Source organism: Ruditapes philippinarum, unplaced genomic scaffold (assembly GCF_026571515.1).
Source record: "Ruditapes philippinarum isolate M1 unplaced genomic scaffold, ASM2657151v2 ctg1397_1_1_1_1, whole genome shotgun sequence".
Lineage (NCBI taxonomy): Eukaryota > Metazoa > Mollusca > Bivalvia > Venerida > Veneridae > Ruditapes > Ruditapes philippinarum.
The window spans coordinates 409,803-477,094 of NW_026859154.1; the positions used below are offsets into that span (position 1 = coordinate 409,803).

Consider the following 67,292-nt stretch of genomic DNA (forward strand, 5'->3'; position numbering starts at 1 on the left):
CGTTAATGGACTGCAATATAGAATGTTGAAACAGTAATATTGAGTCTTCAATGATACTATCTAATGAAAGACAAGCTATTTTTACACGGGTCAAACCCGTCAGATATCTATTCAAAAGTCTATAGCAAAATGAAAAACAATAATCGTGCACAATCATTCAAACTCCCTGTGTAAAATGTTACAAATAATTCTTGGTATTCATAATCCTACCAAAAATATGTATTTTCCTTCTTAAAAACAACTTATTCAAATTTTAAACAATTTTAAACAAATCCCGTTCAAAGCATAAACAATATTTTGATGATGTGTAGTCGGAATGTAACAATACTGCAGAATGAAGAACTAGTTTCTATAGCGGTTTTTATCCGGAAGTGGATGTTGTTCGGTAGAGGCTTAAACCTGTAACGCTTGTGGAGATTTAGTTATAACTCTGTATGCATTGCAAGCAATGTATACAAAGACGTATAAGGGATTCTCCAATAGTGGGCTGGCGGGAAGAGGAAAACCTCAGGTGCCCTTCCTTGAATTTTTTCAGACACGAATGGGTACCTGAGTAGACCATCCGACGGTCCGTAAGCTATTTGGATAGTTTTAACACATGGAAGAATTCCAAGTCATTTACGAGATTCTAACCCACAGCGGAGAGAGGAAATTATTTAAAGTCAAAGTCAAAGACCTTTACCACTTAGCCACAGACACCTCGCAATATTTTTGTCCGAAGCATATCTTCTACATGCATAGAGGGATTTAGACGAATGAATTGTATTCATGAGTACGTTTACACCACTTTGTATTATACGAACGATTTGAACAATTGACAAAGAAAAACGTCTTTAATACTTGTGTTATTTTGCCTTTTTATACTTCCTAATAAATGAAATTGAAATGTTAACTACCTCTATAAATGAGGTATCGGTCCCCCTACGGCAAGATTTCAAATGTAGAAAAATATGGAAACAAAGTGATCCCTCAGAAGCATTAATTACAACAAAATTACAAGAGAATTGCAGACTCGGTTTGATTGAGTCTGTACATGAGGGATAATGAATGCATGCAACATCCCTCACACCCCCTGGCACCGGCTTGAGCGGTACTCAGTTCTCAACACTTAATAGTGCTGGTATCAATGATCCCGAAGGACCAGAAAAATATAACAACACTGAAGTGAAATATGGGGCAACTTTTTACAGCAGCCACACAGCACTTCACACCTGCTGTTGACACCTGCTGTTACATGGGGGATAATGAATACGTACAACATCTCCCACGCACCCTAGCAACGGCTTGAGCGGTACTCAATTCTCAACACTTAATACACTTAAGGCTCGAATTGAGTGAGTCTGTTCATGAGCGGTATAAGTGGACATAGCAAACTAGCGACCAAGTCCCGTATCATAACATCAGCCTATCAGTATTCAACTTTACATGCTTCTATATATTGTAAGTCAGTGTTTTATGTCAATTACGTGGTAAAGAACAGCGTTTTCGAAAACAAATTCTTTGTCTAATTAGTAAGGCAAGGTATAATGTTAATCGTTCGAAATTTAAAACTTAAAAAATGTAACTTTATCTTAGGGCCAAAACAATACATAAGATCAACTATATTGATATTGTACATAAAGATTACTAGTTTATACACCGGCAGTAGAATTTTTGTTAAAGTTACACAACTTGTGAAATATGTATACAGTATAAAAAGTAAGGAAGGGCCATATCTAATGCACTGACTTCCTTTGATCTTGGATAGTTACGTGTTGTGGCGATCATATATGAAAATTTTATGTACACGAGGTCACAAAAATTGCACTGTGTGTATAGTAGACCTTTCTTTCTTAAACTGAAACGTAAACGGAAACATACTTCGTAATAGCAGTAAATCTTAGGGGTTTTCTCAAACGTAGCAAATCTTGTATCAATTACTCAACAAAGTCACAGGTTTCGTATTTTCTAAAGAGACATTCGTCTCAAAGAGATGAAAAGATACATTCCACTGATAATGAAAATAAATTTAGTGACTGTTCTACTACATAAAAATATCTTTGGTTAAAATAATACTTAGGGCATATGAACTTCACCCAAGTAGCTGGGCCAACGTTATTACTGATATCAAGGCAAATATAGAACAACTGTCAAATAACCATCAGTTGCTGTACAGAACGGCTACATCAAAACAATTGAAAGACAGAGTTTCAAATAAGTGTGGTCGACTTCTTCACAGCAATATTAATACCATTGAGGATGCTGATATAAGGTAAGATTTTAGCAATGCTCAGAGGAATAAAACAGCATGCTAGTATCTAAGCTAAGAAATAATTTCTGTAATGAAGATCAACAATCCAAATTTCAAAATTAAGGATTTTACATGACAACAGTTACGTTAAATCGGACATGTGTTTACAGATGATTTATATAAGCGGTCGTGTAATAAATTTATATAAAATACTCTTTTTTCAAGCGAAACATAGTTGAAATAAAAACAACTGCACTTTGTCTTGTCGACAAAATATTGCTGTTGATGATAGACACTACTTTTGTTAATAGTGTAATATTTTTATTAATAAACTTGATGTATATATGTAAAAATAGTTGTACATGAAGTCTCTTAAAGTATCTCCAGGGATACTAACTGATCAATTTTTTATTCTCAATTCAGGACACATGTGCAACATATACGGGATTTAGAGCGTAGATTTGTTCCTCCACCAAGCGAAGTTAACACCAGGCATGAGGGCGATCAAAGGGAGCTCCTACGTCAACAAGTCAGTGAGTCCGACGACGACGATGTTGGAGGAGGAGATAGAGCAGCTCCACAGCCCGCAGGCAGTCAACATCAGCAAAACTTGCAGGTTGACAACAACGAGGAGATCAGGTCCAAGCCAAGTTCAATCCCCCGAGCCGGCTGTTTCAAACGTTGCAGCCGGTCAACCTAATCGACCGGTTCATCGCACTTCCTTGCCGATCAAATTAGAGAAAACCAGGCTCTCTACAGGAGATTCGTGACAAAAAAGATTCCAAAAATAATCCGTGAACTTGGCGTCAGTAGTGACAGCAGTGATGACAATTACGTTTAGTCCCTTTTTTAAACCACGTACTCACACATAACTATAAAAATGGTCATCTAAGTTATCTTTGTTGAAAAATTAACATGACAATAAAGTATATGAATTAAGAAACTTGTTTCGTTTTTAGTCTATATAAACATCTTGGTTATATTATATCTAGTATTATGTTGGTGGTTTGTAGAAATAATATTGCAACCATATTCATGTACAAAAACGCTACATATTACAGTTAAAGCGTATTGATTTTTACATCTTATTTTCCACATGTATGTTTTGAGAAAATCCCCCAATTTATTCAGTATTACGGAGTCCGTTTACGAAGTCCGTTTAAGATAGAAAGGTCTACTATGAACTAAAGTTCGTAGAACACGAAATATCCTGTTAGTGACCTTTGACCTACTGATCTTAAAATCAATAGGGGTCATAAGTGAATGATGATCAACTTTCCTACCAACTTTATTGATCATAGGACAAAACATACTGAAGCTGACTTTGAAGTTTTATTTCATCGCCTTTAAACATCATACACGTGAGATTAACGCGTGATTACTGTCAATTAAAGTGGGTGCGAAAATTTTATGACAACACGTGTTTGCACGTAAATAATCAAGCAAGATAATCTACATGGCCATACAATGTCAATGCTGTTGAATTGTGATAATATATTTTGAAAAACTAGTATATGTTTTCTCTGAAAATCGGGACATAATGATCTTTATGATACATTTAAGGAACTCCACTGAGGTTTATAAGCCTAAAACATAACATTTTAATTTTTCACATAGATAAAAGACATTAGCACTTTAAATACACAAGAAATACATTGAAAGTCATATGTTTGTGCTATTCTCAGACCAATTTGAGTGAAAAGCGTTTGAACAGGTTTAATGTGTATGACCAAGTATAGTAAATACAAGTCATTTTGTTAAAGGATTTTGAAAACTTAAACATATCGATATGTAGCAATGCCTTTGAAGCGCTCTGTGGGAGGGGGAATTAATCTTGTGCAAGAATTTATCTACTATAATTAAACATCCGGTATAATTATAAATGCACAAAGTATAAAATTTCCTCCGTCGTTCAAAATAAAATCGAATCATCCAAATGAATTACTAAAATATTGCAATTGTATTTTGGTAGATTGCAATTAGAGTGAAAGGGAAATGACTCTTCACCCTCAATTGACAAAAACATACCATATTTACGTCCCTTATAAATCAATAAAATGAATTCATTTTTTTCTTTTGGTCACATTATATAATTTAAAAAAAATCTATGTCAAATGTTTGAAAGCTTATTGCGTTTCACCGTGTAACAGAGCTATATTAGAATATAATACAGGTCTCTGACCGTGTGCATATTTCAGTCTAATGTTTTTGAGTCACGGAAAATCTTTACCACCATTATTTTTTCACTTTAAAAAAAAATAATATGAAATTTTCAGTTTCCGTTCATTATCACCCCAACGATATAACACATTCAATTCAAATTTGACATATGGATACATCAAAGAAATGTGCAGGTCAATTCGAATTTATTCATGGTTCGATGATTTTTGGCAGAGTTATTTTCAGTTTCCGTTCATTATCTCCGCAACAGTTGAATATATTCAACTCAAATTTTGTAGCATATGGATATGTCATAAGAATAGACTGGTCAAGTTCGAATTTGTTCATTGTTTGATGATAGCTGACAGAGTTATCCCTCTTGAACTTTGAAAAAAAAATCAGAAATTTTAAGTTTCAGTTCATTATCTCCCAAATGGTTGTACACATTCAACTCAAATTTGACATATAGATACATCTTAGGAATAAGCAGTTTAAGATTGAATTTAGTCGTGTTTCAATGCTTTTGGACAAAGTTATCTCCCTTGAATGTTGGAAAAAATGAATTTTCAGTTTCAGCACTCATACTTTTGTGGAAATGTATGTAGCCATTAATTTGGCTAGAAATATGCAATATGCAATTTACAAAAGGTTAACACTGAATAGTTTCAGTGCCTTGAACTTTGTTTAAAAATGGTTTGTGTTAACATTGAATAGTTTTAAGGGCTTTGAACTTAAAATGAAACAAGAGCTGTCACAGGAGACAGCGAAGCTCGACTAATAAATACTGGACGCAGTAAGGAGGACAAAACTATGAAAGAAAAACAATTATGTATAATATAGTAAAAAATAATATTTGTTAACATAAATTCCAAGATCAAGGGGAATAATTCTAGAAATAGTCATGCTAGAGTTATGAACCTTGTCACACAACATTTGAGTAATGATAAGAAATATATATTTGAAGTTTGAAGTAGATACCTTAAAAAGTAAAGAAGTTATTATATTTCTTAAAGAAATCCTAAGTTCAAAGAGAGATAAATGTGTAAATATTTCTTCAAGAGTTATGAGCATTGTCACATAAAATGTAATTGATGATAAGGAATAAGTATTTGAAGTTTGAGGTAGATACCTTTAAAAATAAAAAAGTTATAATAAAAAAAAAACATTTTCTAGTAAAAAAAATCTAAGTTTATGGGGAGATAATTCTTGCAATATTGGTGCTAGAGTTATGAACCTTGTCACATAAGATGTGGATGATGATAACGTAAATATATTTGAAGTATGAAGTTGATCCCTTTAGAAATAAATAAGTAACAGTAAAAAATAATATTTTTTATGGAAAATTCTAAGTTCAAAGGGAGATAAATCTGAAAATATTGGTGCTAGAGTTATGAACCTTGTCACATAAGATGGGGATGATGATAACGTAAATATATTTGAAGTATGAGGTTGATCCCTTAAGAAATAAAGAAGTAACAGTAAAAAATAGTATTTTTTAAGGAAAATTCTAAGTTCAAGGGGAGATAAATCTGAAAATATTGGTGCTAGAGTTATGAACCTTGTCACATAAGATGTGGTTGATGATAAGGAACATATATTTGAAGTTTGAAGTTGATACCTTAAGAAATGACAAAGTTATAGTGAGAAATATTTTACTGCACCAAAACTTTAATCTAAAATCTGGACGCGGACGCCGACGCCGGGGCGAGTAGGACAGCTCTCCATATACTTCGTATAGTCGAGCCAAAAAAAATAGTTTGTGCAAACACATTTGGAACTAAATATTGTAACATCTGAAATTTTGGCTGCATGCGGGGGTGCATCCGTGGCGTGACGACACATTTCTAGTAACAAAGTATTTTTGTCTTAGTAAGCATTATGCTATAGATATATCTACATGTAAAATTGGCAAATCTTCATTGAATCGATCTGTTGCTGACGTTTGATAAAAGCATGATACGAGTAAATACTTAAAATACGAATAGCTGTTACATTTTCTGTATCCACAAGAGAAATATATTTATAATTACTAGGGTGATTCCAATATATTTTTGTACGAAGTTCTTTTAACATAAGTACAGAATGGTATTCATCTTCTAATATATTACATATACATGTATGACAAAGTCGTTCATTAAAAGGCACACATTCTGGTTTTCTCCATCTTCCAGATTCTACAGATAATCTATGATATGAAATGACATGCGCAATCGTGTCAATCATGTCAAAGCTATTAGCTATATTTAAATGAGTGCTATAATGTTTTCATAATTGACAGGTTAATAAAATCAGACTATAACGTTATATTGTAAACTTGTTATTGAGAGAATATTAGCCTTATTTGGTCCGTCTGTTCGTCACTAGGAAATTTTCAAGCTCTATTAATATCAATTTATATTGTAATAAGTAATCGAAATCTAAAAAAAAAATCTAAAAAAGTAAAAATAATTTTATTGAAGTAAACACGCTGAAAGAACCTTAGTATGTTAGTAAAGTACTAAATCGTACGATATTCTCATCTTACGAGAAGGGGAATACTCTTTTTTACAACTTCCTGATTTTCCAAATTCTTTACCGGTGTAACATTATACTTTCTAGGAGAATATATTGACTTACTTTAAAGGTGACACAGGAAATTAATGACCTAAATTGAAAGATGATATTAAGAAGTAGCCGACACGCAATGGAATTACAAAAAAAATGATATTAATATTCGGGGGGGGGGGGGGGGGTAAAGGAGCTTTATTATTTTGAGAAGACAATATTTTATGTAAATTTCAAAATATGTTAATTAATTATAATTAGGTAAGGGCAAGTGTATATAGTTTATAACTGCACCTCGCATACTCTAAATTATTTTCTGTCTTCTAAGATTTCGTAAAAGAAAAAAAACACCTCATTTTGCTTAAATAGTAATAGTGAAAAATAAGTTACAAACGGCAGGGGTATGTCTTATAAATATGTCTTTTTTTCTCTTTATGACATTATTTCTGGGAAAGCAAAGCCCTCATTAATATTATTTTTGTCATGCATCGAAGTATTTATGAATAATTTGGCATAAATAATAATTATGCCAAATTATTCATAAATCCTTCGATGCATGACAAAGTTACAGTCCGGACACAAATGTGTATACCTTTAAACTCTTATTGTGATAAAGTGAAACTTCAAAATGTTAGTGTGTCCTTGACCTTTGAGGTAGGGACGTGATTCTTGGACGCGACACATCGTCTTGATGTGGTAGACATTTAAGCCAAGTTATAGTAAAATCCTTTGAAGCATGATAAAGTTACAGCCCGGACACGATTGTGCGTACCTTTTTGTGAAAGAGTGAACTTCAAAATGGTAGTGTGACATTGACCTTTGAGGCAGGGGCGTAATTCTTGGATGCGACACATCGTCTTGATGTGATAGATATTTATGCCAAATTATATATAAATCCTTCGATGCATGACAAAATTACAGTCCGGACACTAATGTGTGTACCTATAAACTCTTATTGTGATAATGTGAAACTTCGAGATGTAAGTGTGACCTTTACCTTTGAGGTAAGGACGTGGTTCTTGGACGCGACATATCGTCTTGACGTGGTAGACATTTGTGCAAAGCTATTTCAAAATCCCTCAATGTAAAACAAGTTACAGTCCGGACACGAACGAAGTGGGGACGCACAGACGGACAGACAGACAGACGGTGCGATTTTAATATGTCTCCCTCCGGGAGCATAAAAATGATGAAGTTTAAATATCGGTCCTACAATTTAGTTGGTTTTTTGTTACATTAAACTGATAAAGTTACAGATATGACACAGGGAACTGTAACGGTAGTAGTGAACAAATAATAAGAAAAAATAATAAGATACCTGTATTTTGACTTCCTGATGTCAGGCACATTTTTAAGATCCTTTAACACATTTTTTTTTTTTTTTTTTTTTTTTGGTTTTTTATGATGCTTAAATTAAGATTTGTCAATTTTGTAAGTTCCAAAAAGCATAATAAGGTAATAAAAATTTAATTTCTATAAAGTCTAAGTCAAATTTTTCAATAAGGAGTGAATGCATATCTTTTAATGATTAAATGTAATATGTACAAAATATTTGCAGTACATAATTATTTAAGACTGCTACAGTGGTTTTCAATACTGGTCGGGGACTATCAACCGGACACTTTTTTAACATTTTTCCGTACAGATTTCATAATTTTTAACCTAGAAATAAAAAAAAATTTGACAGTTCAGCTAGGTCCTTCTCCTAACTAACAAACTAGTTTGTTTATTTCTGATTGTATTGACACTTACATCTGAGGCTCGACAAGGAGGGTATCAAATTACCTAAATTGTCTACAATACAGTACCATATGTATGGACAGATATGTACATGGCGTGATTTAATTCACATAAAAGCTTGTGTGTTTTGATTTTTAACATGATATACAATATTTCAGCAACAAATGCTAAAGTTTTGGATATTCTATTGTTTACTCTGCAAATGATTATAGCTGGTATATGAGGTCTGGCATTGCTTTCTTGACCCCCCCCCCCCCCCCCCCCCAAATTTTTACGTCAACATTCTTGATATAGACATTAAAATATTACCATTTACGGAGGTTGAAATAAATTTATTTACTTAATTTTAGAAGAAACATGCATTTATTGTTGATGAAAAAGTGACTGACAACCACTGAACAAAGAAAATACTAAATTAAGCATTTTCGGGGTCGTTCGGGTTTGGTGGTTGTCCGGTTTTGGTGGTCCCCAACCAGTACTGACAACAGGAATGATAATGTTGGGTTCTTATATAAAAGTGGAAAAAAATCCGTGTTCCTCAGATGCATGTCTTGTTGTTTTTACTGTTTTGGTGACACTTTTGGTTCTCATCGACGGTAAGTAGCTTCCCTTTTGGTCCTAGTTTTGTTTCTTTATTTCGCCCCAGAATTTCATTTCCCCCTTCACCGTACCCTTTTGCTTAGTGGGCCTATTAATCAATTATTTATTTATTTTCTTTTATTTTGATTTCTTTGTCGGTGACTATTATTTCTTATGTAACATTTTAGTAATAAGCCTGTCCGTGCACTCTTACACCCTGTCTCATTTTTGTTTGGGGTCCTCCTGGGCTCCTTGTCGCTGGTTCTTGTTGCTGGGTCGTGTGGGGATTGCGTTCATTGAACGCCGCCTTTCCTTGTTGCTCTTGTTTATCATATTTATTGCATCATTCAGTGAATTACTGAATTCAGAATTTATAGGTAAACTTTTGGTAGATAATCACCTTTAAGGACATGAATGGTGACACGTCCGGGGGTCATCGACCGTACTCACAGCGAATGGACCCTCATTAAGCCTAGAATACAAACGTACGTACGTGCGTCGTGCGTGCGTACGCACGCACAGGCTGGCAGGCATGCACGCATCGATACATACACACACAGACAGACAGACAAACAAACAGACATATTACTTTCTGTTATCTCTCTATAATGTGTTTGCTGACCAGAGCAAAAAAATTACATTGATGTGCATTTCTCCGTGACACGTATATCTATTTCATAAACTAACTTAAACAATTTATATAAACTTTTTTATAAAAAAAGATTTGGGAAACAATAGTGTTACATTTTATTGAACAAAGATAACTGAACGAATTAATCAGCGATACCTAATTAACTGTTAATAAATATCTTTGATCAGAATGATGTGCCAAAAAGTGTTACAATAGTACTCCGACCTTAGATTTTATCATGTATATTGGACTGACTTTACCGCCGATATTTTATATTAGTTAAATGATTAAAATAACATTCTTAAAATGTTTACAATAGTTTCTGTGATAAGTTGGAATGTTTGACAGATACTGTAAGACTTTTTTTTTATTTGTTCCTTACCATATTTCTATTTCATATGCAAAGATTCGTTTCTATTATCTATTTATGTAATCATAAAGCTTTACTTTTATAACTCTTGGACATAAAATAATTATTTTGTTCAAGGATCAGTGAATAAATTCATTCAATTAAAACGAACGATATTAAAGTCTAATAGAAGTAATTAATTGTTGTCTAAATAATAATGCATTTATTTTATTATCAATGTATTTTTTTTTATTGCTTTTTGTACCTAGCGATTTATCTCTAAACCATGTTATTCGTGTGTTGCTTCTTCTTTTTTTGCGAGATCATCTGTTTGTCGTTACGTGCCAGGCATCCTGCCGAAACCTAAGCTCATTATACGCATTTGCAAATAGTTCCAACAGGCCTGCTTTTACAAAACTATTCGCAATGATAATTTGTTGTCTACATAATTATGTATTCTTACTTCCTATACAGCCAGAATTTCCCTAGTTATTAAATTACACTCAAAACCTAAAAAAAAACAAGACACGGATGATCGAATTTATGCTAAGATTACAATATTACCACATGATATTTCATGCTGATAAAAGTCATCCTTCATGTGCTAAAAGTAACAGATAGCCCCGCACTTTTGACTGTTGAAACACAAGCCTAAGCAGGTACGTATATATATACCTGGCCTATGACAGCATTTGACATACAGTAAGCATGTCCAATGATGCAAATGTCCTGGTGGCACAAGTCATGTCCCTGATTCGTAGGTGCAGTCATTTGCGAGTGTGCTTGAATTGATATATACTTATAGTTGCCGGCTCTCCCGCGGAATCTCGGCTTCATTCGTGACCATGGAAATGACTTCCCGCTGAATCTACCGTGGAAATGGCACCCCGCTGAGTGGCGGTTTCACTTAAAATATCAAAGAAATACACAATAGGCCGACGTTTAAAGTTGAAATTTCATTCGTGACCGTGGAAATGACATACGGTTTCATCAGTGACCGTGGAAACGACTGCCCAGCAGGTGTCGTGCTTTAACTGCAAATCTTAAAATATCAAAGTCATACAAAAGAGGCCGGCGTTTATTTTTATAGTAGAATTTTCGCACATCTTAAATTTTGTTTCTTTTTTATTAAGTATCTACTCAATTTAAAGTGTGAAAAACTAATTACAGTACATAAGAAGGCAGTGCGCTTCTAATATGTTTAATAATTGGCTTTATTAGATAGTACGACACAATAAACATAAACAATAACCTGCGGCTATCTCCTCTTAATTTGACCACGCGCTTAAACATCTATATACTTCAAGCGCTTGCAACTTTACTCATTTGAAATTTAACAAGCGTTTGAGCGACATGTTGTAGTGTCGTCTGTAACATTTTTTTAAACATTTCCGCATCTTCCCAACACGGAAGTAAGAAATAACGGTAAAGAATAATTAAGTGGAGTTAGAAGTGGAATATGGATATATCTGCGACAGGTATTGTATAAATAAATATATGTTTATAAAATATCATAGCCAGAATCCTTGAATTATTGTGAGAAATGCAAATTAATTAGAAAACATGTATATAAAATTATAAACTTATATACGTTGGTGATTTTGTTTTATTTTATATAATAATTGTTGATATTTTCATCGACACAAACGACATATTGCGAATTAACTGCGTTGACTCTTGTTGCAGAGTATTACATTTAATATGAGACATTTATTGAACTTTCATACATTTCTTTCTTTTTTTTTTAATTTAGAAGCGAACAAAAGTCGTATATATTATATTTATTGATGAATATAATAACTTACTTAAAATTGCATCAGATTAATTAAATCGAAGATTGATTTTAAATATTGCGTTGATGTATAAACAAAAGTGATATATCTGGATTTCAAAACGAAAAGACCTGTAAGTGTGGGTGTCGGATTAAAAAAAAATAAAATAATGAAATTTTGACGATTATAAACGCCCGTTTATGCTCGAGGGAATTTCAGATTTGAGCCAGTTCCTTTTCTTGTATATTGTTTCAAAGACAGTTTTGGAAATTACTGAAAATAAAATGCCGGTCAGAAAATCTCCTTAATGAATAAAATAGAGTAAAAAACAGCTAGAATCCTTAAAGAACGTCCAACACCGCAAAATTAAAAATGTTACAAGATCAGATCGATTTAATTGAATCTCTTCATGGACGGCAATGAAAAGTGCATGTTACGATCCACGCCCCCTAGCACCGTTTTCAGCAGAATTCAACTTTTTAACATGCAAATGGTATTCATCCGCAGATAAATTAGTCATTTTAGAAATTTTGTGCACCGGATGACCCCGGTAATGCTCGCAATCTGTCTTATCTATGTTATCTATCAAAGTATATTTGACTTTCGGATTGTTTCAACAAAAGTTGTATCATTTAATACAATACTATCACATCTCGAAATTGTTTCAGTTCTGTTATGTTCAACTAATCTCACGTGTTTGTAAACATTGTCAACGTCACGACGATATCTCTTAGAAAACGTAGCAGACGACAATCTTAATATGATGAAAATGTCTCGAGGAATATCGCACTGTTGGTTCCAACATCTAAACATGTTAAAATTTGAAAACATTTTAAAATGTCAAATTCTATAATTATCAAAAGTTATCATTCTATTCTACACGTATGTTCTATGATGCTTGAATTTTTCTTTTCTTTTCTATCATTTCTATCATTATCATTTAGTAGAAATTGATTCTAAAGGGTAAATATTTGACATTCTACAAAATGTTAACTGGTGTTGTGGAGGGGGAGGGGGGGGGGGGGTCGCAGTATTAATAGTTAGATGATGACTGTATTTATATTGAATTACAGTCAACCCGGCCCCAAGTTAACCCGGCCCCAAGTCAACCCGGCCTCAAAATTGGTCAACCCGGCCCCAAAATTGGTCAATCCGGCCCCAAAATCGGTTATTCCGGCCAAAAAATATATATTTTCAAAGAAAATTATTTAAGTCATCTTGTTGTATGATGGAATAAAAATGATTTATTATTAATTGTACCAAATTTAACGATTATTTGCATGTTATTTCACTGTAATCCAGACAAAAAAACCCACTTACTTTATAAAATATAAGTCATATAATGATATTTGATATCTTTGATATCTTCTTGATTTTATATATATATATATATAAAAAAAAACAAATATAACTTATAACTTTTTTATTTAAGCCTGATGAAGAGTATTGTATTACTCGAAACTAGTAGCCAATAAAAACTTTTAAAACTTGACCTGGTATTGAACGTGTGTTCCTCACCTACATTACTTATTTTTTTATTTATAAACCAAATTTAACGATATATTGCATGTAAAATCATTTTATTATTAATCAAGAAAAGTTAATAAAAAAAATAATCAATTTATAAAATATAAGTCATATTCGGTATCTTCTGTTCGCTACGGATATGACTTTTATAGAACGTAATTCGAATATAACTTATAACTTTTTTATTTATGGACAAAATTTAACGATATTTTGCATGTAAAATCATTTTATTATTATAAAACATCGTATCAAGAAAAAGTAATAAATAATAATTACTTTGTAAAATATAAGTGTTTATATTTTTAAGCAAAATAAATAATAAAATAATGGAGCCGGGTTGACCAGAAATAACATTGGTTTGGGGCCGGGTTGACCAATTTGGGGACGGGCTGACTTGGGGCCGGGTTGACTTGGGGCCGGGCTGACTTGTACCGTTTATATTGAGCAAAATAAACTTTTTAACAAAAACTTATCTTACAAATATGAAAAAAGAGAAATCCCGTAAAAACACTATTTTTGCTTTTTTGTGTTTTACCAGTTATATATAGTATTTTGATGCGAAGATTTTTTTGTACAGTTTTCTTTGTTCTTTAATATCATTTTATCGGGACAAGTTTTACAATATGTCAATATGACAGGATACTATTGTAAATATATCCTTCTCTCTCCTTCTCTCACATCAAACGAGCGTTTAATACTTTACAACTTCGCTAAAATAAATACAATGTTTTATATATCAAACAATATAAAATTCATTTAAACATATGTCAACAAATTTGTACTTAGTTATTGTGACCTTACGCACAAAAAGATACAATTTTAAGTTGATTTCGGACATGACATGCTTTCTTATCATTTTTTTATTTCTTATAAAATGTAAATAAAATACAACAGATGTTTTAAAAAATAGACACAAAAATGCAAATGTCCTTTAAGGCTCGTAAGTTGGTTCAAATGAGATTTGAAGTCGATTTCAACAAAACTAGACTGTATATAATTTGTCCATCGCTCAGCATAGTGGGGGGACCTAAGCGCACGTTTTTGTTTTTATTTTCTCAGATAAATAGATAAATAATTTGCATAAAGTACAGACGAAATTAAAGTAATTCAAACAACCAAATTACCCTCTTTTATTTTTTTTGTTACATATCTGCTTTTAGATCTGGATTATCTTATAATTATAAAAAGATCGTCAATCAAAATCACAGAGTCTTTGGTTTTCTTACTAAATAAAAACCTGCCACGACCATCATTTACACTGCTTTAAATATAATACACATCGAATCAAACTTATTAGAAAAGAATTTACAAATGGATTATTAAAACATATATGGCTGAATTATGTCTACGGCATCACTATTAGGACAAGAAGTAAATCAGTACATTAATAACTATTAAGACTATAGCGAGAAAGAAGAACGCTATTTTTGATTTCATATAAATGGAAATGCCAAAATATGTAACCATGACTTTCAGAACATAAATAATTCGCAGCTTGCTCGGAGGGATCAAGTTACTCGCAGTTACTACTAGTAGTTCCGTAAGTAAGAATTCAAATCCACATCTAGCAACATGTCGCACTTTGCCGTCAATAATCAGATTACAAATATGCTCCGCTCATTCACTCATTTCTTTATAAGATATGATAGATTCTTAGCTCGAATGTCATATTTACCAATACACTGTATACATGCGGATTTTAGTTTCCTAGGTAACCTAACATGAGGTTTTGTCACTAAAAATGGAGGGAATGAATCGATAAACAACACATGGTCTCTATATAGGAGTTATTTGATATGTAACAATACGAGTGAGATATATTTATATAGATGTATATTCTGTTTTATGGAACAATAAAATTGAAAGTTCACTATAACACATGTCGTTAAAGCTCAACGAGTTTAGAACTATCCATTTATGTTTGCACTTTCGATAGGAATTTATTATTCTAGAGTAAGTATTCCTTTTGCGGTTATCGTATATTTTTATATGTAATTATCGTAAATGATTCGTATGAAAAAAATAATGTTAGTAAATGAATATTTTTAATTACATAATTATTTGTAACAGACGACAATCATGTTTAGAATCGACTTAACCCTGACCATGTTAAATATCTTAAATGGACTTGTCCATCTTTCAATCTGGACATTAATCGTCTTTAGGGAAAAATAAAAAAAAAATACATATAGACTGAATAGCGAACAGTGCAGACCATGATCAGACGACATGAGTGTGTCGTCTGCACCGGAAGCATATGCAGAATATGACGTCACCAGCGGACTAAGAGTTTAAAATATTAACATTAAAATTATTATATATGTAATCTAATGCATATTATATTTTGTAATAAGCAAATAATATTCATTATAAGCGCATTGATACATTCTGGTTAATGTGTTACAAAATGTAGTACCAGGCATGGACGTCGCAATTGTCATTAAAGGTATGTAATTGGGGGAGTCAAACAGATGTACAAGGAAAACTCAACACCCTAGCTAACATAATTTACAACGAAATCTAGTAATAATTAAAGCCTGGTTGAGCCTTAACGGGACCTGATGAACAAAATGAACATCTTCTTTTCGTGTTTCTTTTTTATTCTAGTTTATCCTCGTCTCATGAACTTAAGGCCAAAATGTTACTTTATTAACTGGAAACTTAATGAATTGTCAGCGATTCAGTGTCCCTAGCGGCGACGCTCGTTTTTTCTTCTTACGTCGTATTACGAGAGCCCTTAGGGGACTAATAAATGTGTATCTAATAATTTCCTTCATTAATTTACATGTTTTTTTTCCCGTTATGAAATTTAAGATAATCAACGTGTCTAACCATATACCACTAACGCTCGGTGTGTGCTCAAGGCTAATAAAAAACTATGTTAATATTTTACTCTAACTAATAAGATCTCGCCGTATCTAAGATCTCATTATCATGTTTTATTTATGAAACAAAATGAAAACATAATATTAGCTACGTAAAGAAGGAACGCTATTTTTCGCAAGAGCACTTATTACGTAAATATAATATCAATAAAATTTTGCTGACATTGCAAAAATGATCCCCCATACCACTATCGAAATTAAAAATAGGAGTTTTTGTGCCGCTATGATGAATATAAAAAATAAAAATAAACATTTGTTTAATAACCTTTTTTTAATTACTACAAAAACATAAAAGAACTGAAACCAAGCCACTGTATATTTTCATGTAATAGTTTAATTGGGCATGGTTAAGTGACCTCGTAATGGTGATGAACATGACTGTATATAATGATTTGATATTATTATTTTTGCTGTACTTGTATTTTTTTTAGAAAACATCGTTTTCCAATTTCATATTTAATAACTGTTCAGCTTTCCCCCGTAAGCATTACGCTCGGCTTAGTAATACATTTTATAAATACTTACGCCTGTGATAGTCTTACGTCATCTTGTCGACGCGAGCCTGATTGAAAAATGATTTTATATTATGACAGGTAATAAATTAACAAGTCAAAGGTCATTAATTTAACTTATGACTTCGAGGAATTTTGAACGGGTATTAAATATGTATAAAGTTTTGTATGTTTTGCCTATTGCCCGTGGCTCAGTGTCATTGAGAAATGAAGAATTGCACGTCATTATTATTTTTATGGGCAGTTAATTACGCAACGTAACTGTACCATCCTGACGACATTGCAGACAAGTATTTGATATTTTTATTCAACTTATTTCATTACTGTCTCATGATTAATCCTTTGTTTACCTTTTTACTATTAATAGGACTCTTTTTACCAGTATTTTGCAGAAAAAAAAAGTCTTCTATTTTATCTGAAAGTATCGTAGTGTACGCAACAATTGGTGTCATAAAATTTCCAAAAAAAAGCACGGTCTCATAGCTTTCTTAATTTTATTCTTATATCTGATAATATCAGTGAATATTTAAAGCATATATGAATTGTACTTGACCATCGGTTATCATTACGAAAACAGAATAAAAACGTTCCCTATAATACTATGCAACTACTTTATAATTTAATTGATTCAGAAACATACAAATACTGTAAATCAACTATGTTTTTTCCCCAAATTTAACTACGAAATAAGTACATGTCATAATTTTGCCTATATTATTCTTAAAGGCTGAAGTTGGTGTGGGTTTTTTGTTGATTGATTGGTTGGTTGGATGGTTGGTTGGTTGTTGTTGTTGTTGTCATCTATATAACATATTATGCAAATGTAGGAAAAAAAACCAGATCAAAACAGGTGTAAGAATCTAACATATAATCATCATTTGCTTTAAAATGCACTATTTAAACACCTACTCCCTTTACCTTCTAGTACGACTCGAATGAAACAAACAAACAAAACTCGCTTCAAATAACGTACAACATTCAACAAAAACTGGACAATACCGCCATTTCGCCTACACCGTCTTTTATTACATTCAATAAATCGAAATAATCATTTATACCCTAAAATCAAAGTTAAATACCCATATTTATTAAGACCTCAGTAATTGGTCCGCGGGCGTTGTGGTTAGGTGGAATGACCTCAAATCACCACAGGTGCTTTCATATATAATGTGTCCCTATTACCCGTGCCTTATTTACTTCTCTCAATTGCATAAAGTGTTGTTAAATTTACATAAAAATCTTTACATCAAAGTTTAAACTAATTATATATTGAGAGGTCAATGTTCTAAGGCACATTACAACATGGTAATTTGTATTTATTTGATTCGGAAATGTTAAATTGACTCAAAATGTATCATCTAATTTTCTGTTTCACTTATTGATGTAAATATCCTGCAAGAATTTGACCCTAACTCAAACTTTGTTTCCTGGTATGATATGTCCATGTTTTATCTTCTATTCAATTCAATTATTCTATTCATTAAAAACACAATTTCATATGAATATAAAACAACAAGAACTTATCAAAACATATGTAACAAACAATTACAAGTACAATAAAAAGACTTAATACTTAATAGATTATTAGGAGGAAATTTTATAAGACACGTTGTCTTTCATTCTAGATAATCGATTTTTTTAGAATATTTTAATTGCTCTCTGTATATTGTAAATTGTAACATGTATATATATTCTGAGAAATAAAATATGTTTAAACTAATAGATTATGCTGTTACAATTTCTACAACAGAATAGATATGATCATTCGGAAAACCCCGTCGATTACCCATAATCATTTATCATTAATTATCCGAAGATTGACGGAAATGGCCGAAAAGTTGCGATTATGATATTACCCAAATTATATGACCAATTAATTTTGTGCAGTGTACCCGATCAATTAATTTGACGTAAATATTACAGAGCATGACATACACTTTATTCAGAAAAAAACACATACATTACAAACCTTTCAGTAAATATATGATATTCTGCAATGATATTAACAGAACAGAACAAAGTATGCACTTAAATTGACGACCGCAAGGAACGGCCATACTGTAACAGTGTTGTATTCATAGAAAAAAAACAATGCTCTGGTTAAACGAAATCACCGACCTCCGTCAACAAATACTGACCAAATAAAAATATAATGGATATTAAATATAGGTATACGTATATAGAGAATCTCTTTTTTGACCATATAAATACCATCCGGCACCGTACATAAAGTACATAATATATGTAATTTAAGTTGCAACAATACAAATGCATTGCGGGAAGTTAAAGCTCGTTCATTGACCATCGCCGAAAAATAAACTGCTGCGTTACGACGGCCAATGATCTGCCGGTTTAGTACTAACGACACGAGAACATCTGTCACTAACCGATCAAACTCTCCCGTGAAACATGTTTGTATTGGTATATAAATGTTCAGACATCTTTGAATCCTTAAAAGATTATATACTAGCATACTGAGAAAACTAATCAAATATTATGTCAGATATTTACTGTAAGGCAAAATTTATCATAATTTTTTTAACATGTGTAAATTGCAGCCGAAATATATATTTTCGTATAATATGTAAATTAACCGACGCAAGGTTTCACCCACGTTATCACAAATAGATTTGAAACAATTACAACAGATTTGATAATATTACAGATAGATGTGGTAATATTACAGATAGATTTGTATTGATTACATATAGATTTGTTACTATAACAGATAGATTTGTATCAATTACAGATAGCTTTAATGTTATTGTAGATAGATATGATACTATTACCGATATATTTGAAACTAATACCGATAGATTTCAAATTTATATAAAGTTTGCTAACAATTAAGGTGACACAGCACGGAATGTAATGCGGAAAAGAAACAAAAAGTGTGAAGGACTTCAGCAATATATCAAATTATTTTAAAATGGTTAATGTAGAAGGAAACATCCAATTAGTGAAAAAATACTTGACTTTCAAAATGACTTAACAAGATATTAAATTTTTGACGTTCAAAATGACTTAACAAGATATTAAAAAAGGGAAAGTAAATATAATTAAATTTGTGATTTTTATTTTATTTTCAGTGAGCGCTGTTCCTACTATTAAAGTTATAGGTAACACGACGGAGGTGGTTATACTGGAGGAGGGTGGAGTAGAGACGTTGACCATCATTGTATGGTGTGTGGGTGGGGTACTGCTCATTTCCTTACTATCACTACTAGGACGAATCATCCTGGCGAAGAAGAAGTATCCATTCGAGCATTTCGATTATCTGTAAGTTAATTACATTGTTTACATTAATAATATATATCAAATTACATTTCATTAAATCAAAAACAACACTTATATGTTGATGTTACCAAAAACTTGTTGCTACTCAAGAGTTGCGAGTGTCTCAAATGGTTTGTTCGTGCTTTGGTTGTTTAGATTCATAGAATTAGCAGTCTATCATGCTGGTTCTATATTTCAGCCAAAATTTAGTTATAATTATAATTTAGTTATAACGAGACATGCAGTGTCATTTTGATTATGCATCATCTGCCTGGTAAAATGGTCTGACAAATACTTACGACACAAGTTACAGGTCATTCTAAATTGGTCTTGATATTGCACCCTTGGTTACATTGTGTAAAAAAAATTATTTATCAAGTTAAAAGTAAATGCCTTTTTGGTCGAGTCAACCAAATTATATGTCATGTTAACAAAATGCCGATTCCGGTCGATTCCGGTAATTCGGCCGATTCCGGTAAGTCGTGTAACCCCATTCTGACTTTCATCTAAATATCTTACAAAAAATTTCCATGCCCGTTAGCTCAGTTCATGAATGCAGTACACAATTTACGAAAAACTCATTTCTATCTGTGTCTGGTTATGTTTTCCAGGACAGTATAAGATACACTACTTCTAGGCGTAGTCTTGTAGTTAAAAGTCAAAGATAATTTCTATAAATAGCATCATTTTGTTTTCCCGTTATTTTTTTTTATCATTTTATATCAATCTTAGTATTGTATACATTGTTTGATCAACATGATTTAATATTTTGCCGTGTTTGTCATACATGTTATAGTGAAATAAATCTATCTTTAACTCTTTAACAATTAAATTTTTAAACAAATGTTTGCATACATAAACAATGATTTTTGTTATTTTGCAGGGAACATGTTCCGGAGAATGTTGACAGTAATGTGTTTCGAATACGAGTGGATGCTGGGAGAAACGGAAATTCATCACCACAGACACGTGACACGGTCGACCTGGTTCCAGGCTCGGATTCACCAGTTACCGATACACCCGTGCTAAATAGAACTATTGCAGAAAGACCTCCTGATGGGACAAATACAGGAAACCGATCAGTCAGAACTGAGAATTTTCAGCAAACTATAAATAACCATAATGAACACAGACATATAAATACGCGCCAGTTAGCGTCCGGGGCATATTTGAACTCTTCCCCGCAAACAAGTGCTCAGATTTTACGAGCAGACCACACGGGTTCTCGCGCAGCTATCAATGGGTATATCATAAGACCACCACCTTATCGAGAAGTCATCGCACCTTCAAACAGAATTCCATCCGTAGTTGTTGCCAGAGACCAAAGCCTCGTTCTCGCTAGAGACCATCGTCACGTGATCGCTTCCAGACGACAAATGTTTTCGTTGTAAAATATGGAAAAAGTGCTTTGTTGTTTGACACCGAGAAAACATAATATTTGTTCAACAATAATGAATCTTAAACGGAACTTGTAGCACGTGTGTATATGAAGAGATTTCCCGCCATATTGTAACGGTGCTAATTTATTAATGCATGTTAGTTAGTGTGTATATTCTAGTCTTATGATTTTAACCGTTCGTATGTTATACATGTATTATGTTTATCGTATAAATATGTTACTGTAATGTATATACTTATAAAAGTGCGCGTTTGTAACGTTGATTTTAATTGGACAATCATAACGTTTAATATTATCCATATCTTACATGCGTGACATTACATATAGACTTATATTTATGAAGTCTAGTAAAGGTTTAAGAAACGAGTCTGTGGCGAGCATAATATGAGATAAGTTTAATATAAGTCTGTATGAAGTGTAACTGAGGAAATGAGGTTATTTGCATCACAATATATTAAAGCCAAACAATTCTGAGAATTCTGAGACATGGTAACATCGTTCCATTGGCCATTTTATATGACAAATACGACTGAAATGGATATATGACAAATGCGTAATGATAACACTGAACACCAACAACTCCTGCGTGATAAAACTGTAATAAAGTTTGGCATTTTTCAGGTAGTTAACAATAAGATAGCCACAGAATCACATACATTTTTGTATTTAATATAAAATTATTTATACATTATCTTGCGCTGTAATATACAAATATATATGTATATCAATGATGACCACTATATATGCTAGATTTCAGAAACACTAGACAAAGCTGTTTCAAAACAAAACAAAATTATGATACATGTGTTTTGTAATTTAAAAAATGGTTCAAGCTGATTGTTTTAATTTATTCAAATTTATTTCAATGACCCTGGTTTTAAGATCTAAGGATTGCTATGTTTTTTTATGTATGACCAATATTCTTGTATCTTCTATGTTTATATTTGAATATTATTTGAGATCTACATAATATATAAATAATGAAAATGTATCTTTGTATATAATAATGTTTGTTTGATAACTTGATAATTAACTAACTGTCAACATTGTATCAGGAAAAACTCAAAATATGCTTGGTTCAACATCATTTAGGTTAGAAAGGTTCATTAATGACGTGTTAGAAGTAACAACAACATCCACATGCATATCTTGAAAGGATTTTCACACGAACTAAAGAATTTAACTGAAAGATTTAACATATTTACTTTTGTAACTTTTATTTCTATGTTTTACCGAGCTATTCTTGAACATTTTAGTGCTAAGCTGTATTGATAACATGACTGGAAAAATGATGAATTTAAAATGTTACGTGGGCGAGGAGAAATGACATACATTTTGTATACACAATTTCATTTAAAAAACATAGTTTGTATACTATATACAGTTATTTTGTATACTATTTTGAAATGCTATTTATAAATTAAAATATTTCATATACTTCCGGTGTTTATCAATTATTTATTACTAAATAATAGATAAAGAATCCACTATTAAGTACAGATTCATGATGATTAGCACCACATAGTGATACCTGACGCCGAACGTACTGTTATAACTGACACTGTATCGTGATAACTGACACTGTATCGTGATAACTGCCACTGTATCGTGATAACTGACACTGTATATCGTGATAACTGACACTGTATCGTGATAACCGACACTGTATCATGATAACTGACACTGTATCATGATAATTGGCACTGTATCGTAATAACCAACACTGTATCGTGATAACTGACACTGTATCGTGATAACCGACACTGTATCATGATAACTGACACTGTATCCTGATAACTGACATGTATCATGATAACTGACACTGTATCGTAATAACCAACACTGTATCATGATAACCGACACTGTATCGTGATAACCGACACTGTATCGTGATAACCGACACTGTATCGTGATAACTGACACTGTATCGTGATAACTGACACTGTATCATGATAACCAACACTGTATCGTGATAACTGACACTGTATCGTGATAACCGACACTGTATCGTGATAACCGACACTGTATCATGATAACTGACACTGTATCCTGATAACTGACAATGTATCGTAATAACCAACACTGTATCGTGATAACTGACACTGTCTGTTACGTGATAACCGACACTGTATCATGATAACTGACACTGTATCATGATAACTGACACTGTATCATGATAACTGACACTGTATCCTGATAACTGACACTGTATCCTGATAACTGACAATGTATCGTAATAACCGACACTGTATCATGATAACTGACACTGTATCCTGATAACTGACACTGTATCATGATAACTGACACTGTATCCTGATAACTGACACTGTATCCTGATAACTGACACTGTATCCTGATAACTGACAATGTATCGTAATAACCGACACTGTATCGTGATAACCCACACCGTACTATGATAACTGATAATGTTTCAAAATTGGTCCTGTATCATGATAACCGGCACTTTATCCTAGGGAAACTTTAAGGTTATATTAGTCATGCCATTCAGGTCAAAATATCATGTCCTGCGGTTATATCAAGGGTATTTCTCTACAGAAAAATACGCATTTTCCCCTAGTATGCACAGACCAACCCGACTGTTATGTGTTTCTATGTATCACAGGTAAACGTCCATATCTTAATCTGATGTGTGCCTTTCTCACTTACATTGTATTTAACTGCAACTTGCAAAACCTGCCTCTGAAAATGAAAATGAATGTCACAAATTTAATATTCAAGTATGTATGAACATTATAGTCATTTCAGTCTACCGACAACGGCTGACCTCCCTGTCAACAGTTTTTTCATCTTTTCACAGCTAATTTCTGAGATAATTTAGAGCACAATACATTTGCCCGGTAATCATGTATATACTACATTAAATACTGCAAAGATTTGCAGCATTATAAGCAAAATTGCATTCATGTATCTATAACATTTATTTACTTGGTTGGACTACACATCGGCACTGTAAAGGCAAGATTTTATGGCGAAATTCCAGTTTTACTGGTGGACCTCCGGGGCCCCATCTATGTATTATTTAAGAAACGAGCGGGCGATTGAGTAGAACCACCGACGTTTCGCAAGCTTCCTGGATAGCTACCTCACATGAAAAAAATCCAAGACCTATGGCAGGATTCGAACCCAAAGCAGTGAGGGGCAAGTGATTTGAAATCAACGACTTTTATAATTTGGCCACAGACGCCCAAGATAACTTTTCATAATGAATAAGAAATCGATGTACATGCACAAAACTATTACCTTCCGGTAAAATCCTTCAAAGTTTCTTTATATGACAACATGAACTTCGGTTGCAGTTCCACAATTCTTCGTATTTTCTCTGGATGTCCAAGACCTACTTCTAACCAAACATAACTGTAAGAAAATAAAAAAATGCTGAGAAAATGCTTTATTTTCGTTTGATAGAAGACAGATTTTAAAATAATCTTATCTTCTGGTTCTAATTTATACACAAGTCCATTAGTCTTAAAATATATATGCAAATCTACTGTAACATTCGATTCTTTTACGTCATGTTTTACCTTTTCAGTAGAATTTTTGTGTAGCTATAAAATGAAATGTCATTCTCACATTATCATAGACAAACAGTCGACTGGTATTAGTAATTGTACTATCAAATGACTAATTTATTTAGTTAATGAAATTGTAGAAAATTTGAAGAAAATTTTGTGTTTGTTTCAAAACTGTATCTATATATATTATTGTTGACGGACAAAGAAGCAAACCTTTGTTTATCTTTCAGAAGCTTTCCAGATTCTGTCAGAATTTTCCTTACTAGATCTAGACCATCAGTTCCACCATACAAAGCGTCATGATCTTCATAACTGAAAATAAATTTGCATGCATTTATCAATGAAACAGTTTTCTACATGTACAAGTGTGGTTCATCAGTACATAATATGTAAGAAATCAAAACGGTGTGAAAGAAGACAACTTCTTTCTTGAAAGCTTGTGTCTTCATAACCAAGGGAAATAATACTAGCCAAATCGGTAGACGTATTGAGAACGAATGACTTTTTCTTTAATACGTAAAAAAATATAACCATTCACTTTGGACCTTCATTGAAGGGCCTCCACCTTTTTTTTGACATGGTGGAACAGGAAATAATTTTTCATAGGTCTAGACTTATAACTTGTGTGGTCATTTTCGGACTATCCGGTCACTCCGTTTTTCCAAAGTAATTACTCTAATTGTAAAAGATGACCTAAATTGAAAGGTGATGCACTCAAATCAAGCTAGGAATAGCATTATAATACGATTTTTTTCAAGTCATTTTCAAGTTTATTTCTTTGTTTTCTTTTTCATATCTTTGTGTTTTAAGTGCCCCAGCTGATATAATTTATAATGTAAGAATTTCAAATTTTATATTTTTATGCTTTTCGACCTCATTGAAGTTCCTTTAAGATGGACCTGAAATCTACAATAAATGATTTAAAAATACATTTTATCTTATTTAGTATTTACATCACAATAAGCTATTCTACATTATTGTTATAACGGGTATCATTTAGTTGCATCAATCAGAAATAGACAATAAGAAACTGACTCAGCTACTTCCGATTCCAGATCTTCCATCTCGTCTGCTGTTATATATGGTGGATTGCTCACAATCACGTGATATGGTCCATCTTGTGATAACTCAAACAAAGTACTGTCTGAAACAAAACAAAAGCTCGGCTATTCTCAATGCTTGATAGTAATGGGGTATATACATTGTATAACAAGTGAATAAGTGGTTACTCCGACGCACCGGGGACTAGGATAGCTCTCCTTATTCTTTGAATTGTAGAGCTAAAAATGTTACTGTCTGAGATATATTTAAAAACGTAATATTCGGCTTCATTAATTTAACAATACCTGCTCGTATATCCCCGTGAATCACGTGTATTCTATGTTGTAGATTGTACCGTGAAGCATTTCTTAACGTCAGCTCACAGGCAGTTTCATTCTTATCCACAGCTGTACACGTGACCTGTAATTAAAGGTGCTAAAAATACACGTCAATGCTCAATGGCTTTTAATATTTGTACAATGAAGATATATCTAACAACTGTACATTATATGTATTCCTATTCAAACCATTGTCAAAAGAAGAAACATCATACACGTGCATTTTACTAAAAATATACTGCACGTTTGTAACGTCGTTATTTTCTGGATAATCATGACATTTTTATTATCTATAAACACTATAACAAACATGTACATACAGTCCCCCTAGATCATTGCAAACTGTTTGCAAAGTGACAAAATGAAAGAAACGAACATAACAGTTCAAATTGTTTAATTTGTTGTAAGCGACTTTGGATGCCGACTGTTTCACAATACTTTTACTAAAAGTACAAACATTTATAGAATACAAGACAAGCGTTATCCTCTTCATTTCCAACAGCATTAACAACATAAACATATGTAATACAAAAATATTATTAACTTGGCGCAACTTCATATCTTACAATTAGCTAGATATTAAAATTAGAATTTTCTTCACTCATTATCGTCGGCTGTCCTAAGCGCTGAATGAACACGTTGTACAAATTATACCCGAGAAACTTCGTTGCGCCTGCAACAGCGCCACCTATTGCAAACAATTACAACGAAACAGGAGGGAAATAATTATCTTCTAATTCACTGCGTTCAAACGCAGAAAATTATATTTCCCCCTAGATCATTGCAAACCTGTTTGCAAAGTGACAAATGAAAGTAAAACGAAATAAACAGTTCAAATTTTTTAATTTGTTGTAAGCGACTTTGGATGCCGGCTGACCTCAAAGAACTGGGGCAAAGAAGAGAAACTAATTGCGCCAAGTTAAACGTTGCGACATTCAATTTTACAATATATACATAAACTAATAGCATTAATACTATTATAAACCTAAACTTTGAGATACTAACAATCTTTCCTCCATATTGTCTTTGATATAACCGTCTTTAGCGTTTTCACTAGACCAACGACCGTGTCTTTTAAACATTCGGTCTTTAATGCCGCGGTTAGCTGCGGCTGAAGCTCCGCCTGAGCGCAGGGAATGTAAACAGAACTTAGAAACATCTTTGACATGTGGAGCTAAAGCTTTATGAAACAAATCTCTCAAAGTAGAATAAGAAATGTGTTTATCAACAAGTTTAGGTTTATGCCCTATTAAAGTTGCACTTAAACCACGGAAAATATAAGAACTTGAATCAGTTGAAAAATTAGCCCATGAAAAATATTTTTCCAAATTTTCAACTGGGCACAACTCTGTACCAGTTCTTGCTATAACAAGCCAAGCACCGTCCCTATAACGGTCAGTTTTGCTTGATTCTATGAAAATATCCATATGAGTATTATGTAAAACAACGTCATTATAATGTGAATTCAACAGTTCCGAACTCCTTAAAAAACCGGAGAACGATAAAAGTAATGCACAAATAGTTCTCTGTGTAAAAACATTTCCTTCTTCGAACAAACTGTGATACATAGACTGTAATAATTCAACTGTAATCGGTTCTTTTTTATTAACAGGTTTAGCTAAAATGCGTTTAGCTGCCTCTAATATGTTAAGAACAATTTTAGAATTAGTTGGAGAACTAAAGTTATTAATGTCATGAAACCACTTAATGCTGTAAAATGCCGTTATTATAGGCCTACAAGAATTAGCACTTTGTATCAATGACGTAAGATATAAAGCATCCCTTGCGGGCAAAATGTCCCCACTACCAAGACCGTTAGCTAAAGCCCAAACCCTCCATCTGTTGAAAGCATTTGTATAGTTTTTGCGCGTGCTGTCAGCTCTAGACTGGAGGAGTATATCCGGCAGTAGAGTCACTTTGTCCACCAGGATCTCCGGCAGGCTATCTATCTCGTCACGATGGCTCTGGAAAAATAAATGTATAATCATACTTTTAAATTACATGAAAACTTGATTGCGTGTAAAATTCATTATATATAAAATTTAGAAAACATCTCCTGAAACTTATGCTTAAGTGACGCAAATTAACCGTTTTTAAAATACCAAAACAATAATTCGAGAGACGAAAGTGTCTCTCTATTTATATACTCGTATAAACGTCTTAATTACAAAAAAAATATCAAAAAACTAAACGAACAAAAATATTCTTAACATATGTATGTCACGGTAAGATAAATACAATAAAATGCTAAACTTTATAAAAATTAACGTCGTGTATGTTAAGCCTTAAAGGAAACAATTTCACAGTTAATTAATCTTAAAATTAATGGCTGCTATAAGCCTCATTAAACTATTCTCATGGCTGCTAAGCCACATTAAGCTATTCTCATGGCTGCTAATCCTAATTAAGCTATTCTCATGGCTGCTAAGCCTCATTAAGCTATTCTCATGGCCGCTAAGCCTAATTATAAGCTATTATCATGGCTGCTAAGCCTAATTAAACTATTCTCATAGCTGCTTAGAGCCTCATTAAGCTATTATCATGTCTGCTAAGCCTCATTAAAGTATAACCGTTAGCAATTCTCATGGCTGCTATGCTTCGTCAAAATATTCTTATGCCTTGCTACTTAGTATAAAAACTATTCTCATGGCTGCTAAGCCTGTTAAAAATCTAATCATCTCAAAATCTTATTTATGCTCACATAGGTCTAGATTTAATGTGATATTGAGTAACTGCGTGACGTTAGGCGCTTGTTTACTCTAGAAAACAATTTTTAGAGCAAGCATATCGAAAGATAAATCTTGATTGCCAAAAATACCCTTCCGTTCGAACATTTTGTGTAATATTGCTTTTCGCGAGGTAAGATAATAAAATCTACTACTTCTTTACAAAATCTACCATCGGGACATAAAATAGGCCAAAAAGCGCTGAGAACCATTTGGGAACAACAAGAATTCCTTGTGCTCTGTTTCTTGTTTCATTTTACGTAGGACCTTTATCACAATAGATATTGGCGGTACAAAAAGTCCAAATCTCCCTGACCATTCTTCTGAAAAAGAATCGACTCCTGAACAAGTTTCGTTCCAAAAATGTGACCAAAATACTGGCAAATTAGCGTTACGATTAGAGGCGAACCAGTCTACATCTAATAGTCCCCGTTTTGACTGTAAAGTATTTAAAACAGTGAAATTGATTCCCCAATCATCATAATCGATAATTTTTGATATGTAATCGCTTTTCTGATTCTGAGACCTCGGAATCCATTCTACATCTGTAGAAATCGAATTTTGTAAACAATCTGTATATACTAACAGCAACTTGCTGTAAATCACGTACCATCGACCCTTTTGGTATTATTTTACTGACTGCTTGATTGTCTGTAAACCATTTAATACGGTTGCCTCTAAGCAAATGTACTATAGATTTTAAAACCCTGAAAACTACGGTTAATTCTCTCCAAGTAGAGGAAAGTAGCATTTCCTCGGGAGTACCGTAAGTAACGCTTTGAATAGTTGTTACTTCGTAACCACCGTAAGCGTAACTACTTGAGTCCGAATATACTACATGTATTTTAGAGTATGAGGGGTTAATATACATGTCCCTAGCGCTTAAATTAAGTATTTCGTTTCGCCAAAACTCTAATTGTTCCCTACTTTCATGAGAAACTCGGACATAATAATTCCAGTGAGGAGCAACTAATATATCCATACTAATATATTTAGTCATGATAAGGGAAATATTTCCGAATACGATAGACATTGATATGATTTGGCCTACGAAACTAGCTAATAAACGTACACAAACACGACTGTGTTTCTTTATAGCATTTTCGATCATTTCAAGTGTGTTTAAACACTTTGAAATTCTCGCTTCCGGTACGGAAATTATACCAGATTATCCAGTCTTCGCCTTAATTTTTTATCAGCACTAGCCCAGTCGGGCTAGCAGCTTACAAATTTCACTAGCCCGAACACATTTTAACTAGCCCGAACCAAAATGGTATTTTTTGCATACATTTTGTACAAAAATAACACCAAATTTAACTTTATCAATAATTTCATTTTAGAAACTCCCAAGAGTTACCTTCCCTTTTTACTCGATGTCACTTTTCCTGCTACTTTCGTTTCAACTTACAGCAGTGTTGACAATACTACTTTTCAGTTTTCCATTCAATCAGCAGAAATATATTGTATTTTCATAAAGCCAAAACACTGCTATCTGGAGCTCTGCATATTTCCAACATTTTCTTAATTTGGATATGAAAAAAGCCCTCGACCAGACGGGCTACCAGCTTGGAATTTTCACTCGACCACCCGCAAATTTACTCGACTCGGTCGTCGGTCGAGTGGGTTAAGTCGAAGACTGCAGATTCAGAATTTAAGTTTAAACCTAAAAAATCCATGATACGCGTAGGTGCCCATATACATTTCTCTAATTTGGGAACAAAACCTGAAGAAATCAGATCTTGCTTAATCTCTGCAGCTACAGTGCTTATTTTATCATGGGTTTCGTCTGTAGCGAAACCATCATCAAAAAACATAAAGTCTTTTTTTGCCCTCGCCCGCCATTTTTACAATTAAAGGGCGAAACACCTTACTGAAAACATATGCGCTCGTAGATAAGCCAAAAGGGAGAACTAAAACTTATAAAAAGTTGAAACGCCTTGTAAATGTGTCCAGGAAAACCCCAAAATGTAGTATGTGGCGGGAAAATCTCAATAAAATGATAGGCGGAATGAATATCAAATTTTATCATCCATGAACCTTTTTTGAGAAATTCAAGAGCAATTTTTGATATCATCATATTTAAAATACTGTTTTCCATAAATGCTTGTTAACTGCACGTAAATCTAGAATAAGCCTACGTTTGTCATTGGAACGAACAGAAACAGTCAAAGGATTTACAATAAATGGTATTTCTTCGCAAATTTCTATCAAGCCCCTGTCTAACAATTCTGAATAGCTTGAATAACAAAAGCTTTGTTTTCTAAAGCAGACTTATTATTAGGCAAATGCCATGATTCGGGTTTAGAGAAAAAAGGAATTTTATAACCCTGCAAATCGTATCAATAACAAAATTATTTGTTGTAATCGATTTCCGAAAAAAATTAATTTTGTCTTAATCTACCCCTTACAATTATTTCTTTCTGACCAGACTCATATTCAAAATAATCCTGTGTTTAAAAACTTAATTTTATCTGTCATTAAATTTTCTGAGTCATTACATAAATACTCATCTTCTAAATCAACTGTATCCGAAATGTTACTTCTTGATTGGCTTGAAGCTGGTTGCTGAAACTGTCTGCGACAAGAGGGCATGAGCGCCGGAAGTGGTCGAAAGATCCACACATGAAACAGGAACCGTAGTCGGTAGATCGTTGTTGATATGGGCTGGAGCCTCGAAAAAACCCAGTGCTTCGTGCTTGTGAGATCGGAAATGGTGCTGGTGATGCTGCTGCGCTTGGGAAGCGAAAAGTAGGAGGAATAGAAGGCGCAGTAACCGTAGCAGATGGTTGCCTGCGTGTCGTCTGAGAACGTTTGGCTGACTTAGACTTTCGACGTTTAGCTGCTTGATTTTCAGCCCTTCGGAGCTTTGCTTCATCGTCGGAATCACTAGCGAGAGGGGTTTGATGTTATAACAATCAACAGTTATCCCACCCGAATTCGGACTGGTCAGCGACTTGAATAAATTTCTGTCTGCGAGAGACTAAGTCTACTGATTCTTGCAGGATTTCGCTGCAGTACTCGTACTTTTTGTTTTTAAGAGCCAGTCCAATTGATTTAAATGTTCTAGTATATCACGGTTATTAAATTCAGTGCTGAATTTTATTACCTTTTCTCTTCCAGTCAAAGTCCAAATCTGCTTTTAACTTTTTAACTTCCTTCCCTACAGAAATATTATTACCCCGTACTTCTTCACGTAAAGAATTAACATCGTCGTTGTGCCTTTGTAACTGCTGTGTTATTTGCAATAACTGCTGTTGGATTAAATCTGAAGTACTGTTAGAATTTTCTTCACTCATTATCGTCGGCTGTCCTAGCGCTGAATGAACACGTTGTACATTATACCCGAGAAACTCGTGCGCTGCACAGCGCCACCTATTGCAAACAATTACAACGAAACAGGGGGAAATAATTATCTTCTAATTCACTGCGTTCAAACGCAGAAAATTATATTATATTAGATATTATTATATGATCTAAAAATAGCTGCAATCTTATTGGTCCAAACTGTAGTCAACAGAACTGTTTATAAAATCATATTCACTGGGTGTAGTATCATATTAACTGGCTGAATTGGATTTTCCAAGTCTAAAAATAGATTGAGACTCATATTCAATGACCATACATCGTAGACTGTTAAATACGTGTTAATTAAAAAATAATTGTTGCGTTTTGTTCTTTATGGCATATTTCTCGATTGAAATATCATTACTTTACTGTTATACTTAAAGGCTAAACCGTATTGATGAGTATAAACTTGAATTACTTTTGTATGCGCAGCGTTCGCGTAGTCGTTGCACGCCTAACACGTGCGTCTTTTTCCCGCGCTTCAACGAGGCAAGATTTGTACATGTATATAAGGATGTACTTTTTCGTGATTTTTTAAAATTCTTAGCCTATTCATATAATAAAACAATTATTGACTAGTGAGCCATTGAATATGATGTGATATTCACCGGCAGAAAGTCATATTGACCTCGGCTATCGCCTCGCGCCTCGGTCAATATGTCATCTGCCGGTGAATATCACATCATATTCAATGGCTCACTAGTCAATAATTGTATAATATTACCATATAAGTGAGGAAGCTCTAAGGGTGGTTCTACTCCGGTGCCCGTTCGTGCCTGAAATAATACACGTCGAGACACCTGTGGTCTTCATCAACCAGTAAAGCTGGAAAGTCGCCAAATCATTATGATCTCTAGACTACTGTGTTGGGGCGACGTAAAACCCAACCAAAAAATCCAATACAACTGCACAAGAGGGTATTAACGAAACAATTAAAGATATAAACAACATGTGTTTTAAGAACATACTTTAGGAAGCTGTCTAAGAATATACATAGATAGTGCTCCAGTTCCACATCCGATCTCGAGAAATCTCCCAGTCTGGTCACGTGATAGTGGCCACTGATTAACTATCATTGCGGCAAGCTCCTAAAACAGCCAAAAGAGGTATATTTATTCGAATTCATACGCAAAATATTAAAAACAATTAATAGTCGTACATAGTGAACATTTAATTAATGTAATTTATGATTTAAGGATTGTTTAAACAAATTGACAAATTTATGAAAAAAGTGTATGATTTATGTTTCGTTAAAAAAAACTGACATTTTCACACATTTTCCGGAAAAGTGTAAATACCTCAGTTTCCGGTCGTGGTATAAGTACTGGTTCCTTCATCTCGAGCGTCATATCGTGGAAATCCCATTCTCCTATGATATACTGGACTGGTACCCTGAACAAATTCAACCATGATTCATCATACATAATGCATGGAATACATGACAAATACAAATATATCCTCTATAGTGGTTAAGTAAATCATACATCTTACACTCACATGGTATAGGAACTACCATATAGGCACTTGGTTTCGGGATATAACCCTTTTAAAAGGTTTGTAAAACTGAAATTTGATTGAATGTAACAATTTTTATCTCTAAACCCCTCTTTTTCCGATGTTACTAGTGGTTTTATCGAGACATCTACGTTAAAAATCGTTGCATGTACAAACCTCTTAAAAGGGTTTTTATCCCGAAACCAAGGTGCCTATGTGAACTGCTACATGAAAAGTGGAGGCGTAATTCCAATTTCTGCCGACTGTTTTAAATTCCTTGCTAAAACAAAATTCCAGAAAATCTTCAAAACAGTTATCAGAGGAGATCAGGGGACTCTAGCTTTTGTATAAATAGCTCCTTTACCATGACAACGGAAATCTATGATAATAAACATACCTTGTAATGATATAATATATAACAGATTTCAATTGTCTACAAAATTTTAAACAGATTTCTATGATAAAAGCTGAAATAATAACATTGAATAGTAAATAACTTCAGAATAGTCATTATGATATTTATTACTGTGATCGTTTTATTAGTGTAATTACCTTTTTAATCTTTCACTAATCATATCCTCTATTGCCTTTAATGATACCTCGGTAGGTACTATATTCATGTCCACTTCATGTATCTGAAAGGCACCAGATATATTACCGTTACCCTGTTAAACAGTCTGGCTTGGTAATTGAGTTTGTCTAACCAGTAAAATCACCAACTAGTGTGAATTGTAGGATAGAGAGAAATAGAATCCCTAAAGAAAGACTAAAACGGCAAAATTTAATATGTTGCAGATTCGGTTTAATCACGGATTTATATTATAATAATATAAATCCGTGGTTTAATTGAGCCTATAATTGAAAAAAAAGGTTCATGAACAATAGTTGAAAGTGAACATCCCATAACCGGATTAAGCAGTACTCATACATTTAAACATATAATGGCGAAGAAGTCGAAAAAAGAATCACATCACTGGTAGGATTCGGAGCCAGACCTTCTTATTTGGAGTCCGATCCTATACCTCGTCACCACTCTACCTCAACATGGAAATATTTAAAGAATGTCTTGGAAAGAATGTCGATACGGTTTTATTATTTGTTTGGGTCGTCAGACCAAACAAATAATGGTAGCGAAATTTCAGACTCTAATGCTGTTAATTGCAAATGCCGAAAGTAGTTTTTTGAAGCGGTTACTTCCCTTTATATGTCTAAGGCCGAAAAATTCAGGGGAGATCACTACGTAAATATGGTCACATGACAGGCGCATTAATTTTCAAGCAAAATAATTCCCGAATGGTCGAAGATTTCTAATATTGTTTTATTCTTTATAGATATACATGCTTAAAGTAAGCGCCATGATTATTTAAAGTGTTAATCAACAGTTAGCGTCGTTACAAACCCTAATTTAGAATAATATGCTTTTCTTCAGACAGTTACCACGTTAATTCACCGTGGCCGAGGGGTTGGCGTTCTCGCCTAGGAAGCGAGAGGTCTGGAGTTTAAATCCCAGTTAAGGCAATTTATTTTTTCAAATTGTTTAAGTCAAATAAACATTGGATTGAATATCAGTGTTGCAATTAGTCTTATAGCCAATTTACAACAATAAAACGCTGGAAAGCATTGGTGGCACTATACAAAAACGAATTGTTTTATAATCTCACAACCTTCACCTTTCTGACATTCTGAGACCCAGACAAATTCAGCGCCTTCTGTGCTTTGACTTACTGAAGTGTTTATGCAGACTACCGTTCATGGTCCCGAGCACCAGCTTAATTTAACATTTCAACTAAAAATGTTTGAAACTCATTTTTCGGGATTATCATGAAAAAAATGATCAGTTACAAGCTAACTAACTGTATATAAGAAATATTTGAAATCACAAGGCTAGTCCATATATACGGCTATTTACTAAATATTGATTTCATTTATTATGTAATAATTATTTTTGCCCACAATACCAAAGGTGAAATATATAACTAGTAAAATATCGAAGAATTTCGCCAATATGTATCAATAAAAGTCATAAAAATATCAAAGTAATATTTGCAAGATCACACTGACCATTTTCTTGCCTAACGCATGAGCAACAATCAGGTTTACAGAACTGTTCGCTTCTGGTACCTCTGCACGTGCAAGCCGCTCCGTCCATGACTGTATTAAGTTTGGAAGGATCCGTTCTGGTCTTCCCGATATCTCACGGACCGTGCTATAATATGGACTTTGGTATTGCCCTAGGATGGTGAAAATAGGGCGTGCTGTACTCGAATGAAAGTTTGTAATGTAAGTTTTCCGTGAAACACTTAGTTTAAAGAGGCATCGTCTCACTAAGTGAACCATGTGAACCATTCCTGCAAGTTCCCAACTATCCTGTATAAAGCATAAAAAATTACCGGTTTACATCAATTTATATCAGTTAAGCATTCAGCTTCCAGTCTTGAAATAATTAATTATAAACAACAGACTAGCTAAACAAGAGGACCATGATGGTCCTTGACCGCTCACCAGATGTCATTTAAAGTTTAGTTCTTTTTACGCTATTGCGGCGATCTTGTTCAAGGCAGAAACCATATGAGCATTTTATAAGAACTACCTGCATCGTGTCATCAAAATGAGGAGGAGATGTCGTTTAAATATTTTTATAAAAACAAAAAGCAGAGTCGAAACCAAACAAGTTCACAAAGTCGTTTTAGAATAAATTTGCAACGTAAAACAATAAATTTTAAGAATGTATTTTACCTGGGACAGAATATAGTATGTTATTATGTAGACATAACTAGACCTAGAGTAGTATAATTCTCATATATGTACAGCTAGCGCAGTTCTATAACAAGGGGCAGGACGTGAAGTGGTTGCACACTTGGTTCAAGCGAGCGAATTGGTTGCAAACTTGACAAAATGTCGAACACGGCGTGATTTTTTGAAACGGGCGGACGAATTTTTGCCAGGCAAGTGGGTTTCTTTGTTATTTTGAAGTTCATTAGTATGTCTATTCCATAATGCAATATATATGCCACACTCGGTTTAAGGTTTCAGCATCCTAGATTCTGTTTTTGACGAAGTTATTGAAGATATTAAACTGATCATGTAGATATTTTGAAATTTGACATGTGACTGTTCTGGTCGGTTTTTTCTCCTAATTTTATTCGAATTTGTAAGTTTTGAACTGCATTTAACAATAACAAAATATGCTTCTGTTAATGCTGTACAAATGGTTTAGTTTGCAAATCCGAAGATAACGTTCAATACACAAAAATATCTTGTTCAAGCACATTTTGGTTGCAGACTTATACTTCAAGCATTTTTGGTTGCAAACTTTTGTGTCAATAATTGTGGCATGCATATTTTAAGCGAGGAATTACTAATCATTTTTTTTTTAAATAATTGGCAATATTAAGGCAATTATACCCGTTCATCTAATAAGAAATATAATTATATACAAATTGTGCATGCGTGCAGATATATCCTAACACAGGGTCTTTCAAATAGATATATAACACAATATGCTAAATTGAAGTTCAGTTGTGTTTATCTTCATCATTTTTTCTCCTCGATATACTTCTTTTTTTACAAAGTCTCAGGACTTTTTTTTTATATCTTGGCATGACTAACTGTAAAGGAAAAGAAGAAGAAAATAGCAACAAACAGCTTTTCATTATTGTTCTTTTTTGAGATTTGAAATAAATTTGATTATATATTAGATAAAAACTATATTAACATTGACACAAGGGCATTATTCACATGTTTCTTTAAATTGTTCCTTATTATTGACCAATCGAAACATCTTCCAAATTCCCTAACTCGAACAATGCATTTAAGTAGTTTTGTCACGTATCAGTCAATGTAAATAACCGATCGTATATCATTTATACTATGATCTAATAATGAAAATCATCTTTAGAATACCAATTGACATATGAAGTACATCAAATCCGAAATATTGTAAACAAACATGTCATTTTAACTTTTGGTTTGTAAAAAATATTAAAGTACATTTACATAATTTATGTCTAAAGCAACTGCTGATCATACGAAACAAACAAATTAACATTTCTTGTGGTTTTGATAAAAACTTTAGAAATTTTGCCGAGTAACATCGTATATGTGTGCACATGTCCTTATGTTTATGATGAAAATAATTCACTTACATACAATAGTACTCTCACATTCTATATGCTATTATTTTTGTATGCAGGCTTTTACTGATGATTATAGTATTGAACCGAGAACCATGTAATTTGAAACATGGAAGTGGATAACTGTTGTAAAAGAAGAAAGTATAAAATAACATTTATAACAAAAACAAGTAACAAAACATTAATGTTCAATAATTGCCATTGAAAATAGGTTTCTACACACCTTTTGCAAAATTTTACTATGGATTTCAATAGAATAAGAATACTGTAAGTTTTTGCAACCAAAAAATGCTTTGAAGTATAAGTCTGCAACCAAAATGTGCTTGAACAAGATTTTTTTGTGTATTGAACGTTATTATCTTCGGACTTGCGAACTAAACCATTTTGTACAGCATTTGACAGAAACATATTTTGTTATTGTTAAATGCAGTTCAAAACTTACAAATTCGAATAAATTAGGAGAAAAACCGACCAGAACAGTCAACATGTCAAATTTCAAAATATCTACATGATCAGTTTATATCTTCAAATAACTTCGTCAAAACAGAAATCTAGGATGCTGAAACCTTAAACCGAGTGTGGCATATATATTGCATTATGGAATAGACATACTAATGAACTTCAAAATAACAAAGAAACCAACTTGCCTGGCAAAAAATCGTTCGCCCGTTTCAAAAAATCACGCCGTGTTCGACATTTTGTCAAGTTTGCAACCAATTCGCTCGCTTGAACCAAGTGTGCAACCACTTCACGTCCTGCCCCTTGTATAAGAAGAGCGTCTGCTTTAAGAACCAGCGGGCGAGTTCGATCCACAGTCACGATATTTGATACGTTTTTTTTTCTTCTATAAACTACTTCGTGCTTAGTGAATGATTTAAATTACAAACATGTTTTTTTAATAAATAGTTTTACAGAATTCCTTTGTTGACATTACTTTAAGAATGACTACAAATGCTGCATTTGATTACTAACTACTAACTGAACGACTGGAGGTATAAGATTTACTTTGCCTTTGCATCTTTTATGATGATTGTCTTTGTACGTAAACATTCAATTAAATGTACTTTGTTTCACCAGGGTCTTTCAATTTGAAATACCCTGGTTTCACCATAAACATCAAATAGATGATTTCATTAATATTATGGAATAAAATATCTTAGTGATTAATGAACCCGGATGTCAGTAAATGGCTTATTACAATGTAACTATTTTTTTACCATTTGTAAACAGACTTTTAAAAATAAAGCTCCTTGTATCTTGTCCTAAACAAATCTATAAAATGTTGGCTCGTGATTTCAATATCAGTAATACTTAAAGAGGTTGGTATATTTCGGTTTCGTCTATTTACAGACAGTTATCCCTCAGACACTTCATCCAAAGCCATTTTTTGCAGACACTTCATCCCTTAGACACTTCAACCCTCCTTATTATTAAATTTGATGAGACATTTAACCCCCATTTTTCGTTTTGTTTTTACACAAATGAAGGTGAAATTTTCAAAATGTAATTTTAAAGGTTTTTTTTAAAAAAAACTCCCTTTATCTTTTTTAAAAAATTTAAAATTTATTAAATGAAAAAAAGAGTATTATAAAAAGATGTTTTTAAAAAATGGGCATTTTTTTAAATAAACTTATTTTAAGGGTGTTATTACCCTATATTTATAAGTTATGTGCTGGGATTTTACAAAAATATTTAATTTTTTTGGCTTTTTAGGTGTTTGGAGCTCCACTCCCAAATTAAAGTGGCTGGGTATTTTTGTTATATGATGGTGTTGAGTCCATGTCAAAAATCAAGTAATTGTTCTGTTTTGTTCTGTTCAAACATTATCGATAATATTTAATCTAAAAAAGTGGATTAGGAGCGGAAAGTCATTGATTTTAGGGTATGAAATGTCCCAAGATGTAAAGTGTCTGGGGAAGAAATGTCTTGTTCCCTACAAGACCACCAGAATGAAAGCAAAAAATAAACAACAACAACATGTCTATGGGTTGCAAGCAATAAAACTCCTAATAATCGGCCTCCATATACATTGATACCAAAAGCTACAAGCTACAAGTCAAGTTACAATATAAAATAATGACAATTTAGAGGTTACTCACATGTTCTTCCTCAACCAGAGTTATTTCCCTTTGAATACTCTTTTTCGACACAGACAATGTCACTAAGAAGAATTACACAGAAATGTACTTTTTTGTCTCGAAATCAACAGTATAATAGGTAAACACCATTGTTCAAATGTATTTTTATTTGATGCACAAATTTAAATCAAATAATGCTATGGTTTATCTTATACACATCATGTTTTATGTAACAACTTGCTTGATTTCGGATATATCAAAATTCGACTAAATTATTTGTAAACAGTGGATAAATTGCCAAGAATTGAAATATTCCGTCTAGATACTTACCCTGTGTTTAATAAGCCATATTCTTCAATTTCCTAAATGTGAGTTTCCTAGATTTTAAATCGAAACATTTCCCCTTCAATTTCATCAAAATTTAAACTTACCCTTTGACAAGTTTGAGTTTTATAAAAGAAATATATATATAAGAAATAATACATCCCAAGCAGTGATAATATCAAGCGATAAAATCACTGTTTGGAGTTTGGATGCAAATTATTAAATCACGCGGGCGTAGCTTGATAAAATCACTGTTTGAGATATATTATTTCTTCAATAATTAATTATAATATAGTTTAATAATATCATTATGTAAGGCATAGAATAACTTTTGAAAGATTTTGATATATTATTTTGATTCTAACACAACATCAACAAATTAATGCTACTGTAAGCCCTTATCTGATATTAAGCTAAATTGCGCTCGATTTGTTTCCAGCGCTATCACATTTTTAGTCGTTTTGTCATATGTGTACCATGTGACTAAGAAATTTGTACAAGGTAACAGTACTTTTTAACAGTATATAAATTTAGTCATGTGTTGTTTTTTTCAACTTGCAAGGTAAGGACAGTTAAGTTATTGTTACACTTCGTTCAATTGTTACAGCTTGATTTACATGTAGCTGAAATTTTCAAATGATTTGTTCAGGGTAATTAGATAACACATAGATGTAACACATGGGTTTGTGAGTAACAGTGAAAATATCATCCCTCATGAAAATACTGTTACAGTATATACAGTATTTTCTTCGGAATGATATATTTACCGTCACCCACAAACCCATATGTTATTTATATAAAATGTTACTAATATGATTCATTTTAGTGCATTTAAATTGATGCAGGGACATGTTTGACAGATCTGATGAAAAATTAACTTTCAACAGGTTTGGGAAACCTCTAATCTCTATATCTACAAACAGAATGCACATGTTAAGTCTGTTATGTTTAACATATATCTATATATAGGCTAAACAAAGTATTATATATGGGATATGGATTTTTGTATTTGTTCTACAAAAATGACTGTATTACTCACCTGAAAACTTATAGGTACATGTACATGTATTTATTAAATAAAATACTGTATTATTCCAGGCTTTTTGTACGCTTTAAAAAGAAACCAGTGACCCCAGAGATGACAGAGAAGTATCTAGATCCAGAGATGCATTCTAAGTTATCAAGTAGTACTGTATTATTGAGCCAACAAGAAAGTGATCTTATATTCATTACAAAATACAGTGGACTGGGATTTTTCCTCAATAACAGTACACAGCTTGCAGGTCCAGCAATATTCTTCCCAAGAACATTTCTAAAGTGGAAAGTAAGTGGACATTTAAGTAAGCTTGTTTAACTTATAATGAAATAGCTTCAAAGACAACGTATAATTGTATGTTCTCCATTTTTAGCTCAGCTTTTGTAAAAAAAAAAATTATAAAAAATAGAGGTATTGTTACAGTAATGGCTCCGTTGCCGTCCGCAAACTTTAACCTTGATCATAGATATTACGGTCTTTCCAGCGGCTATTGCAATATTGTATTAAAAACTAAAGTACCATGCCATCTTTACCTATTTATCATTGCCATCAAATTGCAATTTTTACACAGCATCATGAAAATCTTTTTTAAAATGATGCAATAACATCAAATGTTCACTTGATTTTGTTGGTAAATGCAGGTTTTCTTTTCTGATAATGTATACCCGCTTGTACAGTTTTTATGCAAGAATATAGGCATAAGAATAATTATTCCACTTACACAGTTTAAAGCATAATTCTCTTAATTGTCGTTTCAGATTTTTGGTTACCAAGATATAAATGAGAAGTCACTAAGTTTGTTTGGTTTACTCACACCTAAATTAGGTAAGTTACTAAGTAGATGAGTTTAAAACTTCTGTCTGGCATGCTCACATATATGTAAGGATAAAGTTTCTCATGTAAGTTAATAGATAAGTTAGGGAAGCTTGTTTGTAAATTTATGCTGACATGTAAGTTTGATTACAATTAAAGATATATGGTTTATCATGCTCACACCTAGGTTAGGTAAGTGAAGGTATTTTTTGCTATGCTCACACTTAAGTTTGAAAAGTAAAGGTGATTTTTTTGCCATGTTCACACCTAGGTCAGGTAAGTAAAGTTGATTTTTGCTATGTTCACACTTAGGTAAGGTAAGTAAATGTTTGTTGGGTTTTTTTGCGATGTTCACAACTAGGTAAGGTAAGTAAAGGTAATTTTTGTTATGGTCACATATAGTTTAGGTAAGTGAGCTAAGATATTTTTTGTTGTGCTCACAACAAAGGTGATTTTTCCTATGCTCACACCTAGGATAGGTAAGTAAAGGTATTTTTTTTCTATGCTCACACCTTAGTCCTAGGTTAGGTAAGTAAAGGTATATGTATTTTCCAAACACAATCTAAGGTACGGTTATTAAAGGTATTTGGTTTACTGTTCTGTTTTAAAATGATTTTTTATGCATTCAGATTAAAAGAAGAAAAAAGCGTTTCCAGAGACACACATGTAGTGCAATGCTATCATTAGGTGCATCTTTATGCTATGTTTGTATAAGACAAATGACATCACGTCAAAATATATGTACAGAAGTACAAAACCAATTTTATGTAGTCACATAAGCCACATGGGTATGTGATAAATTGTATTTCTCAAGTATAATTTTCTACAATGACTGTCTATATTATTTCAGATTTGTTGATTATTGGAACAGGTAGTATGAAGAGAGAATTATCAAAAGATACTGTCACATATTTAAGGAAGAATAATGTCAGCTTTGAAGTATTGTCAACGGTAAATTTTGTTTATAATATTATTATTGGAAAACAATTATTTTATGTTTATTTGTATTTAACAGCAGTTTTAAAGGCTAAATTGTTATGGTGAGTGAATTCAAATGACTTGTTACTGCCACTTATGACTATTGCATACATGTGAACTTTTTTTGATGATCAAGTGGGAGATTTTTCTTTAAAAAGAGGGAGATTTTTTAATATGCAATAAACAAAGAAGGAAGTTCTGACTTACAAAATAGGGAGAATTCTTTAATTTGTGAAAATACCCCTTATTTTAAGAAAAATCTTTGAAAATTTGGCTGCAGAAATTGGGAGACCCCCCGCTAAAAGTGGGAGAGTTCACATGTATGCTATTGTTTGAGTCCTATATGTGCCATAGGTTTTCCGTTTCATGTGAGAAAGTAATTCAACTACAGTTGAGTTCACACTAAAGGTTACACAAAGTGCACTAGGAGTGCACTAGATGTGCACTACTAGTGCACTTCAAAGTGCACTAGTAGTGCACTACTAGTGCACTTCATAAGTGCACTTTGTAGTGCACCAGACCTTTTATATGTATCAAGCAGTTACCTTTTATTTCAATGAATAGCAACTTGACTTTTACAAAAAGATAGATAAATATAGATATCTGTATAATAGTTTTTCATAATAAATTTGAAATTTTGTGAATATTGGATTTGTAAAATATGGCGTAAAAATATTAGAAACAATAATTTTTCAAAGTCATTAATTTTACTGATTTTGTACTTTAAAAACTTAATTGTTAGAATAAGTAAATATAAACAATTATAACTTTAATTGATATTTAATACGATTCTATTTTATTGAAATCTGGTAATGAATATGAAACATTGAAATGCTAATTAAACAAAATTCAGTCAGTTTTTTGTTGTTTGTTTTTTTTTTGGGGGGGAGGGGGGCAAATTATACCAATTAGTTATTTTTGATCTTAACTTATGGTTGTTTTAGTTAAAGGTAATGATTTTAAGCATTAATAGCCTTTAATACATTAAAGAAATAATTTGTTTATAATTGGCCTAAATTTTGTCAATTTTGTCCCATTTATAATCTTTCTTACCTTCTCAAACTGAGAATCGCCATTTAAATGATATATATTATTCTCAAAATAAATATTTATATATAATGATGGTATGTATGAAATGTGGATTAAGTATTGATATGTACCTGTGGGACACTAGTAACTGTATACTTTAACTGACATGGATATTAACAAAAAGATTAGAAAATCTTTCAATTCCATTTTTGAGACGACACCAATCTTTTTTATTTTTTTCATGCATTGCAACATAATTATGCTATACGATTATTTTCATAAGTTAATTATAAACTGCAAAAATATTTAAGTTTTCTTTTTGTACTACTTGTAATGAAATTTATTTGCACCAACATCCAGAGAATACAGAATTCCCTACATTGCCTACTTATATTTATCATCTGCCTTTTGTTATTTACCCTGAGGGGCTCTCTTATCAGCAGGGTACTATATTAAAACACCAATACACAGCATGACTTTTGACACTCTAATCTTCTGTAACTGTTTTCTGCTCATGTGTGATATTTTATTTTAAATCAAAGTGCTGCAGCACTGAATGCGACGGACATGCAACCGGAGAGACATTAAGGCTTCTTTTAAACAAAAACAAAACACAAAATATATAACAGAGAAAATTTGTTCCATACAAGTTCGAGATTTGTAGAGCAATATATTTTGTGTCCCAAACTGATATAATTCAGATTTTCTACTTTCAAGCACTTAAATAAAGAATGAAATTCATGCCTAAAAACTCTGGTCAAACTTGTAAATCAGTGTCCTTATCGATTTATTCTAAGAAATGAGCTCTATGTAAATAGAAAAAAAACTGTCAACGAAATATTTCTAAAATAAATCCAGGCAAATAAACTTCAAACATAATACATTATACATTTGAGAATGCTATTTAGAATTGCTTCGTGTTATATCATAGTGGGCATATAGACAATAAAATATAAGTCATTTGTATTTTTATTTCTCTTGCATAATATGTCTCATTAAAAAAAATTTGGTTAAAATCATCAGCAATTAATAGTGTATTTTTTAGATTTTTTTTATTTACAAGGTAAAGATGTAGAGGCCACAGCACATCGTTATTATTTTAATTTAAATGTCACTTAAGCACTACAGTGTTTAGTTGTCCTTTTCAATTTCACACTAAATTCCATTTCAACTTGTTTGCATCTTACAATTGTATAGAATTTCTAAAAGTATTGCATGTAATCCGCTGGTTTATTAATTACATGTATAATGTGTACTCCCTAATCGCCTGTCCAAAAATCAGAACAGGTGAAGCAGAATCTATTTTTAGAATAGCGAAGGTTAATTCATATCATGACCTAGAAAAATATGTAAACAAACCACAAGAATCGGAAGTAGAACTGATATTATAACTTCCTTACCATGAAAGACTACATGGCGGTAAAGTGTTGAAAAAACTCTCTTCTTACATGCATTTTCAAAAAATAGATATTTATACTAACTATTGTACTGAATCTAATATATTAATAACTGCTGAATATTCAGCTAAACCGCGGTATGAGTCACGAAAATAGTTCTTCTTTTATTAATGCGCGAGTTATCCTAGAGTCACGAAAAACTTTTGATTTGTTAATAATAATGTTTTGTATAATGTAGAAATATTTATTTCCTACTAATAATGTCTTGGAACTCAGAGGTTACAGCTTTATTGCAGTATAATTTGCTGTCCTACTTTTCCGACAGCGGTAAATCGTTTCAGCAGTAATTTGCATAATGCGCAATAATACTACGGGACTATAACGTTTTTATCAATAATATACGTTCATATTTTAACTTTGATAACTTAATTTGAAATTGAAAAGGCTAAATATGGAAGACATTAAGATATCCAGACAAAGTATGGGAGTTTTGAAGGATCAAATTCATCTACTATTTCTTGGGCTGTTAATCGGTTTAGGACACATTGCGCGAGTGTAGCCAACGAAATCCCATGTGTAGATGACTTAGCTCTGAACGCGCCTGAGGGCGCGTCCGTCGCAAAAAGAAAGATCTGCATTTAACATGTTAAAGGGAAAAGGAAGTTGCAAAATTTTTATAATCATGTATTTAAATATTTCTTTAAAATATATTATTTTCTAAATGTGTTAAAACTGACAAGGCAAATATGTCAAATCTATAATATAAAAAATTAACATTTCTCAGTTCAGAAACAAAAAGATGCTGCACATTTAAATGCAGAATTGCAACAAATGTGGACAAATATTGATATGAAGTCTCTATATGCATTCCCTTTATACATTAAATTTTTAATATAGAAATCTTGAATAAAGTTATCAATTTTATTTATTTCATGGAAATTTTTTAATTATTTATATCTTTAAAAATTTTGCAAGCATTTCATGGTTGAAAAACATAATATCACAGTGTATGGATTGTTTTAAAATCAATCAATTAATATTCTCTTTCAATCTTGAACATGAGGCATTGCCTCTTAAGTTATATATTATTATGCAGAATGGCAAGGAATGTGAATAAATGGATATATAAATATAGAAAATTCCGCTTTAGAGACAATAATATCTAATATGCATTTATGCCATTATGATTTTTTTTGTATGTTTGATTATACAAAAATTATGGTCATTCATCTATATGACTAACTAGCCTGAGTGCCAATGTCTGATGAATCCCAAGCTTGTGTCAAACATGCATTTTGAAAAAACCAGGGAATTTCAATGCATACTTATAATCTGCAAAATTGACTGTACTTTGTTATTTACCCTGAGGCCCTCTTATCAGCAGGAGTGTTGTATAATGAAAACAGTCCCTCTCAGATAATACCAATACACAGCATGACTTGAGATTTTCCTCTTCAATAAAAGTATTCCCTTTATACATTAAATTTTTAATATTGAAATCATGAATAAAGTTATCAAATTTATTTATTTTATGGATAATATTTTAATTATTTATATCTTTAAAACATATGCAAGCATTACACAGTTGAATACTAAATTATCACAGTATATTGATTGTTTTTAAAATCAATGTATTAATATTCTCTTTCAATATTGAACGTGAGGAATTGTCTCTAAGTTATATATTATAGAAATAATATTTAGCTTAAATATAAATCTTTCCTTGATTTGTTTGAGCTTATGAAAAAAAAGTTTATGTTGTTACAAACTAAATTAATTGGGCCCGAATTATCACATTGATTTTCCCATTTGTACACTAGAAAAATTGAAATACACGGCCATTAAAAAAAGCTTTAAAAACACTTGTTTAATTATCCATTACGGAGCATATTTAAATTTAACGAATGTAGGACAAAACCCCACCAGTTAAAACCCCACCACTCAAAATTTTATAGAGTGGACAAAACCCCACCACTACATATCATAGAGTGGACAAAACCCCACCACTAAATTTTACAGAGTGGACAAAACCCCACCACTTCAGTTTTATAGAGTGGACAAAACTTTCTTGTAAACATGTTAAAAAACAAACAATTGTGCATCAGCAGAAACTCAAAATAATGTGTGAACAACTCATCAATAAGGAGTTACAGTTTGTAACACCTTTTTGCAATCAAAACATCAATAAATAATCTGTTTTGTTCTTCAGGGATTAGGATTAAGTTTTTTGTGTACAGTTTGTAACACCTTTTTTGCATATTGCACATGCAAGATGTACATGCATTGTTAATAAAATTGTTCATTCTTATATTACACAAATGTTATATTGAAATTAAAAAATAAAATGTGAAAAAAATGTGTGTATTATATATATTATACTTCATCAAATCTTGCCCAATAAGTGGTGGGGTTTTGTCCACTCTGTGAAATTTAGTGGTGGGGTTTTGTCCACTATAAAATTTAGTGGTGGGGTTTGTCCACTCTATAAAATTTTGAGTGGTGGGGTTTTAACTGGTGGGGTTTTGTCCGTCTTCCAAATTTAACATTATTGATTCTATAAATTTGATTTTAAGGGGTATTATTTTACACTTACAGTTAAATACTGGTTAATAAAAATATGATTACAATAAATAAATAAAAAAAATTTAAGCTTTAACATGATATCACCTAAAATGTTAAAACTGCTGATTTTAAAATTTACTTATTTATATTCATGAATAGGCCATATATATTCCCAAAGTTTTTTTTCTTACAGCAACTTAACAATGGATGCCCCCTGTCACTTGATTTGCAATTATCCAATAAACCATTTAGGTGTCACCTTCCCTGGCCAGCCTGGTCATATGGTCTAGTGCACTAGAAGTGCACACGGTGTGCACTTCTAGTTCAGCTCTAGTGCACTAGAAGTGCACAAGGGTGGGAAGTTTAGTGTGAACTCAACTGTAGCTAATGTATGGTTGCTGGTGTGGAAATATGTACAGAGGTTAATCATTAAGCCGAAATATTACTTCTACACAACTACTGATGGCATGCCTTCAGATAAATAAAAGAAATCTTAATGCAAAAAAACTATGTTAATAGTTTTAGAAATGTGTAAAACTATTTTTTGGCCCGACTGTTAGAAGAATAGGGGGTGCTATTGTACACTTCTGGCATCTGCATCACACTTTGGTTTAGTTTTTGTGTGCAAGTTGGTATCTCTCAAACTACTGAAAGGAATGCGTTGAAATTTCACGCATTTATTTGAAAGATTAATAGGAGATGACTACCTAAGGCTTGTAGCTCTAACTTGGATTTGAACAGAATTATGGCCCTTTTTGAACATAGAAATTTCTACATTATCCATAGAAATTTCTACATTGTCAAAGCTCTTGTTTTACTATTACACACAGAGAAAAGTCGAGCAAGCTGTCCTTCTGACATCTCTTGTTTATACCAAAAGTCTACTCTGTTTCACTATCACTAAAGAGTAACACCCTTTTTGAAACAATTATTTTGGTAGTCTGGGAAAAATCAATAGCATTGTTGTTAATCGAACTCTAATGAGGTCAAGAAGCATAAAAATATCAAATTTGAATTTCTTACATATCAGCTGAAACACTTACAACAGAAAGATATTTAAAGGAAAAATGCCAAGAAATAATCTCAGAAATAAATTTGAAAATCATATTTTTGTGCTGTTATTAGCACGATTTGAGTGTAAAGCATTTCAACGCTTTTCAGTTTTGGGTCATTTTTCACAATGAGAATTATCATTCTAGGAAAAATGGAATAAACGAATGGTCTGAAACTTTGCACCCAATTTATTAGTCTTGACCTACATCAAATGGAATATTCATCTTGAAAAGTTACTTCCAGTTCCATCATGTCAAAAACCTTCAGTGGAGTTACTTTAATTGTTAATTGCTCAACAGATTGGTTGTACTGTATGTTTGTAACCAAATTATAGCGGAGACCATGAATCATATTTCTGTGATGTCTGAATTACAATCTTATTTGTTAACATATTGTTGTCCAGAAATAAAATAAGTAGAATTTGACATATAGTTAATACATGGCATATATTGTTACAAGTTTGTCTTTCATTTTGAGATTACCAAATAGTGCCAGTTATAGCTTGGTCCTTTTGTAATTTTAGTATTTATTGGTCATGGGTAGTTTTAGCTCTATCTTTTTGTAATTTCAGTATCAGGCCATAGCCATTGTTAGTTTGGTGTTTTTTTTGTAATTTTAGAATCAGGCCATAGCCATTGTTAGTTTGGTGTTTTTTTTGTAATTTCAGTATCAGGCCATAGCCATTGTTAGTTTGGTGTTTTTTTTTGTAATTTTAGAATCAGGCCATAGCCATTGTTAGTTTGGTGTTTTTTTTGTAATTTCAGTATCAGGCCATAGCCATTGTTAGTTTGGTGTTTTTTTGTAATTTCAGTATCAGGCCATAGCCATTGTTAGTTTGGTGTTTTTTTGTAATTTCAGTATCAGGCCATAGCCATTGTTAGTTTGGTGTTTTTTTTGTAATTTAAGTATCAGGCCATAGCCATTGTTAGTTTGGTGTTTTTTTTGTAATTTAAGAATCAGGCCATAGCCATTGTTAGTTTGGTGTTTTTTTTGTAATTTTAGAATCAGGCCATAGCCATTGTTAGTTTGGTGTTTTTTTGTAATTTCAGTATCAGGCCATAGCCAGTTTTAATTTTCAAAACAATGATCAACGTTGGATAGCAGCAGCCCTTTTACCACCAGAGGGACAGCACAGCACCTTAACAAAATATGTGAGAAGTATTTATAATGATAATCTTGACAGCACAGACTTTATATACTCCGATGAGAAACGATTACCACAGATTGATGACAGTAGTAATAATAAAAAGATAAACATGTTGCAAGATAAAAAGACTAGTGATAAAAACAAAGATTTGCCAAAGTCTTCTGAGGAAGACAATGAAGATGAAGTTAAATTGTCCGAGACCTCTGAGGACGACAAAGAAGCTGAAGTTAAAACAGACAATGAAGTGACTGATACTGAAATAAAGACTGTAAAATCTCCTCTAGGACAGGGTTTTAATTATTTATCGCAGGACGCTTATGATGTGTCTAAAGGTCCTGTTAATAAAGTTGGTAAGGAATGAGAGATGTTGAAATAGATATATAACTGATTAAATGTGATATTTAATTTTTGTGGTAATTATAATGTTGTGATCAATTATTTAGTGTCAGTTATAACTGTTTGTCATGTTTGTTTATATGACCTAAATAGTCATGACTCACCTTAGTGGCCAAAGCTAAAATAGTTTTGTAGATGAGATTAATATCCTGATTTCTGTCAAAATAGTATACAATGTACATATTTAAGGCCACCTGAGATGAGCTTTTTTGTTATTTCACCTGAGATGGTCCTCACCTGAAATGAACTTTTGTAATATCTCCTGAAATTAGTTTTTGTAATCTCACCTAAAATAGTCTTCCATTACCTCACCTGAAATGAGCGTTTGTAATCTTACCAGAAATTATTTTTTGTAGTCTCACCTGAAATTAGCTTTTGATAACTCGCCTGAAATTAGCAATTGTTATCTCACCTGAAATGAGCTATTGTAATCTCACCTGAAATTAGCTTTTGTAATCTCACCTGAAATGAGCTTTTGTAATCTCACCCGAAATTAGCTTTCGTTATCTCACCCGAAATTAGCTTTTGATATCTTGCCTGAAATGAGCTTTTGTTATCTCACCTGAAATGAGCTTTTGTTACTTCACCTGAGATAAGCCAGAAATGAGCTTTTGTAATCGTACCTGAAATTTACTTTTGTTACTTCAACTGAGATAAGCCTTTATTACCTCACATGAGATAAACTTTGTTACCACACCTGAGATAAACTTTTGATTCCTCACCTAGAATGTGCTTTCATTACCTCACCTGAAATGAGCTTTTGTGGTATCAATTTGTCAGTAATGTGACATTATCTACAATTCTTGTATAACAACATATCCTGCAGGTGTGTGGAAGTCCTATACCCAACTTGTCTGACAGGGGTTTTTATTCTTGCAAACCAAGTAGATTTTACCATAAAACTTGTCCATGGACAAGTGAAAAGCCAGTAAAACAAAATACTGTATTTTTTGTTTCTTGTCAAACATGTCAAATGGGGCCATTCATTTTAGTAAGTTTATTTATAAAATCTTAGTTAAGTATGGGTAAATAGACTTTTTCAATAATTTCACCCCATGGAAGGACTCTTGTAGGAAAGTTAGCTCCTTAATACATGTAGGGCAACCACTGACTCTTTAAAGTCAATTTTAACATGCATTTATTTAATTTAGTTACAATTTTTCAAGTTGTTTTGGTTCAAATATTTTTACCATTGCACTCATTGACTTTGTTATTAGATCTGGCTTTTCTTAAAGCCACGTGATAATCAAAAGAATCATAAAGTGTTCCAATAGAAAAACGTTCTTTTTAATCACAGAGAATGATCATAAGCTTAAATCTATGTTAAGATTTAGTAATCAAAAAAAGTATGATAGTTCGGACACGATTCATTGCCTTATAAAATTTGTAGAATGTTCATAAAACTGCAGAAATGATGTTTGGTCTTTATGTAGGTAAATCTGTTCACACCTTACTATGAAAGAACCCTGTGACCTCTCATTAACTGTATTTTATATGGCCATGTAAAATTAAGCTGTGAGAAGTAAAAATTTCTGCCAAAATTTGTCTGTGGGCAAGAGGCAAAAATTTATTAATACATGTAGCATCACATTGTGGTCACATTTGTGATATATTTTGTATTGTTTCAAGCTAAGGTTAACCACATGTAGTGTTTCGAAGGTACTAGCTCCGTATTAACAGTTAAACCGTGGCCTATTTTCCTATAGAAGGCTGAGGACAAAAGCTGCTTTTGAATGGTTTCAACGTGTAAAATTAAAATGGTATAAAGCTATATCTAAAAAATGTATTTATAAAATTTACTAACAGTTAAATTATATTTTTTACATGTTTTGTTTGTTTGATTTGGGTTTTACGTCACACCGACACAGTGTAGGTCATTTGGCGGCGTTCAAGCTTTACTGGTGAAGGAAGACCTCAGGTGCCCCTCCTTGCATTTTTTCAGGCACGAACGGGCACCTGAGTAGAACCACCAACGTTCCGTCAGCTAGTTGGATAGCTTCCGGGATTCGAACCCACAGCGGTGAGGATCATATTGTTTACATGATCTTATGGCCTATTCTCAAAAGTTTTGTGACATAAAATGTAATATTTAACCTGGGACATAAGATCTTATGTCCCAGATTTAACGCACATAAATGTTGTACGTAATCAAAATAAAATTTTCCGCGCCAAAATGTGCTGCAATTTTAAGTACGTTTGTATCTGTTAAGCAATGATTTTGCGCATCAACCATTCGTCTTAAAGACAATTTACAACTATATTTCATACAAGTATTTTGGAAGTATTCTTTTATAAAATTCATACAATATTTTTTTTGTAGCAGATACGTAGCTTTTAACACTTTAAAAGTACCCTGAAAACCGCCGTATGAATACATCTGCGGTTGTTTCTGAATTTATATTTCATTCGAGTGTTAACGATATGTCGAATTCTATTTGAGCCGGTGACAACGGGTTCAAGTTACTGAACAGTATGTTTTACACAATGTTGGTCACCGAGAATATGTAGGCTGGTATTTCCATTCAGTTAGAGTGACAACTTCTGTTGCAAAGTAACCACAAAGAAAAGAAGCATCCACTTGGGACATTTTGACTTTTCGACGTTCAGTATATTGAGACACTCACTGGCCACATATACTAATGTCACTGTTATCAAAAGACCTAAGAGCCTAAGCCATAAATCGTTCGGCGTATTCTTACTATTTTGTTCGACATCCTTACCCAAAGTTCTATTCCAGGTCCAAACCGGACGATTTACGAAAAGGGTAAAAAAGTTGTGATTGTATAGAAAGCATGTATACATCGAGGGTCTTTCAAATAGAATTATTTATTTGATTACAAATGTATACATTTATTTGAAAGTTTCTGGTCTAAGAATTTTATTTTTATTTCGGTTTTACATTCGCTTCAGCATTTAAGCATTTAATCTAGTTAATGAATACCAAATTAAATAGGGGATATTCATGTCTTTCTTATAAATACGGAGTTTATTTTCATCGTGTGGTATGAAAATACATAGTTCATGAGAGGCGGTATACAGTCACCAGTGAAATATACAAGTTCATACCACTCGATGAAAATACATCCTGTATTTATATAAAGCACTTGAATTTTCTGTTTATTATAAACCTTTTAGTCTTTCTTGAGCTAACAATTCGAAAGATTTTAATCTCCTTTGTGTATTGAAGTACATGTAGTCCAAAAAGACACATGTGGAAATTATATGTTTCACTGCAGTGAAAAATATTTTTTTACAGTGAAAATATGGATAATGAAGGTATGCATTCTATTTCATTTTTTTCACAATATTTCATTACAAAGTATATAATAAAAGGTTTTCTTCGTGTAAATTTATTTAAATCAATGCTAGATTCATAATTGATGTTTGTTTTGTTAAATAAAACGTACCAAAATTTCACGCTTGCGAAATCAGTCTAACCCACATGTGTACAACAAGATTAATCCGCATCACCTAATTTAAACCTAAACTTCAATACAATATTCTGTTTTATATATAAAATTAAATGCGTGTGTACTGTTTTAGTAGTTATTATTGACGATTTATTAACAATGACTTATAGAGAGAAAAATAAGCAATCTTGTTTTGTTGACATATCACGACATATCGAAGTAGGCACACTTTCTCTTCTATAACATGATCTACCAATACCCTACAGACTGGACTAAGTAATTGCTTCAAGAATTGTTACACAACTTAATTTATTAAATCATGCTTGAATTTATGTTTGAAGTCGATTTATATGATGTGTATTCAAACATATAAAAGTAAAATGTAGCACGTGATTTTTATTTGCTAATGATGTTAATGGTATTTCAAAGTTGATTAAATTCGTACGTCATTTCATTTATATTTAAGTATTAATGCTGATTATCATCATAATATCATGGAAATAAAACTGTTTTTATTTCTCATTGCTTCCCATGTGATTATGGATAATAGGCGAGGTGAACTAAATGGTTATATCCGATACCAATTATAGAATAGAAGCCTGTTTTGTCCATTCAGCTCGCATGTGACTTTCTGTTTCATTGTCGTTTTTATCACGATCCGTTATTCAATTGTGTGGATGTTGAATAAATCGAGGGGATTGAATTATTTTAAAATCCATAAAACCATGAAATATTACTGCTAATCGTGTAAATCATAGAACATTTCTTAAATGACTTAAATGAACTGACGAAATAAAATAATGAAACATTTATATTACCGCTGATTTGTACATGTATAACTTTGACTTCAATGGTATAAATAGACATGGTATTACCGAGCATGCTATGCCGCTCCGTTATAATACCAGTGCATTGAAACAATTTTAAACGTTTTCTTAGGTATTGTTTTACACTTTATAAAGTACATAAGTAAATAAAACGAGTTTACAGCAACGAGCTTTGTTTTATTTGTTTCTATATTAATATAAGATTTCAGCCAAAGAATGGTTTGATACGTTTAGAACCAAGTTGAACGTAATGTTGATTATTCCGACGAATAGATTCACAGTCATTAAATTTATCCCCTTCAGGATGTGTCATAGCACATATGTCTAAACATTTTGGTAAAGTCAGAAGCATTATCGCTTCATAGTTTGTCTCTTCTTCTGAAAACTGGCCTGCAGCAGTTGTCACTGTATTAGACAAAATTCCCACAATTCTACTTCCGTCTATGACACTGTTTGAGAAAATGGCCGCGCCGGAATTTCCGGCGGAAGTCTTACATTTTCTAAGAACTATGTTTCCTCTCATGAAAAGTATATTTTCATCGGCATTACATGATGCTAGCCATAAACTATTGGATTTAAATCCTAAAAAGTCTAGATCTGAGTTTAAAGTTTTCACAGTTGGTAACGATAACTGCATAAATTTATTAAGACCGTTGACTGGGAGATTTAAATGTAAAATTGCGTAATCGAAAGCCCCGCGACCAATTTCCGGTAGCGTTTGGGTTTTCAACCACATGACTGGAACGTTTATTTTTACAATATAATGGACGCGGTAACCTATCCGATCTGTTACTTCAACCTTCAACATTTCCATGTTGTCTTTAAAGTCGAGACCGTCATGTACACAATGTGCGGCTGTCAGCACGTGAATTGGAGTCACAAGCGTTCCTGTACACCCAGACGATATTTTTACGACATTTCTATACGGGAAAAGTCGCATTTTATGCCTTGATATTGGCTGGGTATCAGGAAACATTTCTACATATAATCGTTTTGAATTTGAAATTGGTCTATAATCTCCGTTCATAAAGTGGTTTTCATTTCTTTTTCCTTTCATGTCACTTGTTAAGTATCCATTATTTGACCGGAAGAAGTCGGGAAGGTTTTCCGGTCCATACATCTGTGTTTCTACATATGGATCAACATTAAGAGAGATGAACCCTGTCGTCTGCCTGCTGTTCTCGTCCTCATCTAGTCTATCGAAAACATTTGATTCCTGTCCAAAGTCATTATCTGTTTCATCAAGCACTGACTGATAAAATGTCGGTTGGAATTTTTCAAAATGAGACTGTGACTCGGTGTTTGCCACTATCAGTATGTATAAAATATATCTGGATGACAACCAGTCCATTTTTACGACAGAACTATCTTTGAACGCTGAAAAATCAAAAAAGAATCATTTTTACCAAAGTTCAACAGCTACAAAACAAAGTTCATGAAAATGAATAACAAAATAAAAGATGTTACAGAAAATACTACTTAGAATTTTGAGAAATTTGCTTCTCGTGTCGATACAAAGAACTGAAAATATAAAAGAAAAAGAAGAGCTCTAAAGATTTCAACTGGACTAGTTCATTATTGAAATTTAGCATAGCATAGTAAGAGTTGACCAGTTCATTTTTCACATGTCTGGTCAACGCCTTATTGTAGCGTAGGAGGTATATAGTGAAAATATTTACAGAAATTTCAGAACTAATTAGCTAATTAGTTGATTTTTAATTTCAAGTATCCAATATTTGTTCTTAGATATATGCCATTAAATTTATTTTATATTCACGCTTCAAAAGTACGTTTTCTTTTCCGCCCTGTTTTTTCTTCCTTCTTTTCCATTTTAACGAGACTGCGGTTTATTCCCTACATAAAATAATTGCAGAAACAAACCACTTACCAATTAGTATCAAATATTTCAAGATATAATTTTTGTAAAGATCTCATATCGAATATAATTAGATTTTTTAAAACAGTATGTATATTCGTAAGCATAAAAATATGTTATAGTTTACTTTAAAAAATTTATATGCATAGAATGAATTGTAACTTTAAAAAAATGACCTTTTATAGCTTTGAAAATGCCCTTTTTACAAATACGTCATTGTTATGATTTAATCCGCTTTATTCCGGGTATATAATTTTTATTGAAATATACATTTTTTGTTGACGTTTGCTGCAATTAATTAAATTCAATTATTATTAAAGTCAATTTAAAAAATATTACATTAATATTTGTACAAAGTATGAATTATTTTACTGTTAAAATTACAGAAAAATGTGTGAATTGTCTCCTAGCCTAACCCTTGTGGCTGAAGTGTTGCCTTTAAGATGTGAGGCATCAAAATTGCAGCCACAATTTATCCCTGCAATATCTTAAGAGGCGACTAAACGGGTTTAAATTACTGGAATTTATGTTAAGAGCTCCAGCTGGTTAGGTAGTTTCGACCTGTGGTGTTATTTTAAAGATTGTAACACCCGAGGTTAGCCTAAATCATATTTCCTGTTTCGACGTCAAATGACCTTAATTGTGTTGGTGCGCCGTGAATCCAAACAAACGCCGAACTACACTTTTAATTGTTAAACAGTTAAAGGCACATTATCCCCCTGAAATTTATGTATGAAATTCTTTAGAAATGTGAAAAAATATGTGTTATAACGTTTTAATAATGGATTTAGAGCGTGTTAAATCTTAAACAGCTGGAAAAAGCGCTGAATGTGTGGTTAAGTGTGGTAAAGGTAGCAAAATGTAAATATAGTTGTATTTTGACATCCATTGAAAACTGATTTACTATAATTATACCAGTTGCCAACAAAGCAAATGAAGCAAAGATAGTTCATCTATATTGCAAATAAGTATTTCATTTTTGGAAACTGGAGTAATGTACCAAAAAAATTATGTTACTGTAAAATGAAAATGATAGCATTTCTGAGGCATAATGGGCCTTTAAGTATTATATTGTTTTAAAATTACAGAACAAGTATTTTGATGTGAGACGTTATTATGTTTAATGTTACTTTCTCATAAGCAATTTTATTTCTTTAACATTTCTTTAAATGTATGTACGTATATTTCTAATTAAAGAAGAAAAAAACATTAAATAATTATAATTTCAGACCACATCGTATTGGTCAGAATATTTTGAAAACTATGCAACACAAATATTAAATCCATATTTTTGGAAAGTCTGTTTTTGTTTAAAACAATCCTATTACAAAATGTTACAACGTAGAAAAATGTTTGAACTTAAAACCGAACTTGCGTTCTAAAACTCAAATGATATTTGTTTTTATTTTTGTTATAAAATTCTTAAGACATTGTTGTTATCGTATTTGGCACCATTTTAAATATATTCTGTTAATTTCTTACAATAATATTTTACGAAATATCATTTTTACATGAAACTGATAAAACGCTCTGATAGTAAATAAATTGTAAATGAAATTCTTACGAGATTTGTTTCGTATTTTTACACAGTTTTTTAATCTATCCTAATTTATTTTAGAATTCAAAAATCTCTTACCTTTTTCCCTACGGCACGGACGCGTAAAACTTGCCTCAGGCACTCATTGCCAAACCTCCTGTAATAAATCTCTCTTAGCTCTATATATAGAAGACTCCTATATATAATTACGAAAATCGTCCAATTAAATACAATTCAGCTCGAGACAAGATGTATAGCATGGAAATAACTATCACTAGTATTGGACAATAAAATCATAACTCCATACTTATATGTTCCAATAATCTTCATCATGTTGCATGATATTTTCTTACAGTATATCTGATACCATTGTTAGCAACATGTGGGACTGAAAGTTCTAATATTGCAAAATATTTTCTTATTTTGTTATTGCGTCTAACATGACTGCATGCTCATTTTCTGAGATTATATGAATGTAAAGTCAAATGTTTGAAAGCACATTTTCATACCATGCAATACCCTTTTTGCCGGTATCTTATGCCTTACTGGACTGGTGACAAGACCAGTCACATGGTATTCTTTATTGAGTTTGACCCAATCCTTCCCTAGGTTGGAGCTTTTAATGATATAAAGCCACATGGCTCTACAAATGCACTTTTTTTATTGGAATGCCTTGCCCGCAGATGCTATCACCTTGTCTGGACGGCTATAGTACAGACCTATCTTGCTTTCTCGTATATATTTGAAACTTTTATTTTTCTTTTAAGTCTCTGTTTTTATCCGTCTTAGTCAGGCACAAAGTCGAGGTCCGCAGCACAGGTTTGACTAAAAGGAGGACGCTTATATGTACAGTAAAGTTACGGATAACTGTCGAATAACTAAAAAACAATCTCTAATATAATATAAAATATCAAGCGCATATATTCAGCGATCGCATACTTCCAAAAATAAATAAATAAATAAAAACACAAAAACAACAACAAAACACAAGATATTACTGCGCTTTCTTCTAAAATATTTTACATGGATTATTTTTGACCCCCAGCAAGTTAGACATTAATGATATACACTATGTTTACGAATTAAAAATTATTAAAATCAATGAATGTTCACCATTATGTTTGAGGCAGTGTCTTCTCAAGAGTACTAAATGTTTGCAGTCATTATTATTATTTGAGTTTAACTAAAAGCTTATGTCCTGCGGATAGCAGTTCGAATATACAGATTTTGAGAAGAATTTATACATGTATGTATTTTTTGAGTTCGTAAAAATTGAAATTCTCATTTTGTTTATTTACTTATTAGTTTCGAAACTGCTCTTGAAATTGTTTTAAAAAATTCTCAATTCTTCATTTCGCGAAATGTAGCATATAATCAGTCACTGAAAACAAATATCCCTTATTTTCATTAACTAATTTTAGTTTAAGCATTATTTAAAATGCTAAAAATACATTAAGGATTACAGTAGGAAGCCTTTAAAGACAGTATATGTAACATTGTCTGAAGCAATTTTATGTAACAGTTTTTGAATGAAATTAATTTCTAAGGAGTAAGCGAATCAATGCATACTAAAATGTGCGATAAGAATAGATTTAAGTTTAAAGTGGTACTATGTTCATTTCTTCATTCTCGAATTAACCTGAATTGGATATATATTAAAAAAGGATTGACTTTTAAAATGGACATTGACTAATTATTAATAAAGAAAAATGTTTAAGATTTAAACAATGGCAACTCCCTTAATTCCACTTTATTACTATACGTTCTAGTGATTTTAGGATCTTATTTCATTCAACGATCGTGAAGAAAACATATTTTTCTTTTCGCGAAACTTTGTTTGTCTGCGCATGATCCCTTACACTTCCCTCTCCAGCTACACCCATCACTCTCCACTGCCAAAGAAAGTCCTTGCGGCTAAACTTTTCAAAACCACCAAACATTTGAAGTCATATGCGTTACCTTTATTCTTTGTGAGAAGGCCCGGCTGTTTGAGCTTGCTATATGATAATTAAAAGGAGAACACATCAAGTAGATAAATTCAGTCGGTTAAATTTAATGTTTAAATACAGACATTCGCATGCCCGGAGTTGTTATAAGTAACTCTTCATCGCAATCAGCATACAAACTGGAAATAAGTTAAGCACATCCGGCATTTTGTCTAAATTTTAACATGACCACAAATGAAATTTTAAATTTTATTTGGACAATGGTACGAACCACCTGTAGTCAACCTGTAACAACTGGAACAAGCTCTGCACCAAGAATGACAAAATGTACCTAAAAACGCATTAGACGCCTTACTAGAAGGGTGGGCACGTGGCGGTTACACACGTTATTAAAGATTTGGCTACATAATGTCATTTTATAAATGTATTATTAAATGTGTAGGTTGCATATATTATTGAATTGTTTCAATGATTAGGTCGCACAAATTGTTAAATGTCAGTATATATTATTAAATGTTTCCCGTTTGTATGTCGTACAAATAATTTATAATGGTTTCCGTATGTAGGTCATACAAATTGTTAAATTTCTATCTTATGTTTGATATATCATATCATGTTTCCCGTTTGTATGTCTCACATTGTCAAATGTAGGTCTCGCATATTGTTAAATGTTTTTCTTATTAAGGTTGCACATATTATTTAATGTTTTTTTGTGTGTAGGTCGCTCATATTATTCAATGGTTTCCGTATATATGTTTGACATTGTTAAATGTTTCCCACTTGTATGTCTCACATATTATTAATTGTTTCCCGTATGTAGGTCGCTCATATTATTTAATGGTTCCCGTATATATGTATCACTTTAAATGGTTCCCGTATGTAGGTCGCTCATATTATTTTATGGTTCCCGTATATATGTCTCACGTTAAATGGTTCCCGTATGTAGGTCGCTCATATTATTTAATGGTCCCCGTATATATGTCTCATGTTAAATGGTTCCCGCATGTAGGTCGCTTATATTATTTTATGGTTCCCGTATATTTGTCACACGTTAAATGGTTCCCGTATGTACATCGCTTATACTATTTAATGGTTCCCGTATATATGCCTCACGTTAAATGGTTCCCGTATGTTGAGAGCTCATATTGTTTAATGGTTCCCGTATGTATTTCTCACGTTGTTAAATGTTTCTATTTAACGGTTCCCGTATATATGAACCTTTCTCGTGTGTAGGTATCGCATAATGTTAAATGTTTCCGCTAGTAAGTCAGATATACTATAAAAGACTTTTCAAGTTTTCATATGTAGGCTGCACATATTACAAATTTTTCATTATGTAGGTCATACATATAAGGAGCCTTATAATATAAAGACGATCTACAAAATGTATTTCTTTTTGTCTCAGACATACCATACGATCGTACTTTTTCTATTACTTAGTATGGTTAGTTATCAATTTCAAAAATGTTCTGGTGAAAGTGCCGTTGATTTATATATCAGACATTTCTTGTCTGAAATTCAATACGTAAATTATAATAATTATAATTGTCTTATTTCCAAGAAACCAAACATTGCTGTGCAAGAATAGTCAATCCCTTAGGTTATCAGCATATTTAAATACTATGTCGTTTACCTCCTCCATGTATAAGGAAGGACAAAGGATGGATTGCACTTTTGTATACTACTAGACTTCCTTTAGTTTTGTACTTTTTGTTGATAAGGAAATTAAGGAAATTGACTTCATGTTTAGATATACAAAACAGTGTAGATATATACATGTGTATGTTCAGATAAGAAATTAAATAAAAATATTAAGCTTCGTGAGGTTGAATCATTTTTGCATAAAATCTGAAACAGCCTAACATTACTTTCAGCAATTTGTATAACGAAATTCTCTTTTGCACATTCTCATTTGATAATGAATATGTAGAGTTTTGAACATTATTAATTTTATCTTAATTATATATAAGGCTTGGTGCTCATCTAAAAGACTCAAATAGGCCTACGCTTTCTGGAACTAACCACAGTATTATGATGCCATATGCGATAACATTCTTGTAGGGTTCAAATCCACGAACTTCGGTTTGAGTGGCAACCCTCGAATCTCGGCTTGAGAGGTAACCCACGAACCATTACTTGAGAGGTAGACAGCACCAAATAACCACTAGGTCATCAGTTTTAACCCTAAAACAAATGGCTTGAGAGGCAACCCACGAACCTTGCTTGAGAGGCAACCCACGAACCATGGCCCGAGAGGCAACCCACGAACCTCGGTTTGAGAGGCAACCCGAGAGGAACCCTACGAACCATTGCTTGAGAGGTATAGCACCAAATAACCACATCATTTCGATTAAACGAATATGCAATTGCTTTGTTCAATCATAACAAAAGATGTCATACTTCATACTACGAAAACAGACTATTATCATTTCCGGTAAAACAGACATCAAGAACTGCCTCATTGTAAGCAATTACCAAACATTTTTTGATACCATTTTTGGAATACGCTGGTTTATCTTTAAGTTCACCCCCAATAGGAATATCCCGCGCGATTTCGTGCAAGATTTGACAGATATTTGATCAAGTCAGAAATAACATTAAAGTAAGAGGATTTCGTATCAAGAATAGATGTATAATAATTTTGTGACAATCATTCAGTGACGGGTCATATATCATACATACTCCCCCGCACCAAAACCATCAACAGTAATTAACTAGATTCCTACCGAGATTTCATACGGCATTAAAAGGAAATAATGACCTCAAGGCGCGTGACCTTTTCCGGAACCAGACGTCATAGAGCGACTTGATTGTTATAAAATCTTTCAGTTTCATTTGTAAGAATCGAGCATAAATAAAACAGATATGTAATCAAAATACAAAATCAGATCTCACATGCAAAGTGAGTTTGAGAGATCATTATATCCATGTGATATGTAATTCCGTTCTGTTATTTGTAACATATATTTTAGACACATTCCCACACCAGAATGATAAAATTTACACGCTCATAAGAAACAATAAAAAAGAATATTTAACCCTTTATTTGATGAACTTATTAATTGGACTCGTTCAACTTTCATTTTTGAGATTGTCCATAAGAAGAATTAGTAAGCTCATTTTTGAGATTGTACATATGAAGAATTAGTAAGCCAACCGTAAAGAGCATGGACAGACTCGCGGATGTGCTGGCTTGCCTAGCTCTTTTACTGGAAACAAACGCTAATAACTTTTGGTTCGGGTTAAAACTGTTTAAAATATGACTTAAGACTTTCCACTGAATGTTTTAAATACATTTGTCTAAAAAGTGTAAAGACAAATTATAAAAACATGATTATTTTATTCAAATATTAACACTAAAAGACGTGGTTTTTCGTAATTTATTTCACTGAATAAAGAATTTTAAAAGATCTTTTATTAATAAATACACATAGAAAATGGTTTAAAGTGTGATAAATTTGTAACAGAATTACGTAAAATGTTATTCTTGAGTTTATTTTTTAAAACAATAACATCGTTCAAGGTCTGACATTTGGATGTTTTATAACGATAAAATTTGAGCCGCGTCATGACAAAACCAACATAATGGGTTTGCGACCAGCATGGATCCAGACCAGCCTGCGCATCCGCGCAGTCTGATCAGGATCCACGCTGTTCGTTATCAGTTTCTCTACTTGTTATAGAGTTGGTAAGAGAACAACATGGATCCTGTTTAGACTGCGCGGATGCGCAGGCTGGTCTGCATCCATGCTGGTCACAAACCATGTTGGTTTTGTCATGACGCGGCTCAAATATTCATTTTCTCGTATTTTGTTTTATTTTAAACTGATATTAAGTTAACTAGAAGAGAAAATGTTTAACGTTTGATTTTAATCTTAGAATAAATATGCTTTGAGGCCTCAGAAATGCTTTTATTTGTATTATTTCAAAAGCTTTTATATTTGTTTATATTTTTCAGGTTTAAAAGCCTATAATTTGCTCTAAAACGATTATCTAAATATTATAAAACTCATGTTTGCTTTTGTAAAGCAGGAAAAAATAATCGTTTCTTAGCATAATAATAACAACACTTATTTATTGGATGCAAAAAAAAACAACAAGAGAACGTTTGCTTGCTCATTAAGCTTTTTACTTTTTAGCTCGACTTTTCGATAAGAATGAGCTATTGTAGTCACCCGAGCGTCGGCGTCTGCGTCGGCGTAACCACATATGTTAAAGATTTTGTAATACCTCAAATATTTTCAAAGTCCATTGACATATGGCTTTGAAACTTTGCACACTTGTTCACCATCATGACCCCAACCTGTAGACAGGAGGAGGTAACTGTATCAAGCATTTGGCAAAATAATGCCCCTTTTTCAACTTAGAATTTACATTTAAGTTTGCATACCACCTCAGATATTTTCATATTCTATTGACATCTGGCTTTGAAACAATTTGAAATTTTATACTCTTCTTTGAGAGCATAATAGGACTCTCTTCAAGGCCTATAATTGTAACATGGATTTAAAGAAAAATGCTGCCATTTTGTTAACTTAGAAAATTTTACATTATCAAGGCTTTTTTTACTATCAAGCACTAAGAATAGTCGAGCGTTGCTATTCTACCGACAGCTCTTGTTTTGGATATTGTTATAATTTCATAAGTATTCGTTTCCAGTTAATAAAACAGCTTTCATCGGTCATATAACTGAACTATCATTGGCTTTTTGGCCAAAGTAATTCTGATTTTTTCATGGAGTTCAAAATATCACTTTGTTAACGTTATGCTTCTTTATGACAAATCATTCACATTTAATACATGATAATGATCTAACTTATTTTAAATCTATGATTGAAACATTACAAAGAACACATACATATATCTTTTCTCCAGAGAAAAAAATCGATTTCAAAATTATGCCTACTTTGAATTTAAATACATAACAGTTACAATCTTAAAATCTTGACTGTCGTTCTATACGGGTGACGTACAAATTTCTTTTGTAAACACATATGTAATTCTAATTAATTAAAAGCAACATAAAGGTGAATTTAGACACGTTAAATGTATTATTATTTCATGAAAATAAAACAGTCATACAGCCACTCACGAAATATATATTTTCATACCACTCGATGAAAATAAATCCTGTATTTATAGAACAAATTTGAATTTTCTGTTTATTATATACATTTTCTCTTCTTTTTTTGACATTACAATTTGAAAGACTCCCCTTAAAATTTGTGTACTGGAAGAATTTAGAAGAAAATGAAAATACGGAAAATAAGTTTCACTGCAGTGAAAAAATAAATTTTCACAGTCAAAATAAGGAAAACGAAAATACGCATTTTAAACCATCAATGATTCTCAATATATCATTTAACAAGTATATCATAAAATTAGATATATAATTATGCCATAAAGTCGGTTATATATAAACACAGAGAGTTTGTCATTCAGAAAAAACAATTCTGACGTGCATTGCACATTATACTGTACCGCTTTTGATTCAACAATCTATCCGACAAATAAAGAAAATAGCACAATCACGTGAAGAAGAGCAATATAACTTTAAAAACTGTAACTAAAGACAAATTGGCCCATTGTCTTTCCTTAAAATAGAAACTGTGAGTTAAATGATAGGATATCATGCAAACTGAAGGCAGGGCAACTTTATTACTTGAGCTTTTAATTCTCTAAATTGCATAATTATATTGTACAATAACCGTGTATTTAAGTAAATAAAAACAAAATAAACTACAAATACGAACTAAGTTTTCACGGGGAATTATTCTTATATTGGTTCACTAAAATGTGCTACAGGTTAAAAATATGCTGGGTTCCTTGTGTGATACATATGACGGTAAAACACCCGTATTTGGATTCTACTTTAGAGAATTTGAATGGTGAGTTTTAACGGATATGAGTTATATTTGTTTAGTAAATATGCACTATTTTTGAAAAAAAAAACTCGAAATGGTATTTCTCCCATTAAGTTTCTTCTATAGCAGACAATATTCAGCAAATGATAAAGCCATAGTTCAATTTCAATGGGAGGTCGCCGTTTGTGAACGGCGACATCATGATTTAACCATTTCTAGTATTTTCTACCCGTATGCCTACACCGCCTGACCTCAGCCAATCAAAATGGAGAATGGACAAGACCTTATAAACGGGTTCCTATGAGGCATGCCATCTTCCATATCTTTTCGGGTTACATATATATAGAAAGTAAGTAGTGCCTTCATGTGACCAGTGTGTAGGCTCCTGCGGTGTTAAATTATCTGGGATATATAGGACAGAAAGATACATTATTAGTCCCAGGAAATATTTCTCTTTAAAGAGAAATTAGATATCTATTGTTCGGGGAGGGGTCATTTTCACGAGAAAAAAACGAATACCCAGCTGAACGGCGATCACGGAAATACTAATATTGGGTTATGCATACGTTCGTATATAAAACTTCCATGAAATACATGTCCCGCAACACAAAAATTGACACGCGCATGTATGCATAAAAGAGATTGAGTTGGTTTGGATTCGCGAGCTATGAATATTTAGACATCCTGTATGAAGCTCTTAAACCTTAAACCAGCTTTATTTTAAGTCAGTTTTATTCTTAAATAAAGATATTTATTATATACAATGTACAAATGTACTTATAAATGAAATATTGATGATTTTTTT

General features: G+C 32.4%; 4 protein-coding genes across 4 annotated transcripts; 2 read left to right on the forward strand and 2 right to left on the reverse strand.

Moving 5' to 3' along the window:
• Positions 1-11,558: 11,558 nt before the first annotated feature.
• On the forward strand, positions 11,559-23,285 carry LOC132755448 (uncharacterized). Its single transcript, XM_060746317.1, has 3 exons — positions 11,559-11,711; positions 20,019-20,208; positions 21,089-23,285. Exons 1-3 carry the CDS (start codon positions 11,693-11,695, stop codon positions 21,594-21,596), a joined length of 717 nt encoding a protein of 238 aa, XP_060602300.1. The 5' UTR covers positions 11,559-11,692; the 3' UTR covers positions 21,597-23,285.
• A 710-nt stretch (positions 23,286-23,995) lies between these two features.
• On the reverse strand, positions 23,996-36,459 carry LOC132755438 (MTRF1L release factor glutamine methyltransferase-like). Its single transcript, XM_060746300.1, has 8 exons — positions 36,143-36,459; positions 34,634-34,716; positions 33,886-33,979; positions 33,556-33,675; positions 26,431-26,598; positions 25,351-25,490; positions 24,866-24,979; positions 23,996-24,304 (listed from the first exon to the last, which is right to left on the reverse strand). Exons 1-8 carry the CDS (start codon positions 36,425-36,427, stop codon positions 24,268-24,270), a joined length of 1,041 nt encoding a protein of 346 aa, XP_060602283.1. The 5' UTR covers positions 36,428-36,459; the 3' UTR covers positions 23,996-24,267.
• Positions 36,460-40,278: 3,819 nt separating this feature from the next.
• Positions 40,279-51,069, forward strand: LOC132755450 (NADH dehydrogenase [ubiquinone] 1 alpha subcomplex assembly factor 3-like). The gene is made up of 5 exons (XM_060746319.1): positions 40,279-40,431; positions 41,715-41,940; positions 42,411-42,477; positions 43,316-43,416; positions 50,534-51,069. The coding sequence occupies exons 1-5, from the start codon at positions 40,370-40,372 to the stop codon at positions 50,990-50,992; spliced, it is 915 nt and encodes a 304-aa protein (XP_060602302.1). The 5' UTR covers positions 40,279-40,369; the 3' UTR covers positions 50,993-51,069.
• Positions 51,070-54,787: 3,718 nt separating this feature from the next.
• LOC132755449 (uncharacterized) lies at positions 54,788-56,637 on the reverse strand. Its single transcript, XM_060746318.1, has one exon. It carries the CDS (start codon positions 56,613-56,615, stop codon positions 55,470-55,472), a length of 1,146 nt encoding a protein of 381 aa, XP_060602301.1. The 5' UTR covers positions 56,616-56,637; the 3' UTR covers positions 54,788-55,469.
• Positions 56,638-67,292: the final 10,655 nt, after the last annotated feature.

Excerpts from the sequence above, each read along its gene's own strand:
- LOC132755448 (XM_060746317.1), top strand. Across the intron at positions 20,209-21,088 it reads TTCGAGCATTTCGATTATCT|GGAACATGTTCCGGAGAATG; the intron begins GTAAGTTAATTA and ends GTTATTTTGCAG.
- LOC132755438 (XM_060746300.1), bottom strand. The coding sequence starts at position 36,427 with ATGGTTCACATGGTTCACTTAGTGAGACGATGCCTCTTTAAACTAAGT. Across the intron at positions 33,676-33,885 it reads TACCACGACCGGAAACTGAG|GAGCTTGCCGCAATGATAGT; the intron begins GTATTTACACTT and ends TGGCTGTTTTAG. Across the intron at positions 24,305-24,865 it reads TTGAAGGATTTTACCGGAAG|AGGCAGGTTTTGCAAGTTGC; the intron begins GTAATAGTTTTG and ends TTTCATTTTCAG.
- LOC132755450 (XM_060746319.1), top strand. The coding sequence starts at position 40,370 with ATGTCACTAAGAAGAATTACACAGAAATGTACTTTTTTGTCTCGAAAT. Across the intron at positions 41,941-42,410 it reads GAACATTTCTAAAGTGGAAA|ATTTTTGGTTACCAAGATAT; the intron begins GTAAGTGGACAT and ends TTGTCGTTTCAG. Across the intron at positions 43,417-50,533 it reads GCTTTGAAGTATTGTCAACG|TATCAGGCCATAGCCAGTTT; the intron begins GTAAATTTTGTT and ends TTGTAATTTCAG.
- LOC132755449 (XM_060746318.1), bottom strand. The coding sequence starts at position 56,615 with ATGGACTGGTTGTCATCCAGATATATTTTATACATACTGATAGTGGCA.